This window comes from Papaver somniferum, chromosome 10, assembly GCF_003573695.1.
Source record: "Papaver somniferum cultivar HN1 chromosome 10, ASM357369v1, whole genome shotgun sequence".
Taxonomy (NCBI): Eukaryota; Viridiplantae; Streptophyta; class Magnoliopsida; order Ranunculales; family Papaveraceae; genus Papaver; species Papaver somniferum.
The window spans coordinates 63,112,093-63,184,181 of NC_039367.1; the positions used below are offsets into that span (position 1 = coordinate 63,112,093).

Consider the following 72,089-nt stretch of genomic DNA (forward strand, 5'->3'; position numbering starts at 1 on the left):
AAATAGGGAATGATGGAGTGTGGGACTGAAAATGGCCAAGGCATGGCCGGCCGGCCAACGGGCACGGTCCCAAGGCACTCTTCCCAATTTTATGTAATTTTCATGATTTTAGAGAATTTTCATAAAATCAGAGAGATTTGTTGAAACCAAGGTATTTTGTTGAAATCACGGAGTTTTCATGGAATGAGGAAAACAAAACAAATAAAAATAATAAAATAAGGGGCGTGTGGGACCGGCTAGGGCATGACCGGCCGGCTAGGGCCCGGTCCCACGAGTTTTCTTAATTTTATAATATTTTTCATGGGTTTAGGAAAAATTCATGAAATCAGGGAATTTTCATGGATTGAGAGAAATAATAAAAATAATGGGGGCGTGAGGTGTGGGACCGGCCACAGCTAGGGCATGGCCGGCCGGCTGGTGCTCGGTCCCGTGACACCTTTCCCTAATTTTATTATTTTCTTGACATAAAGAAATATCATGAGATTAAAGAATTTCCTTGAATCGAAAGAGATTTGCTCGAATGAGAGAATTTTCATGAGATCAGGGAAAAATAATAAAATATGATAAAATATAAAATTGGGCGTGGGACTGGTCACGGCATGACCGGCCGTCTGGTGAGCCCAGTCCCTGGCGCCTTTGCTAATATTTTATTATTATTATTCCTTCCTATTTTGCATAGGTTCATCGTTCATTCGTATTTTTTAAATGCTCGTTTGCGCATTCAAATGTTGGTATGTGCATTATTGCTAAGTACACTTGCACCATTTTAGTCAGGGCTTATTCGATGCTCAGATGCCTGTTTCGTTGAATATTTATCACTAACCCGTGGAATTCTGCTGGGAAGAACCACGAATTGAAATGACGAAATATAACGAAGAATTGTAAAATATTGCTGGATATTCAGGCGATTAGAGATAATTAACTGATGGCTCTATACTAGCAGGGCTTCCTATCTAGGAGCATTAATTATCTGAGAGTTGAGCAATATGAACTTGTTGGAGTATCATATTTCTCCTATATAGTCAGGGAAAACCTGGTTGCATCCTGAAGACGTTGTCGCTCTATACTAGCAGGCATGCTGTCTAGGAGCCGTCCAACCTTTTGATTCTATATAGAAATAATTACTGAAATTGCTCAGTATTCATGAGATGTGTCGTGGCCTCAGCTGGTAAACTACACATCTACAGATACTCTGAGAGACAGCCTTCTCAGTCAGAGATTTTATGGCATGAGCTTTCATGCTTTGTTGAGAGACATGAGTCTCAATACTCATCCTATTGCCGGATCCGGAGTATGCATAATTATGGTTTTACGATTTTGCGCTTGTCGAAAATCCACCATCTACAGGTGTACTGTACCCCTTACTAGGATCGGTTCCCTTTCCCTTACAAGGATCGATTCCCTTTCCATTACAAGGTCAGACATACAAAATCCGATCATACCACAAGTGATTACTTAAGATTGGTTTTACTAATAAAAGTTATACCAATACATAAGTCATGCCTTTGTGAACAGTTCTACCAAGAACACAACAAGTTGTGAGCGGTTATACTCTATCACACATATTGGTTGTTCATAAGATATGCAATGAATAACAAAACCAATAACACCTGGAAATTTCCTTTTCGGTTCACAAACAAGTTTATGAACTTACTTCCTTAGAACACATGTAATCATTGTTCCCTATGATGAAATCCTCACCTCATACCCATACATAATCACAATAGTATTCAAATGATTATGGCGATGTCTTATCTACAAAGTTTAATGGTTAAGCAATAAACCTCGTATTGTATTCCTTAATACTATGTTTATTTAGAGTTCAAATATGCTTCACAATTATGTTTTCAATATGCACGACTTGAAAGATACGTTAGGGAATGAAACAGTTCAAGTCAAATATCACTAACCTCAAGTGGAAGGATGATTGTTGTCGTTATAGCTCTTTGCTTCTTCACATCTTCAAGTATTCGCAATACTTGTAATGTCTCATATCCTAATACTTTCAAGATAACCTATACGAAGTTTAACTCTAGTACATAATCAAGCGACTCTTAACATGAGTTTTGGTTCACTAAAATATGACAACCAAACTTGACATACCAACGCTTGGTGGGTTCAACTGAGCCATGCTCTAACAATCTCCCCCTTTGTCAATTTTAGTGACAAAACTCTTACATCATATGGATAAACAAATTACAATAATTCATTACAATCCGCTTTATTCCCGATTCAACAACACAGTGAAACTACTTACATTCAATCCTTGAAAATGTCGTTGTTGTCATTATAATAACAAAGTTATTACTCCCCCAAGGAATATAGGTAGATATTCAATCCGCACGTCTTTGTTATACCAATCATATGACATGTTACTCCCCCATTAGTCTGTGCTTTCACTCTTTCGTTAGATTAAAACATTCAAGTACCAATGTTCTTTTCCCTAGCGATGTCAATCAATATAAAGTATCAATGCCAGCATCACCTGTTTACTCCATATATTTCTCCCCCTTTTTGTCACAAAAATGACAAAGAAACGAAAAAGTAAAGGACAACACGAAAAGAACCTTACGAATCTCAAAATAGACTTGCAAACATGTAGAGTTAGGCACGAGGGTTCCACACATCATGTTCTGATAACCAATATCAAAACTGAAACTACAAGTAGTCTTATTTTGATATGTTACCAAGGAAACAATTGTCTGAAACAATTTTTCCAATTTAGTTTAGAAAACCAAAAACAACTAAGCAAATTAGTTCCTTTGCTAAATCGATTGTTCAAAAACAACCGCTTAATTCGATAAGACCAAAATAAAGATAAACTCCATTTTTCTCATCAGGTTTTAATTATCCATAAACTTAGACCTTTCAATTTTAAACAAGCCAAATACTAGGTTAGTTAACTAGCATTTCCTTGTTTAGGCGTTCGATTAGACTTGAATAACCAAAACCTCACTTCGATAAGTCTAACTAAGATCAGAATTAACTTAGTTTCTTATCCGGAATCGAATTGGACTAAACAACTCATCCCGTACACATATTATTTCGTTAAGCCATAAATAATTCATACAAACCAAAATAAATTCAACTTGCATAATTATTCACCTCAACCGGAAGAAATTCAAACAACATAGACATTATAAGCACCGCAATTGCACCGTAATTTTGTAAGCCTAAACGATTGATATCATACAAAAGCAAGATAACAATAGTTTTCTTAACCGGAACCAATTGAATCACATACACACATCAATTATACCGAAATTTTGTAAGCCTAAACAATTGATACCACACAATAAAGCAAGATAACAATAGTTTTTCTTAACCGGAACCAATTGAAACACACATCCACACACACATCATGGAATAAATATCAATTGAACCGAAAATTTTGTTAAGCAAAAGCAACAAATATATATAATATAAACTCATGCTTTTCTTAAACAGGAAAACAATTAACTAACAAGATTGTTACCTCAAATTTCGCATCCACTTCTCTAATATGATTGCATATTCGTCTAGGGAGAATTGATATCGAAAATATCACCACGTTGTCATCCTTATGCGTGAACAAAAGAATAACAACACACCTCAACCTTTACCAGAGAAAGGTTGAAAACTGGTTTTAACAATTGCAAGCAAAAGTTGAAAACGGTCGAAACACATATGCTTTTATGCTAAACCAAAACCGATTCAACATATTGTGACTTTTTCATATACTGTTTCTATTAGAACCCCTCATAATCCTTTGATAAAGCCTACCTACTAGGGCTAGAACTTAATCCCACTAAATCAAAAAGTCACCCAAACCATGAGGGTTCACAATATATGAGATCGAATATTAAGGTAGTAAAATCGAAATCAAACATCCCATAAACCAATTTGCAATACACCATAAATATTCAACATGAAATCAAGTATTGCAATTACCTCTATCTTGTAGGGAATTAAATTGCGAAACCAACGCAAAAAGAATGAGGTCATTCCGAGTTTGGACGAAGAAGTTATGGGCATACGATGGGGACCTCTCACATCTTCGTTCGGACGAAGAATTAAATCAAACAGTTTTACACATCTTCATATGGGGACCTCTCACTAGGATCGGTTCCCCAAGAGTTACTTGTGACGGATCACAACACTAAACTTTTTTTGACATAACTTTTGCATAAGATGTCCGAATTTAATGATTTTTGGCTCGTTTTAATCGTAAAAACAAGATCTACACAAATATGATCAGTAGATATCAACATCATAAACTCAAAATTACCGTTTCTATAAAAATCTCAAATATAGATAGATAATGTATGAGTATAGAAGAAAAGAAATCTCCCTAAGGATGTTAATTAGTCATATAATAACCGAGAGATCATGTGCTCAGTTTTCTCATGTGTTTCCTCACCTTTTAAAAATATTGAGCACTAATGGTGAGCATGCACATTCTAACACAACTAGGTTGTGTTGAGTTGATCCTTGTCTTGTTCGTCACGAGTGACTAAAACGGAATCATCATTATTGACCTCTTGCTTGGTTTGTTTTCTCTTGTTCCATCTCTTGTTTTTATTCTTTGACTTGTGATGTAGAGTGTCATTATCACAACCTTTACTAGTACAAGAGATTTCAGACATAATGTCTTTCTTTAGCCTTTCAAGAAGACTCTTGTAATTATTGTCACCAACAATTAACAACTGAGAGTCATTCTTGTGACTAACTTTTGGTCCCTTCTTGGCTATGGAGGACTTAGGGACCCATTTAGAGTTGGTTTTCTCATGAGAAGCTTTCTCCTTCATACCATTAGGATCATTGTCCTTTTGAATATTTTGCGAAACACCTTTTATCCAATTTGGAACATCAGATCTTGTTTTTGCATTTAAAAAGTCATCTCTCTTTCGATAATTGGGTCTTTTATGAAATGACCTTGTTGAGTGATATGCAAAATTTGAACTATCATTGTAATAATTCTTATACCGATCTGAGTTCTTATGAGGAGAAAACTTAGCCAATTCGTTTGATGCAAAAGAAAGTGCATCTTGCATCTTACAAACTTTGCATCCCCATTGCAAGTGTCCTATATTACCACAATAATAACAATGCTTAGTATAAATATACGAAGTATGATTTTTAATGTTACCTTTTTGTGGATCCTCTTGCATTGGAGCTTGACGAGTTTTCTTCTTCTTCTTCTTATCCTTGTTCAACGTTGTTGCCTTCATGACAGACTTCTCTTCTTTACAAGAAATATGAGCATCTTTGTCATCAGTGGAAGCCTCTGATTGAGAAGAATTTGTAGCTTTAACAAATTTTACCTCTTTGCTAATATTTGAAGCATTTATTCCCTTATAGCCCAATCCTCGTGTATCACGATGATTTCTACTTGCTTCTAACATTGAGGTTAAATTGTTTGAGCTAGCATTGAACTTTTTAAGTTCCAAATTTTCTTCTTCCAACATCTTGATTTTATCAAGAGCACTAGCTAGATCACCCTCAAGGTGTTTTTCTCGTGAGAAATATTCACCTTCTTTCTCTTTAAAAAGAGAGAAACCAATACTCACTTTATCTTTAAAACTCTGCAATTGTTGTGAGTAATTTTCTTTCAGCAAGTTATGCTTTTCATCGATATTTTCAAACTTTAAAGTTAAATCTCGTTCTCTTTCAAGTGCTGAAAGAAGATCATTAGAACAAATAAGAAATTGTTTACTCAATTCCTTTATTTCAGATGTTTTTACACTTGATCTTTCATCAGAATTCTCAAGCATAGAACTCAAAAAATTCTCGTCATAAAAAAGAGATTTTTTAGAATCTGAATCATTGATTGCGAATACAGGGCTTAACTTAACCTCCTCTAGAGAACCTGCAGAATTATTCTCAGAAGAGCAAGTAGAACTTGATGAAAAAGCCCATTTTAAACATTTATTAAAATCAAAACTTCCAACGTCTTGAGATACGTTAACTGAGTCTTTCTTTAGTTTTCGCTCTCTCTTAACTCTACTTTGACTCATGTCTTATAGGTTGGATCGCATCAAACACAAATTGTTAGATATTTTTGTGTTTGCCTGCTATGATACCAATTGAAAAGGCGAGGGTACCCAAATATACCTCAAGCTAAAACTTTTCCTACCTATAAGTCATTTTGCCGAAAGTAATTGTCTATGGACTGAGTCGAGACAATACCACTAATCGGTTCACACTTCATGTGATCGTCTATGGATAAGAGAACGAGACAATACAACAATGAAGCATGTTTACTTGATACAAAGGTTCGCACTTAACCAAACACAATAGGATTGCTTATCAAGTAAATAGGAATTAACGTTTGTGTGATTTACTTTAATTATAATAAAACAATTATAATGCGGAAAATAAAAGTAAATGACACGGCAAGATTTTGTTAACGAGGAAACCGCAAATGCAGAAAAACCCCGGGACCTAGTCCAGAATTGAATACTCTCAGGATTAAGCCGCTACACAAAATTACACCTAACTTCGTATAGTTGAGACCAAGTAACTAACCCTATAGTTCACTTAGTTCCGTCTGTATTCCCACGCCTCCAACTTATGAATAAGTCACGTACTTGGAACAATTCCTTTGGTTCATATTCCAAACAGTAAAGGAACAACAAATATGTTTGGTATCAAATCTATTCAACCAAGTGATATGAGTCGGACAAAGGCTCTTCCGTTTATCTTAACATAAACTCCTTCGTCGGGTCCTTAGATCTATCTTATGTTCAATCACCCAAAGGTAATCGTTTAAGATTAATCCAACAATACCTTTAATCCGAAGAACTGTGTTGATGCTCATCTACTCAATTAATCAATCCAATCTACCACAAGGATAAACCGATTATTAATTGGATCCTCTTTTACTGAAACAAGTATTGTGCACACCAAAGATTATAAAACCCAAGTCAGATCTTCAATATCTTCTTTGTCTTCAAATCTTCTTAAATCTTCAATAAAAACCTGCACACAATCACTTGAATCTCTTGTGATCAACCACGCACAGAACGGAGTCTGTTAACAATGGATTATCACAAGATCATCTTTAGAACTAACAACAGTCTAAAGATCCCTGTCGAAACCCTGAACTAGTTTGAGTAAATCTTATATCAGAAGAGAAGATTCTCAAGAATAAACAAACTAGGTGCAATCAGATTTGAACCACCATTAGTCAATCAAATCAATCGAAAACAAAGATAAACCACAATTATCTAGTTTCCCACCAACGGGTCGCGCTAGAGCTTCTCAATCCCAAAGAAGACTTTAAAACGAGCGGCTGTAAGATATTTCAGCTAATTAGATTAGTCTCCTCTCCGATAGGCGGCTACACCAGTAACAAAGACAAAAGAGGAAGTTTGTTGTCATGAAGGATTAGTTTGCTAGAAAGGAAAACTTCATGTATTTATAGACAAGGAAGTTTGGACACCAAGGAATTTCCAAAATCGAAAATATTCTCAAGATATTCATTAAAGCACATATTCGGTTTCTATAATTCCTGGAAATGCTCTGTCCAAAAATAACGATCGAAATCTCTCGGAAAATATAATTAGTAAATGCACATTACTAATTCTGTAATTTCCCTAAATGAAATTAATAACCTTAATTAAAAGATTCTTAACTTACTTATGTTTCGATCCTGGGATTCTCTTCCCTTAGCCGTTAAGGAATATCTTTGAACAATTATAGAAATAAACATTCATAGCACGTGTTCAAAGTTTGTCGACATCTTAACTTTGTAAGTTCTCTTTCACACTTACAACCTTAAAACCGATTTGCCACACTTCCAAACAAGTTTACAGTTAGTTCATCTGACTTTCAATAACTATGTGATTGATCAAACCAACATTCAATCACAATCATGGGTTTACGATGCTACCAAAACAAGTTTCGGTTCTACCTCCATGTGAGTACTGTGCATAGTCACACTAGCTTCCCAAAATATCGGTTGACTAGGTACTAGGATCGCTTCCTCACGTATATTGGTACCTAACTTATATGTGTTGCACATGTCCATAGGATCTGTTCCCCTTTCTGCTATAAACCTTATTGCACCTCATACAAGGATTGGTTCGCTTTGATGTACTTCACCCCTTACTAGGATCAGTTACCTTTCCCTTACTAGGATCGGTTCCCTTTCCCTTACAAGGATCGATTTCCTTTCCCTTACAAGGTCATACATACAAAATCCGATCATACCACAGGTGATTACTTAAGATTGGTTTTACTAATAAAAGTTATACCAGTACATAAGTCAGGCCCTTTGAGAACAGTTCTACCAAGAACACAACAAGTTGTGAGCGGTTATACTCTATCACACATATTGGTTATTCATAAGATATGCAATGAATAAAAAAACCAATAACACTTGGCAATTTACTTTTCGGTTCACAAACAAGTTTATGAACTTAGTTCTTTAGAACACATGTAAACATTGTTCCCTAGGATGAAATCCTCACCTCATACCCATACATAATCACAACAGCATTCAAATGATTATGGCGATGTCTTATCTACAAAGTTTAATGGTTAATCAATAAACCTAGTATTGTATTCCTTAATACTATGTCTATCTAGAGTTTAAATATGCTTCGCAGTTATGTTTTCAATATGCACGACTTGAAAGATACGTTAGGGAATGAAACAGTTCAAGTCAAATATCACTAACCTCAAGTGGAAGGATGATTTTTGTCGTTGTATCTCCTTGCATTTTCACATCTTCAAGTCTTCGCAATACTTGTAATGTCTCATATCCTAATATTTTCAATCTAACCTATATGAAGTTTAACTCTAGTACATAATCAAGCGACTATTAACATGAGTTTTGGTTCACTAAAATATGACAACCAAACTTGACATACTAACGATTGGTGGGTTCAACCGAGCCATGCTCTAACAAAAGGTCGTCGACATCTAATACATATACCATGATGACCTAAACATTGAAAATCACCATTTTTTGATAATTTAACCTAATATGACGATTGTAGTACACAATAAAGTAAATGAATTTGAGTTTAGACATCACTTGCAATCTTCTTCTGGTAGTTGACGGGTTTTTTTCAACATTTTCAGGGATTCATGCTTGAGTTCACTGATTTCACTAATTTTGAATTTTGTCTTACCTTTTTATGTTGATTTGGAGGTTTTGATATTAGTTGATTCTGGATTCTTACTTGATTGCTTCCGGTTAGTCATTTTTGAGAAAAAAACAAAGATGGCGATTTTGAGATGAATAATGGAAGATGAAGGAGTAGAAAAGATGAACGAGTTTTTAGGTTAAACTAATTTTATGAAAGAGGGGATAGGTTTAAGTTTATTTAAGTCAAGTACAATAAATATTATCAATTTTACCACCCCTTAGCTACCCCCATAGTCCATTTAATTTTTGGCATACCAAATTAGTTTGGGTATACCCCATCCCAGTGAGTAAGATAAATAGGAAAGATGTTAAAGAACTCCACAATTGAGTAATACCCCCACAAGTTGGGAGATACACAAAAAGACAACAACAAGAAAAAGACATTAGGAAGTAATATATGGAACCCCTTATCCATATAATAATTTTGGTAATGACTAAATTACTCTTAATTAATTAATTGTTCCAAAAAAAAGTTTTTATAGCTTTTTCAATTTGGTCTATTATAGTAACTCTTCTTTAGGAACGGAGGGAGTATTAATTAGTAATAAATTAGTTTGTTAAGATTAAATCTAAGATTTATGAGTTACTTTGATTAGTTTATCTATAAAATGTTAGATACAGGGAAGAAAATAATGATACAACTACTTTGAATAATTAGGTATAGGCCAAATAACGTTGAGTGTCATTTTTTGGGTTTGATTCGTACGTAAAAATGAAAATGTAGAGCAAGAATCGGCATTGCAAAATAAAGAATGCAATGTCGATTCTCAAGAATCGATATTGCATATTTCCTTTAGCAATGTCGACAATAGATGCTCCCCCTTTTTACCGAACTCCAAGTTTATTCACGGACGACATATTGTTTGAATGAGGGTCGTCAATGCCGACTGTGGTAATAAGGTGTATTTGCACAGCAGAGACTTGGTACAACAAACGGTATTGCATGTGCGACGAAGATAATGCCGATTGTTACAGTCGTCATTGTATTAATCATGAAGATGATGTCGACTCATACAATCAACATTGTATTTATCATGCATTCAATGCCGACTATTAAAGGTAATTATAAGGAATTTTATTTTCAGATTTTTTTGGTTTTAGGAACAAAAATATTTAGGGATGTATTTCTTTTTAGTTTTCATTTAGATTTCGATTTTTTTTTGTAAATTATTAGAAAAAAAGGGATAAAGGGTGATATGGTATTTCATGACTAAACCTCCCCTTTAGCCGAAAATCCAACTTCATTTAGCTATGAGTACTTCCCAATTTGTGGGGATATCCTCGAAATGTGGGTTCATTTTAAATAGACTTTTTTATTATTGTTTATGGAGATACTGTTTAAATTTTAGATTGGGTTATATTGAAAATAATTTTATAATCAATATTATATATATTCCTTAAGAAGAAAAATATAATTATAAAAAAATCAAGAATATATTTAATATTTTAATGAAAAAATATCTATAAATAGAAGCTAACAATTATTTTAAGACATATGAAAATTTAACAGAAAATTAGTAAAAAAGACGAAAGAAGTACTAATAAGGTAAGGTAATATTTCCATTATAAAAATTTAGTTGATAAGGTGAAAACGGGGGTATCAAAATACACCGTCAACTTTTTCTTGGGCAATCTTTACGGACAAACTCAAATATAATTCCGAAAGTTCAACTTAATGAATCTCAATCAAGAAAGAATATTTAGAGTTATATCTCTATCTCTCAAATCAGAACGTTTAGAGACACAAGTCCGTGAACCTGATTTCCGGGTGAGAGTACTTGGTGATTCCAAAGATCAATTTCCATGTATCAATCAAGTCGTATCCAACAAACAAGGTCGTATGTATCTACTATGATTGATAAATGTATAACCTGAGATATTTTAATTATAAAGATAAACAACATAATGCGGAAAAAGAAATAACACAAACACCAAAAGTTTTGTTAACGAGGAAACCGCAAATGCAGAAAAACCCCGGAACCTAGTCCAGATTGAACACCAAACTGTATTAGCCGCTACAGACACTAGCATATTACTAATTAACTTCAGACTATAATGTAGCGGAGACCAAATTAAATCCTCCCAGCAATTCATTTACATTCGCGCTCCTTAGCCTCCAATTGATTCCCTTAGTCGACGTCATATCAACTAAGATTTTCTTCAACTCAATTGAAGACTTTGAACCAATCTTCCTCCCACATATAAGCCTATATGTGATTTCCTTTACAATCAAAAAGTTTGATCAAGGTGATGGAAATCGATAGCAATAGACAAAGTCTAGCTAACCTCAAAAATCGGACTTATGCTACCCTAAGTGCATCTTATATCATTATTCACCTCACAAATATAAAACTAGTGGAATCAACAAAGTCTGAGATGAAGAAAACTTTGATGATTACTATCTATCTTGTTCAAGTGAGCAGCTTAACAATCGAACAAGATCGTGATACTCGAGCTATCAAGATAAACAATAGTTGGACCTGGCTTCACGAATCCTAATGAAGTCTTTGTAGTCGTTAAACCCTAAAAGGGTTTTAGAAATAGGATAACTCTAGTTACAACTGGGACATACCAAGGAAAGTAGTGTCAGGATTCAAAGATCCCAGTTGCTTGAAGTTCCCCTTTTATAGACATTCAAAGCATAGGTTGCTTTAGGTTTAAGATAAGATAGCTTTGTAACCAAGCAACATTATCTGCCGTTATATGAATCTTTGAAATTGATTTACATAAACAAGATATACACTCTGGTTAAGTGAAACTGTAACCGAACCGTGTATAAAGACCATGTTCAAGGTGGTCAGCCGAAACTAGTCGATTTATACTTATAAGCTTAATATTCATTTTCATAAACACTTAATAATATAACCTTGAGTCGCAATCATGTGATCAAATAAGTCTATAGTGTTTTTAACGATTTGATCAAACAAAACTAGTCAAATAAAACCAAGGTGACCAATCATGTGGTACAAAAAATCCAGTCATATTATTTTTAATAAATGAAAACCATTTAATTAAAAAGTGACACAAAAACCCCAGGTCAAATAATAATGTGTAAATTTAGTTTTTATTACTTAAAAAAAAGCCAAACATACCCTTTTTACCTTGTCTTCTTCTTCTTCTTCTTCTTACTTTTTTCTATTTCTGCGGTCTTCATCTCCCCACCACCATTAACACCAGAAGCAACAAATATCTCTCCATGAACACCACCGAAACACCTCCGTCACCACCAGCAACAACACCTCCGTCACCACCACCAGCAACACTTTCGTCTCCTCCACGAAACTTTCGTCTATTTCTATTCATATCTATCACCAACAGTAGCTCCGCCACCATCAAACCAACCGATGTGTCCAGATCCGCCACCAACAGAACCTCTGTCTCCTCCATTAACACCATCATCACCTCCGTCTCCTCCATTAACTCCATCATCACCTTCTTCTTCTCCGTCTACTGATTTTCCATCAACAACACCGCCTCCTCTTATTTTTGTTTTTCCCACCAGTACATCAGATCTGCCACCAATACTACTTCTACCTCCTCATTTTATCATCTAAAACCACCACCAATACCTTCAAATCGGCCACCAACAACACCTCATCTACAATCAACACCAGTACTTGGAGATCCGCTCCCAACAGCACCTCCGCCTCCTCGTTCAATCCTCTACAATCACCACCACCACCTTATGATGTTTTCATCACCATCAAATGATAACACATCTTCATAGTCGAAATCATCATTGTATTGGGAAATGACAGATTTATGATGAAACCAAAATTGGTTTCATCAAATTCTGACAGTTTTGGTTGGTGAAAACAGTAAATTAATGATGAAACCAAATTTGGTTTCAACATAAACTTGCCTATTTTCTGTCATGAAACCAAAGATTTTAATGATGAAAATTAAATTTATGATGAAACCGAATTTTGGTTTCACCTGATTTTTGTCTAGTTTGTTCGGTCTAACTTGGAAGACGGCGTGTTTGGTTTCATCATTGAAGTTATGTTGGTGAAATGACAATATGTGGTTTCGATTATATGTACAATGGTGGTTTTGACTATATGTGTATGAATTGGGAGAATGTGTATAGCAGGGTCTGGTACTGGTACTCCAGGTATTGATGAAGAAGTTCTGTTGGTAGTGGTGGCCTTAACTGAATTTATGGAAGTGATAAAGAATGGATTAACTGAGTAAGGGTGGTGCCAATGCAATGAGAGTTGTAGTTGAGCTTCAGGTGTTGCATAAAGGACTGGTATGGGTTACAATTAAAGAGGTGTATGTATGGATTGTTAAAAGTGTAATGAATTGGCTGAAGTTGATGAAACCTAATTAGGTTTCATCGTATTTTTTTCATTTTGTTGAATATTAATATTTGTGAAGCCAATTTTTGATGGTGGGATACAGGTGGATTATTTTTTTGTTGAAACTGGTTGTAGTTGAGGGGGTAATGGTAGTGGCGGTTTTGGTGCTGGTGGTTGTGGCAGCGATGGGGGTGGTTCAGTTGACGGTGGTGGTAGGTTTCATCTTATTGTGGATTGTTTTTTGTTGAAAGTAGTCTTAGTTAAGGAGGTAATGATAGTGGTGGTTGTGGTGATTATGGTTGTGGTGGCGATGGGGCGGTTCAGTTGACGGTGGTGGAAGGTTTCATCTTATTGTGTTTTATTTTTTCTTCTTCTTCTTTCTCCTTTCTTTTATGATGAAAGGTTTCATCTGTTTCACGAGTTAACATATTTTCGCTACGTGTATGGGGCGGTTCAGTGAAGACTGAACCGTCTATTTCTCAAGTTATACTCGTATAACTAATTATACTATCATGCATATACAAGAATTTCGAGTCAAGTTTATCTTAGTAATTAGTTCTCGAAATATAATGACTAAGCTTAATAAACATTTGTTCATACTTGATGAATTTCGGTTAAGGACCATTTATTATTCGCAATAAAAATCATGATTCAAGTTTTTTCATTCGAAAATAGCATGGAACAATGATATGTTTCATTGATGTTAATCGGGAATGTTTCGAATCTATTTAGAGAGAAATACAGAACTACTGTTAATTCGGATATAAAATAGTGTTATCAGTCTTACAAACTGGGAAAATTGTTATAAGTCTGAAGTCGTATTACATGTACTCATACACGTAGCGAAAATATGTTAACTCGTGAAACAGTTGACGTGTATGAGTACATGTAATACGACTTCAGACTTATAACAATTTTCCCAGTTTGTAAGACTGATAACACTATTTTATATCCGAATTAACAGTAGTTCTGTATTTCTCTCTAAATAGATTCGAAACATTCCCGATTAACATCAATGAAACATATCATTGTTCCATGCTATTTTCGAATGAAAAAACTTGAATCATGATTTTTATTGCGAATAATAAATGGTCATTAACCGAAATTCATCAAGTATGAACAAATGTTTATTAAGCTTAGTCATTATATTTCGAGAACTAATTACTAAGATAAACTTGACTCGAAATTCTTGTATATGCATGATAGTATAATTAGTTATACGAGTATAACTTGAGAAATAGACGGTTCAGTCTTCACTTACCTTTTGTTGAAGAAGTTCTCCAAAAGCTTCGCCTTCAAACGGTAGAATGCAATGATGACTGTTGTGATGTCCGTTTCTCAACTACACTTCTATCCTAATCCGAGACTTAACTAATTGTAGATTAGAAATCAAGATATAGTTTTGACAACTAAATTTGATAACAAGCTTGAGATAGCAACACTTGTGAGTTCGAACGAGCAATGCTCTAACCAATCTTCCCCTTTGTCAATATTAGTGACAAAAATCAATACATATGGATAAAAAAATAAAGCTTTAAAACTCCTCGAATCCATCATGCTTGGTTTCTTTGGTTTCTTCAACTCCTTGAATTCTTTGTTACTTCAAGTTGCTATGATTTAGAACGTGTTCAACTCAGCATCGTTGTTATTGAAGATTCGGAACGATAACAACTTTGAAAATAAATACTCTCAATCGTCGTTATACAAAAACATAGTATTATTATCTTCTCCAAAGTTCAATTGTATCCCAACTCTGAAGTAATACTACAGTGATATGTTTCTCCCCCTTAATCAATACTTACATCTTTTGCATAATAGGTAAAACCTATAGATTATTGATTCCCCCCCCCCCACGTAATGATCTGTAAACCATGTGTATTCTCCCCCTTTTTGTCAATAAATTGGCAAAGGTACCAAAATCATGGGATCGTAATGAATACAACCAAAAGATATTTCAGGATTCCAAGGTGGTTACATATCAACTTTATTTAGATGATTTCACATAGTAAGACAATACTTAGCGCTCATCTAGGAGATTCAAAATACAAGCATCCCCTTTAAATTCCACAGCCACACACCCCACAAAGATATAACAATTAAGCACAAGTTCATTTAAGAACACTCCCCCATTTGATGTTATTCCCAAGAGAACAACATGAGTGACCTTACTTTAATGAAAAATAAGGATTTTACTGGAAATTAACAAATCATAAAAAAGCGGGGGTCTAACAACCACACCCAATATTTCGTTCGGCAATCTGTATGGACTAACTCCAATATAATTCTGTGAGAATCAACTAGACAGTCAGACTCAATTAAGGAAATATATCTAAGATCTATATCTATATTTCTCAATACAATCTGCAATCGAACACATAAGAATCGGTAAGCCCGATTGATATGAGAAATAACTTGAACGGTATCAAAAACCAATATTCAAGTGTCAATCAAAAACTACCCAACAAACAAGGTCGTATTTTCCAATTGATTGAACTACGCATAACCTGTGATATTTCAATTATATAAACAAATATAATGCGGAAAAGAAATAACACATACACCAGAAATTTTGTTAACGAGGAAACCGCAAATGCAGAAAAACCCCGGGACCTAGTTAAGATTTGCACACCACACTGTACTAAGCCGCTACAGACACTAGCCTACTACAAATTAACTTTGGACTGGAATGTAGTTGAGCCCTAACCAATCTCACACTGATCAAGGTACAGTCGCGTTCCTTACGCCTCTGAATCCCAGCAGGACTCTACGCACTTGATTCCCTTAGTTGATTTCACCCACAACTAAGAGCTGTTACGACCCAAAGTCGAAGACTTATAAATAAATCTGTTTTCCACATAAATGTCTATTCTGATAGATAAATCTGTCTCCCACAGAAATACCTATGAAGTTTTGTTCCGTCTTATGATAAATCAAGGTGCACAGGAACCAATTGATAATACAGTCTTATATTCCCGAGGAACAACCTAGAAATATCAATCACCTCACAATAACTTAACTATATGGTAGTAGAACAAGTTATTGTGGAATCACAAAGAATGAGACGAAGATCTTTGTGATTACTTTTTATATCTTACCTATCGGAGATAAATCTCGAGCAAATCTTAGAGAAGATAGTACTCAACACGATAGAAATAGTAAGATCAGAATACGCAACTACAGAGAAAATAGTTGGATCTTCCTTCAGAATCCCAATGAAGTCTTCAAGTCGTTAACCTATAATGATTTTAGGAAAAACCTAGGTTAAAAGAGAATCGACTCTGGTTGCAACTAGTACCACACCAGTAGTGTGAGGATTAGGTTTCCTAGTTGCTAGATTTCTCCTTTATATAGCCTTTCAAATCAGGGTTTGATAAGTTAGCTTAGAAACAAAGCATTCCATATTCACCGTTAGATAAAAATTTGATTTAAGATACAAGCTAAGTTTGCTTGAAACCAAAGCAATATCTTTCCACCTTTAGATCGTCTTATCTTATCACACACAAATTAAATATACTTTCATTTAGATATGGGTAACCGTACCTAAACGTGTATATTGAGTTGGCTCAATAATAGTTAACCAAAGTTAGTCATACGAACACTTTTATCTTAACCACATTCATCTAACACATATAGATCAACTATGATGATCAATCAATCATGAAAGATAATCAAATGAATCTAATTGTGTTTCGTAGAGTTGTTCAATTGTTGACAATCACATAGAAGTATATATGATCCAATTGAAGCAAAATCGGATTGATTCGTAATGTACAAAGTACAAGAATCAGTTCACGAACATTAAGCCACGGTTTGCAAAGATTGCATTCCTTATTTCATAAATGTATTTGTTCATGAGTATGTAAATATACTTAACCGATTTTAGAACTTTAACCACTCAGTTTGCAAACGGGTACGCAGTTAAAGTTCCGGACTTTGTTGCAAACTGTTAAGTGCATATTTTGCATATATTTAGTGTCAAATCCATGCTAGTAATTGTTATATATTCTTGCGAATTATTGTATATTATTCTTGTTTTCTTTTATTTATGTTTTGCTAGGTGAATCGTCCAAAAGAAGTGAATTTGCACGTAATTGTGCAATAAAAGAAGTTAGCTAAAAGTGGAGAAGGGCCAAAGACCAAGTAGAGCTCGTTCATATCTAGAAGTCCTTGATATCATCTCGAAAAGGACGAAAAGACGAAGCCAGTGACGAAATAATGGGGTCAATTCGATATCGTATGGAGAAGTTATGGGCGAAACAAGAAATTAACATTGTCGGTTCAAAACTGACAGTTAAATATGAAGTGCTAAAGAAAGATGTTGAAACTACTAAGGGGGTGTTCCATTCTGTTAAGAGGCATCCTAATTGTTAAAGGCACCAAACAACTCATTAAGGGAACTTCATCTCCTTCCTATATTATCACGCTCTTTTCAGAGAGTTTAGTCAAGCCCAACGAAACTGGTTTTATGGAGTTGATCGGGATGGATCATTTGGAGCTGTGGTTACGATGGATTTCAGCTCAAGATAGAGATACATAGAAGTTGGGGAATGAAGTTGCTACCGGCGAATGATGGAGGAGATAAAAGAAGAAAGGATTCTGCCATTTCCGAAGAAGAATGATGCTGCTGATGATCGTTAACAGGGATGATGATGATGGTTTGATATTGGCCTTGAAATAGATCGAGTTGTTCAAGGAATGGTGTTGATGATGACGATGTCATGCTGCAGAGAATGATGGTTGTTTCCATAGGTTGTACGCTGTAGTTCGAGTATGTGGTTGTTAGTTCGAGATGAAGGTTGTTGTGATTAATGAAGATGAACTGCTGCCATTAGCATTTGGAAGTGACGAGGAAGTAATGAGATAGAAGAGGTCCGGAGCTGGGAAACATGCCAATGCCGAGAATGGTGGTTGATGGAAGAAGATATGTTGCTGCCAAGCTTAATGCTCGAAGGAGGAAAAATAAATATGTCAGTGACGTACGCTGTGATACTTGGAGATAGAGAGGATGAAGCTGTGATCGATGGCAGTGATGCCGACTCTATGATGGTAACAGGACCGAGAGATAAATAAGTTGTAAAGAGGCTGAGAAAGATTCGAGCATGGAAGTGACGCTGGACAGGAAATGAAGTTTGAATCTGGCAGTGATGGTGACTGAAGATGAAGCTCAAGTTTGAGTTCACAGGGAAGATGAAATGACGAGATTGGGGTTGTTGTGGTTTGAAGATTAATGGCAGTTGCTGAGATGATTGGTTGCAGTTGAGACTCGTGTTTGAGTGATGCTCATGAACTGTGGTGATCGAGACAACGATGATGGCACGGAATCTGCGACCATGGAGTTGGGTGTAGCAGGGAAGTTTACGGATGGAAAGTCTTAGCCGTGATTGAAAAAGTGGGGGTCTAACAACACCACCCAATATTTCGCTTAGCAATCTGTATGGACTTACTCCGAAATACTTTGCTAGAGAATCAACTAGACAGTCAGACTCGATCTAGATTAAAGTATCTCAAGGAGTTAATATCTCTCACTTGATTTGATTTTTACTCAAGCTAAAAACAATAGCGAGTCTTTATCAAATACAAGGAATAACTTGAAAGGTACCAAAGACCAATATCCAAGGATCAATCAATATAAATCAACAACCAAAGGTTGGATTTCCAATTGATGATCTTAACGCACAACCTGTATCATTTCAATTATATAAAATATAATGCGGAAAAGAAATAACACAGACACCAGAAGTTTTGTTAACTAGGAAACCGCAAATGCAGAAAAATCCCGGGACCTAGTCCAGATTGAATACACACTGTATTAAGCCGCTACAGGCACTAGCCTACTACAAGCTAACTTCGAACTGGACTATAGTTGAACCCCAATCAGTCTCCCACTAATTCAAGGTACAGTTGTACTCCTGCGCCTCTGATTCCCTTAGCTGATCTCACCCACAACTAAGAGTTGCTACAACCCAAAATCGTATACTTGATAATAAACAAATTTGTCTCACACAAAAAAGTCTATCAAAGGATAAATCTGTCTCCCACAGAAAAACCCTAGGTTTTTGTTCAGTCTTAAGATATAAAATCAAGGTGAACAAGAACCAATTGATAATCCGGTCTTATATTTCCGAAGAACAGCCTAGATTAATCAATCACCTCTCAACAATCCTTCTTGACTATACAAGCGTTTTGTTGATGAATCACAAACAGTAATACAAAGATGTTTGTGACTTCTTTATCTTTCCTATCGGAGAACTCTCACGATCTCAAGCCAATCAATAGATTGTACTCGTACGATAGAAGATGCAAGATCAGATCACACAACTATGATAAAAGTATTATCGGTCTGGCTTCACAATCCCAATGAAGTCTTTAAGTCGTTCACCTGGTTTTAGAGAAGAAAACCAAAGGATAAAGGAGAAACGACTCTAGAGAGCGCACTAGTATCACACAGACGTGTGGGGATTAGTTTTGCACAATGCTAGATATCTCCTTTATATAGCCTTCAAATCAGGGTTTTGCCTTAGTTACAAAGCAATCCATATTTACCGTTAGATGAAAACCTGATTTAGATTCAAGCTAATATTTCTCAATCGTTAGATCGAAAACTTAGCTTGTCACACACACTTGGGTAGACGTTTACTGGGTTTGTGAAAACCGTGCACAAACGTGTACGTGTATGTTGGTTCAACATAGTAACCCAAAAGGTTAACCATGTGAGCAATTCATATTAACCTAGTTCTTCTTCACCATAACTAGTTCAATTAACTCAAATGAACTAGTTAGAGAGTTGTTCAATTGCTATGAGATCCTATGTAACTATACAAGAAACAATTGAAACAAAGATGATTCGATTCGATTGAATCGGCTCATGAACTTTATAGCCACGGTTTGCATAAAGCATTCCTTAGTAATTTAAGTTTCGTGTTCAGATCACATCTTTAGATCATAACCACTTAAGCTCACAAACAAGTTCGCGGACTTAAGATAACCGGCAGAGTTTTCCAAACTCAGCAGAAAATCTCGGCAAAGAGACTTCCCCCAGTTCGCGGACTAAGTTCGCGAACTGAGTTCGCGGACTAAACACGCAAACGAGTTTTTGGAAAATCCCAGCAGAAATTCTCGGCAAGAGAACTTCTGTCAGTTTGTGGACTGAGTTCGCAAACTGAGTTTGCGGACTTGGCAAAGCCAATTCCTCCGGTTTCTCTCAATCAACAAAGTTCGAAAACTTCAGATTAAGGAATACATGGTTATGTAATCTAAACTCTCATTCCAATCATTGAGACATTCTCAGAGGACGTTATATAGTTGTTATTCATAGATCGTTTCACGTCAGAGCAATTCTCAAAGTAATTGAAACTTTTCATGACTTTCGTCATTAGGTGAAGATAAATTTGATCAAAGTGAAACGTTTTACCAACACACGATTTCGAGAAATAGATAAGTAGTGAATACTCAGCTCGAAATGTTAAATGTGTATGATCCAGTCTATATAGCATACGACTTTTTGTCTCATAAGAAGTAGGAGATAGAATAGATAGACTTTTGAGTGATAGATAAATTCAAGTCTCCACATACCTTTTTGTTGATGAAGTTCCACGGTTCCTTGAGTAGATCTTCGTCGTTGTATGATGAATCGCCATGAAGTCCTTGAGCTCAACTACACTTTTCTATCCTAGTCCGAGACTTAGCTATAATAGACTAGAAATCAAGACTCATAGTTTTGATCACAAACATTGACAAACATGCTTGATATAGCAACGCATGCGAGGTCGACCGAGCTATGCTTTAAAAATCTCCCCCTTTGTCAATTTTAGTGACAAAACTATTAATACATATGGAATACAAAATAGATAAACTTTAGTGGCTCCTATTCCATAGTCTAATCTTCAACGTTCCTTGAAATCTTTATCCTTCCAAGTACTCCAATGATCCTAAAGGTTGTAAGTTTAGCATCGCCGTTGTTGAAGATCCGTAGCTATAACAATGAGAGAAATTGAGATTCTCGATCATTATTATACAGTGTCATAGTGTCATTATGTAACATCAAAGTCCAATTGCATCACGATTTTAACAACAATACTGTGGTGATATGTATCACTCCCCCTTAGTCAATACTCCATCTCGATCATGGAAACCATTCCCCCTTACACAATGATCCGAAAACCATATGTATTTGTAGTGTGAACTACATTATTTCTCCCCCTTTTTGTCAATAAAATTGGCAAAGGTAAAAGAACGGGATCATAATGAAATTTCCACAAGAGACATTTCATAGACTAAAAGAAAAAATACATACCAACTTAATTTAGATGCAATCATAAAGCCGAAGCTAAATGCATTCATCAAGGAGTTTTAAGATACAAGATAACCCCTATAAAATTCCACAGCCGCACACCCCGCAATATATTACCATTAAGCACAAGTTCAAAAGAACTCTCCCCCATTTGATGGCATTCCCGAAAGAACAACAAGAGCGACTTTAATTTCGAAAGAAAAGAAGGATTTTTTAATTGGACACCAAAAACCATGGAAATGATTTTTGTAGATGGGGAAAAACGATTTGCTGGTTTTTACGGAATTGAAGAGACGTTCGTGTGGAGACTCCTTGAACCGAGAGAAATGTTGAACCTCACACAGATGCACTGCAAGAAGGGAGTGCTTTAAGTTCGAGAGATCAATCTGTAGGACTCTGGCCTAAACCAAGAACAATGGTCGTTCCAGAGTCAATTCAGTCACAAGAGAGGATGGGTTGATCTGTAGGAGGGAAGCTGAGAAATGTGTGGGATCAATGGTGATCTGAGATTGTAGGTGTGTTGTGAATTCAGCGTAAGAACGCTCTGAATGATTGAATTTTACCCAAATGAGAGTGATTGCTCAGACGATGAGTTCGTATAGACGAAAGATTGTCTGTATGAACTTGTCGAGAAATTGCTTGTCTATACGAATGTTCGAGTATTCGAATCTTGTCCTTTCAATCATGATTCAAAGGTCTTTTTATATTATTAAATTAAAAACACCATGATCCCAGGAAGTGTGACAGTTGCTGGAATCAGAGAGTGGGGAAGTGGGAAATCGTGTTAAAACTAGTTGCTCATCGTGCAGAGACTTGGTTAATTTTCCACCCACTACTTTGCTGACTCTTCCAACTGATTGCACGACTTTCTCACATTCTCATCGTGGGTGAACAAACGTGTCGTAGACCTCCATACCAAAACCCTAGTTAATATCCCCCATGTGACACGATTGATATCTCGTGATTGTGGAGTCAGTTGCTGACTTTATGGAACGATGAGTCCATGTATTGCTGAGTTGAACATGATTTTCAAATGTTCTGAAACTCATGAATTAAATATGTCTGCTGAGACGAGGTATTATTATGTTGATTACCAAAGACGAACAAACTGTGTTGCTAAATTGTTGAATATTGATAGTTGAACCAATATTCTTGAATCTGAGCAAATATTGCTGGTTCGAGCAAATATTGCTAATTCGAGCAAATATTGTCGGTTTGAGCGAATATTGCTCATTTGTTGAATTATTGGTAGCAGGACCAAATAAAATATTAATTAAGATACTGACTGATGGGTCGAGTATAATAAATAAAAATATTGATCATGGAATCAACATAAAATTATCAGTTTTTAATCTGCTCAGAATCATGTTTTTGCAGAGCCCTGGATTCAAAAACCCAAATTTTAATGAAATGATAATTTATTCAAAATCAACCGCCGAGTGAAGCAGGGACCGGCTACATGGGATGATGACTCCACCATGTAATGCCCAGATGCTCGAATGAGAAAAATACCAAAGTCTCTTGAGGACCAGTTGGTGAAAGAATGATTAAATGCTGGTTTAATCATTTATTAACATAATGCTCGTGTGAGCGACAGATAATAAAACCTAGCCATGAAAAGATGAGGGACCTACCAAGAGGTCATAGGACCGCTCTTGGTGGCCGTGGGACCAATTCATGGTCGTTTGAGCAAACCCCAAATTGTTTGGAAAGAGTTTGAACCTAATATGAGCAATTGAGAAAATTAGGTTAAAATCATTAAAACGTGTGGGACCGGATGTTTGCAAGCCTTAGGGTCACCCTTGGTCGGTCAAGGGGATGTTCCCGTGTCACCATAGTGTTCATGTCTCAGTCATGAGAGTTTCAATATTTTCCGATGCGCGTTTGAGCAACATTTTGAGAAAATACGCAGAATCCAGGGTTTTGCTGAAACTAGGAAAAATACATAAGATGATGAAAAATAATAAATAAAACATGGAATTGCAAGGTGCGGGACCGGCCACGGTTAGGGCATGGCCGTCCGGCTGACAAGCACGGTCCCACACTTTCCCAGTTTTATGTAATTTTGCGTATTTTCTCTGAATTGAGGGAAATCCCATGAAACCGGAGAGTTTATGAAATTAGGGAACTTCCATGAGATGAGAGAAATAAAATAATAATAAAATAGGAAATGATGGAGTGTGGGACCGTCAATGGCCAAGGCATGGCCGGCCGGCCAACGGGCACGGTCCCGGGTCACTCTTCCCAATTTTATGTAATTTTCATGATTTTAGAGAATTTTCATAAAATCAGAGAGATTTGTTGAAACCAAGGTATTTTGTTGAAATCAGGGAGTTTTCATGGAATGAGGAAAATAAAAAAAAATAACAATAATAAAATAAGGGGTGTGTAGGACCGGCTAGGGCATGACCGGCCGGCTAGGGCCCGGTCCCACGAGTTTTCTTAATTTTATAATATTTTTCATGGGTTTAGGAAAAATTCATGAAATCAGGGAATTTTCATGGATTGAGAGAAATAATAAAATAATGGGGACGTGAGGTGTGGGACCGGACGCGGCTAGGGCATGGTCGGCCGGCTGGTGCTCGGTCCCGTGATACCTTTCCCTAATTTTATTAATTTCTTGACATAAAGAAATATCATGAGATTAAATAATTTCCTTGAATCGAAGGAGATTTGCTCGAACGAGAGAATTTTCATGAGATCAGGGAAAAATAATAAAATATGATAAAATATAAAATTGGGCGTGGGACTGGTCACGTCATGACCGGCCGGCTGGTGAGCCCAGTCCCTGGCGCCTTTGTTAATATTTTATTATTATTATTTTTCCTTCCTATTTTGCATAGGTTCATCGTTCATTCGTATTTTTGAAATGCTCGTTTGCGCATTCAAATGCTGGTCTGTGCATTATTGCTAAATACACTTGCACCATTTTAGTCAGGGCTTATTCGATGCTAAGATGCCTGTTTTGTTGAATATTTATCACTAACTCGTGGAATTCTGCTGGGAAGAACCACGGATTGAAATGACGAAATATAACGAAGAATCGTAGAATATTGCTGGATATTCAGGCGATTAGAGATAATTAACTGATGGCTCTATACTAGCAGGGCTTCCTATCTAGGAGCATTACATATCTGAGAGTTGAGCAATATGAACTTGTTGGAGTATCATATTTCTCCTATATATTCATGGAAAACCTGGTTGCATCCTGAAGACGTTGTCGCTCTATACTAGAAGGCATGTTGTCTAGGAGCCGTCCAATCTTTCGATTCTATATATAAATAATTACTGAAATTGCTCAGTATTCATGAGATGTGCCATGGCCTCATCTGGGAGACTACACATCTACAGATACTCTGAGAGACAACGTTGTCAGTCAGAGATTTTATGGCATGAGCTTTCACGCTTTGTTGAGAGACATGAGTCTCAATACTCATCCGATTGACGGATCCGAAGTATGCATAATTATGGTTTTACGATTTTTCCCTTGTCTAAAATTCACCATCTACATTAAGTCCGCTGCTTAGTGAGGAACAGTCATGTTCCTCAGTCAGTATTGAATGGTGATTTTCCAGGTACAGACAAAAATAAGTAATTGAACTTAGTCATAAGATAAGATGTTACCGGATTTCGACTGAATGATCAAACCATGGTTTGAGCAAAAACCCCAGTGGCATAATAGAGCATCACTGGCGAGTATAAATTGGTGTATAACCGCTGATTCGATGGTGGAACCTTGGTCGGTTTAGGATTCATGGGCCTAGCTCGATAAGGAAATCCTTATGGAATTAGTGTTTTGGAAATAAAATTTGGTATAAAAGGGATTAATTCCTTTTTTTTTATTTATTCCCACACGTCCACCAGCTTCATACCCTTCACATCTTTACGCCGTCAGTAGGGAGAGGAGAAAATTCGCCGGAAGTCACCATCGTCGGCCGTCCGATCACAGTCCGGCCAATTTCCGACCGGCACTTCAGGTACGCAATTTTTTTTTTTCAAAAGCTTGTTGTTTGTTCATGAGTTGTTCATCATAAAATAATATGTGCATATACATACTTTGGATGTGAGTTTTATAAAAAACCCTTGTTTTAGGAACATATGTTCATTCGATCGTTAGTTTAAGAAACTAGCAACAATCCTTAACTTTGAGAGAGATTTTTCTTTGGAAATAGACCTGTGTCCAGTGATAAAATTTTATTTATGAGCTTTCATGGAAACCAAAACTTTATCTTTAAAAGATGTGAGTTTTCACAAAACCAAAATAAACCTTCGTTTTAAAGAAAAACGCTCGTACGAAGGAAAATATATTTTTTATAGATATGTAGCCGTGACATATTATGCAAAATATGATGACATATTTTATTCACATGAGTTTGTTCTCATTAGATAAAAAATTCGAAAATTTACGTGAATAATTCACGTTAATTATTATTTTGTAAATCAAAACGTGGGTTTTGAGTAATCCTCGAAATTAGACAACTTATTTATGATGAAATATTGTCTTGGTGTAAATTTCATAGTTCAGTTGTGGATGTTTATACTATGAAAATTGTGTCTATGATTTTATGAAAAATCGGTTTCGGAAATCAATAAGGCTTCGTTCGTTATTGCAGGTTTCAAGGAACGAACTAATTTTGGAGCGTTAACTCTTGCGGCACAATCCCTATTGTTAGTGGAATTGTAAAGAGGTAAGAGTTAAGAATTACCATTTTTGTAGATGGATTTACTTGCATGTCGATAATTTTATGTTCCTGGTTCCAGAAAATGGCAGTTTCCAACAACAACAATTCTTCCAGTTCTTCTGACGAGGATTCCAAAGCTTCTGCAGCTAATTCGAAAGCTAAGACAACTCATGATGAAGGGACAAAGTCCAGCATACCCCTGAACAACCGGAGAGTCACTTATGCCAAGCTTATGAAACGAAAAGCCGAGACTGATGAAGTAGAGGATCGTACGCGTAGGAAGGATCGGATCCAGCGCAAAATACTGGCGGCAGAGGAGAGGCGTCGATTCGTCGATGGGGTACCTTCTGACTCTGATGCTGACGCTTCCGAAGAGGAAACCATGTGGGTGTTACCAGAATACAAGATCAATCCTGACCGGCGTAACAGGGAGATTGAAGCTGAAGCAGAAGAAGACTCGGATTCAGACGATCCTTATACCCATCCAGACTTTATCAGTGGTCCTGATAGCGATTCTGACGAAGAGGAGGATTCCGAGAAGGACATCTCAGATGAATCTGACGAATAGCTTTACTCTTGATCTTTCTTTTAAACATTTGAATGTTTTCTTAGCCTTCGTAGTAGACATCTTATTTGAACAACTTCTCTTAAGTATTAAGATTTTCCTTTTGTGAGAAATTCTTTTATCAAGGTTATTTCCTCTTGATTGAATCAGATAAAATGGGCCAATCCTCATACGCTGAACCCATTGTGATCTTCCTTTACTTGCTTTATGGTTTTCATCTATGAAAACATCCAAACATATCGCAGAAGGCATGTAACACACAAGGCCGTGTGACTTCTCTGACCATACCTAACTTTGGTCAGTCTCCAGTTTATTATTTTACTCCTCATCTCCAGTATTGACCTTGCTCGAGACTTGGGGTTTCAATAAAACTCGCAACTGAATTGACTATTTGCAGAAAATAAGCGCCTGCCGTATCTTGTATATAACTCCAAGATTTAGGGTTTAACACTTGCGTAAATATTTCTTCCATTCCTGAGATAGTTTCATAGCAGAAGAAACTTCGATTGCCATACCTTTCATCATTATGTATAGCGATAGTACTTCTTCTCGAAACGGACTTCAGTCGAAGCATGAAATAGAAGCGTCCATCTCGGTAAGTTGTATATCTTCTTGGTCTCTGTCTGATCAAGGTTATTGATCATAGGAAAATGATTTGTTGCAGGATAATCAGAATAATCCTTCTTCTCATAATTCGAGGCCCAGGCGGACTGTTAGGGCTCCTGCCCGGTATAGATCGGCTCATGCTGAGGCTGGATCATCCGTAAGTAATCTTATAATTCTCTAAGTTTTACCGTGCTCCATTCTGATAAAACTAAACACTTCCTCATTTCGTCGCAGGCGGATGTTCGTGTCGTTGTTGATGCTATAACGAGAAGGAATGGAAAGTCCGTGACCATGGTTGAGGTTGAAGATAGAAGCAACCGGGTATGCGAAGACTCTGTAGAATACGTGGAAGGAGACAGGGTGTATGCTCGTGAATATCCAACAGCTGGACTCTTGTTTGAAGCTCCTTTGATCAATACTTTCCTGGACAATGAAGTGGTCGGTGGATTAGTCATTCTCAAGTGTCACGCGCCTCTTTACACCAAAATCTAGAAAAGATATGGGCCTATTGCTGCGACCTAAGTGTGGAAAGGTTTTCTACCAACCCTCCTGACTACAGTTGCAGGGCTATTGTCGATCATTGAGGAGATGGAATAGATGTATCTGCGAGATGTCAAGAATCAGGAACTGCACAGGTGGGATGAGATGATTTCGAACTGTGAGACATTGCGATTCAATGTAGGCTGGCTTCTTCGTTGGCTCGAGATAATCAAGATTCATAAGACGACGGAGGCTGCTGATGTGATTTCTGTGACCACTGCTTTATTGGAGGAGGAAAAGATGCTTTTTTTGGAGTCGGCGAGGGTCGAGAAGGCAGTTGAGGATTTGAAGACAAAAACCAAAATTTTCCAGAAGAAACTTGACGTTTCTTATAGAGATTATCCATTGTTGGACGGTTTGATCTGAGTGATCATTCGAGAGAGTCTAAGTGTAGGTTTTTGATAAGGTAGGATAATATGAGAGGAATTTTGTTCAATTGATGGATGTTTAATGAACAAATGAGCATCTTGCATGCTTTTTTGAAGGAAATAAATTACATTTGAGATATATTTGAATAATGGTAAAAGATTAATTATTTGATGTTGATCAAGCATAATAGGCCTTGAGCCATTTGCCGTTGATAATATTTCCTTCCTTTCCTCCGTTGACTGCTAAGATTTTATAGTAACCACTAGACACTGCTTTGGTGATAACATACGGCCCTTCCCGTTTCAGAGAGAACTTAGGAGCAGTCATGTCTTGTTGAATATATTTTGCCATCTTTAAGACCAAATCTCCTACTTGGAAAGTTTGAGGCCTTACCATTTTGTTGTAAGCTCTAGATATCCTCTGTTTGTAAACCTCCACATACTTTTCCACTTTAGCCCTACTTGATTCGAGCATGTCCACTTCAGCAACTCTTGACTTGGACACTTCAGCTTCATCTCATCGGATTCCACTGTCCGCTGCAATCCTTGCTGAAGGAATTTTTATCTCAGCTGGGAGTATAGCATCATCCCCATAGACGAGCGAATACGGTGATGTTCCAATCGATCTCCTTGGTGCAGTTCTGTAAGCCCACAAAGCCATGGGTAATTGCTCATGCCACGATCGTGGATTATCATGAATTGTTCGACTGATAATCCGGATCGATGTTTTGTTGGTACTCTCGGCTTAACCGTTTCCTTGGGGATAGTATGGTGTGAAGAAAATCTATTTGATCTCGTTCTCCTTGAGCAATTTTTCGACATCCTTGTTGGCGAAAGGAGTCCCATTATTTGTGATGATATGTTTGGGGACGCCGAATCTACATATAATGTGTTCCTTGATAAAGCCTGCAATAGTTACCCCTGTAGTACCTCTGAGCGGGATTGCTTCGACCCACTTATTGAAATACTCAGTAGCTGTGATGATGTATTCATGCTGCTTTGAGGATGCTGGATTGATCTTTCCGATGATATCAAGTCCCCAGCTATAGAAAGGCCATGGACTATTCACAGAATGTAATGGGTGACAAGGAGTATGAATAAGGTTACCATGGACCTGACATTGATGACATTTCTGGACGTACGCAGCTGCATCATCTTCCATAGTCGGCCAGTAATACTTCTCGTGAATTTGAAGAAACAATTTCTTTTTCCCCTGATGTTCTCCTTCATGAGACTTTTTCAGGACTGTAAGAATTTCATCTCCGGCCAGGCATCTCAACAAGTCTCCTCCAAAGCATTTACGGTACAGGAACCCGTCAAGAAAGACGAATCTTTTAGCTTTCTGAGTGAGTTTAATTGCATCTTTCTTTGCTGGTGGTGATTTATTGTCTCGGAGGTATTCAATGTAAGGCTGCCTCCAGTCCCCAATGTGATGAAGTGTCAGGGCCTCTAAATGATGAGGAGGCTTCTGACAATTAGGACAAGATCCTTGCAAAGTTCTTGACTGCGCTTCCATGGAGGGCCAGTAATACCCGAGTCTCTGAAGTCTTCTATAAAGTGTTATCACCATCGTCTTTCCACATACTTCTTGATGCACACTTTCGAGCCTTTCCTTTGCTTCTTCATCGCCAAGGCACCGTGATAGAGAGGCATCAAGGTTGCGATGGTACAAGGCCCCGTGGAGCAGGAAGAAGTTTTTTAGCTCTTTAAGGCTGACTGTTCCTTCTGCAACGGAACTGCTCAGTTCATGAATAATAGGTGTTCTCCAGTCGTTTGCTTGAGCATCTTCAGTTTGACTAAGCCACGTAGATGATACAGCTCGTCTCTGCACTATGATAGCTTTCTCTGACCCTTCGAATTGCAACTTGGAGGCGAGGGTTGCCAAGCAATCAGCATGTCTATTGTTGGTCCGGCCAGTGTGAGTGATAGTTGCATCAGCGAAATGAGTTAGGAGTCGCTGCGCTTCTGCCCTGAATGGAGCAAGCGTTATCTCCTTGAGAGAGTATATCCCATTCATTTGATTGACCAGCAATTTTGAATCTCCTCTGATCTCCAGATGTATTTCTCCTGCCTGTTTAGCTAAGGATTGTAGGATCAGAATCTCGCAACGATAATGTCTCAGCAAAATTATCAACTATACAACACAACAGCGTCGCAAAACAATTTCAGAAATGATACGATAAACGACATCAGTTAGAATCACGAGAAAGATGTGATAGTTCGGAGAAAATTAGAAAGCTTGCGAAATTAACATTTGTAAGGTTGCGAGAATGTCGCAAGCCATATCCAAAAATAAAGGACAGATTAGCTGTCATCCACTATGTATTTCCCTATAAATAGTCGTTCAAGTTGTAAAGAAGAGAGAGGGATCTTCTTAAGTAAGAAACAAGTAAATAGGAGAGAGAAAGTCTAGAGCAGAGGTCATTCTTGATTCCTTTATCTTTTCTTGTAAGAACATTCAAAGATTGATCAATAAAATTAAGAGTGTAAATCTAAAAATGAGTTGAGTAATAATGAAATCATATGAGGGGTGTAGTGTAGGATTTCCTGCAACTACATAATGGCGCTAGAAACAGGGAGGTATTGAAGATTATTCTAGAAAAAGCTGAAAATTAATATTGAGATTTTTGAAGATTTAGAGTGATTGATTAAGAATTTTCCATAATTTCTTGCAATATTGTTAACATTGAAGAAATGGCTAGAAGAAGAAATACATCCGAACAACCGACTACTGTTAGAAGAAGCAAGAGAATTGCTGGGAGAGAAAGAAGTGAAATGGGAGAATCTACTAGAATGAGAAGTAATAGAGAAAATCAAATTCAACCACCAATTTAACAAACACTAGTACAGGGGAGGAATACAGATTATAATAGGGTGAGTATACACACTTGGCAATCAAATTCGGCAGAAGAAGTAGAAGAAGAGCAACAAAACAGAAACCATAGACAGGTAGAGAGAAATCAAGAAGCAGATGAAGGAATAATTCATGGAGATGAGGAAATTGGAGCGTTAGAAACGTTAAGACGAAGAATACATGAAGAAACAAGAGCTGAGGCACAATAACGTTCAAATCTAACAAGGCAAAATCACGAATTAAGGATGGAGAATATAAGATTACAGAATAGAAGATCGAGAAGTATTACAAAATCATATTCAAGATCGACTAGAAGAGAAATGAGGCGAAACTCACCCACAATCAATGCTGGAAATAATATTCAAGAAGAAATATCAAATCCTAATGAAGAATATCGCGAAAATAGAGAAAGAGCTGATGATCGTTACGTTCCACAAAATGAAAATTTTGATGATGGGGAAAATGGTAGAAATCAAGAGAATGGACAACGTCAGGGACGAAATGACCAAGATGGCGAAGGAGATCGAGAGGAAGGAAGAAGAATTTTACATGAAAGAGAAACTCAAAGAAATCAACAAACGATTGAAGAACAAATTGAAAGACATTATGCTGAACAAGCACGTTTAATCTGCGAACGTGAAAAATTGAGAGCGGAAATGGAAGAACAAGAGCTTCAGGAGACAATTCGCCAGAACAATCACGACAATCGAGAAAGAAGGCGTACACAAAACCGGAATAACAATAATCTCAATGAAGAGTGTGATAGAATACAGAGGGTGGATGAAAGACAGCGATTGGAATTGATAAGAAATGAACAAAATCATGAAGGGGAAAATGATAGACATAATCATTTGCGAATTCAAGATAGGGGTGAAGAAGAAAATCGCAGAAGAAGACGAGATGAAGATAATGAAGAAGAAATGCAAAATTTCGCGAGAGAAGAAAGACATGAACACAAAAGAAGAGAGGCAAAATTAAAAAGACCAATGGATCAAAATTCAGGTGTAAATAAACAAATCTTGAAAGAATTAGAAGAAATGAGAGGAATGTTAAATAATAGAGGAGAAGTAGGCAGAAGACAATTGGATGAAGCAATAAAAGAAGCTGCGAAAACTCCATTTACAAGGGAAGTACAATTAGGAGGAATACCACCGAAATGCAATTTGCCCGCATTAACTAGCATTTTTGATGGAACAACTTGTGCAATTCAACACATTAAAGCCTATGTGAGGTACATGTTACAATGGGAAAATCATGATGCCGTATTGTGCAAATATTTCGCATCCAGCTTAACAGGAGAGGCGTTAAAATGGTTTGAAGGTCTACCAAAGAATACAATAACATCCTTCAATCATTTACAAACTACATTCCTAGGGGCATATATAAGTAATAATTCTTCGCGACCTGGTATAGAAGATATGTTTGGATCAAAATAGAGGATTGGCGAAAGTTTGAAACACCTGACTAAAAGATGGAGAACTATGTGTAGCGAAATGGTTGGCCGTGTAGATGAGAGATATCTTATATTATCATTTATCAATGCTATGTTTTCAACAAACCTATTGTATGTACAAATTTTCAGAGTCAAGAATACGATCACAATGACTGAATTGCGAGAACTTCAAGAAGAATACATTGCTCTAGAGGAAATGCAAAATGAAATGGAATCATATCAAGTTGCGAACACCAACTCACAAACAGCGAGTGCAAGCTTATTACCCAAGCTAATAAACACAGTAGCAAATACTTCGCAAGTACAACAAGAGAAGATGATGGGTAACAATCAACAGAAATTGGTGGCTATGGGAAGTCGAGATCAAGAGGAGTATGAAAGAGAAAGAAATTTCTACAATCGTGGTGGAAATAACAAGATTCAAAGACTCGATCAACCACAAGAAACTTATGGAGGTCAAAGAAAAAATTATAATAGAGGACAAGGAAGTCACAAGGTAGTATGGGAAGGAATCAAGATGCCACCTCTAAACGCAAGTGTGGAGAAAATATGGGAGGCTATAATTTTTATGGAGAATATACCAACACCATGGAACATGGGAACAGAACCACCTCCAAACCACAGAAGCCATGAGTTTTGTTCTTATCATCATTTTCATGGACATACAACAAATGATTGCAGAAATGTAAAAAGAATTATTCTGAGAATGATAGATCAAGGAAAACTAAACCACTTTTTGGTAGGACACCCACAATCTCAACCATTACCACCACCACCAGAGCATCACAAAGTAAACACGATGAAAAGGAAGGAAACATTCTTCATAGAAGTTGGTGCAAAAGCAAAGAATCTATTCTGTCACTCTATCGTACATTCGCACAAGACAATTGAAGATTTTCATGACAATGTTTTAAGTAGAGTGTTTGCAAGAGATAATGATGGAAGAGAAATTATGAATATTGCGAAAATCTCGCCACTAAAGGAATGGCAGAAACATATCATTTCTTTTACCGCAGAAGAAATTCCTGAAGGAGAAGAGGTGCATGATAATCCATTGGTAGTAAAATTAGAAATTAATCCAAAACCGAAAGAAGATGAGGATAATGAAGCTGAAGATTCATGGGAAATTAATAGAATTCTAATCGATACTGGAAGCTCTGTGAACATCTTATTTTATCATACTTATAAAACTATGGGAGGAAGAGATGATGATCTTATACCATCAACATATAAGATATATGGTTTTAATGGTACTGCTAACAAGCCTAAAGGGGAGGTTACTATGCGAATTCCATTGAAAGGAATATCTTCCAAAATCTTATTCTGTGTCGTTGATGTAGAATCACCCTACAATGCGTTAATTGGTCGACCTTGGCTACATGGGATTCTAGGTGTAGCTTCAACGTTCCACCAATGCATCAAATTCCCTCACCCCAGTGGTGTAGGAATCATAAAAGGAGATTGGATTGAAGGAAAGAGGTGTTACGAAACTGAGATAGAATCTTGCGAAGGAAGAGCAAACAAAAAGGAAAACTGGCGACACAAAATCAAAGATACACAGAGAAGTGAGAGGTTGATGGTGGATGCAATCGAAAGAAAAGAAGAAAAGATGTTGCGAAACTAATGCTAGCTCAGAATAAAAATGATGAACATACCACTACCAAGGAAGCAGTAGCAGAAAATAATAAAGAAGCAGATGATGGCAAAGGTAATAAAAACAAGAAATGTATGAATGATTAAGTTGTTGCGACACTCTCGCAATAAGTAAAATTCTCAAAAACACATTTTATTGAATGACAAAATTGAGATTGCGAAATTTAAATACAATATGATGATGTGGGAGACTCTCGCAGAGATAAAGAATTTTACAGAAGACAATCAGAGAAAAATGACAAAAGATAAAGGGGCAAACCTTTATGGCGTACACCCTAGTTCGTGAATGCAATTTCGCAAGAGGCAAATGTAAGACCTAAAGTACGTCATATAAGGGGGTACCTGTTGCATGGCTTAGGGAAAGGCTACACCGCCACCGGAACCTGAGTCATGGAGATTTGGGGTCAATAAAGCCCATCCGGGAGAGGCACCTTGGATTCTCAGCTTAGGCATATGACTTAGGTTGGGCGACTAAGGTAATAAGGACTCTCCCAAGGAGTGCAGATCTGATCAAGGCGCCGAGGTACACGGTTGAGTGAAGAGTGTCAGGGGTGTTTGAAGCGCACCTTTCCATTCTTGACAAGTCTTGGCTTATACTGCACTCGGCCTGAAGAAAACCCCACTTAGGGTGCAGTCTCATAACCATAATCCCTATAGGTAAAAGGGATAAGAGGTTGCGAAAACAACTGGTTGTTGTTAAGACTGGATGGGAGGATCTAACCTTGTATGGTAGAAGTACGCCTCCTTGAAGGGGCAACCAGGGGGAGATAAGGGCGGAACCCTCCATTAGGGAGCTGATAGGTGTCTTAAGACGCAAATGTCATGAGGCTTTTTATTCACAAGAGTATTAAGGCTTGTCATATTTGTGCAACAATCCTGAAGAGGCAATAATACAAAAGAAAAAGATAAGACGAGATCAATGGGTTTTCGCATGAAAGTGCGAAGACGTCCTGCGATTTCGTCGCAAGACGGCAATGTCATGGGGCTTTATTTTCGCAAGAATATTTAGACCTGTCATATTGTCACAACATTCCTGAAGAGGCCATAATACAAAAGAAAAGGTTAAGGCAAGATCAATGGGTTTTTGCATGAAAGTGCAAGGACGTCCTGCGATTTTGTCGCAATGACAAGAGGTGGCATAATAAGACCTTTAATTAGGAAGGCAAAATAAGACCACACAAGAATGAGATTTTGAGAAGAATCAAAATTCACTTCGCATAAGATTGCGAAGTTATACATAATTAACTGCGAAATTGAGGCATAAAATAAGAAAAATTTATAAAATCTCTCATTTGGATACAAATAACAGAGGCAAGTATGGGAATGAATGAAATTAGAAAATGTTATTTGTTTCCATATGATAGATTTACTCAAAGATTCAAAAATTAATGATTATATTGATTAACTGTATTGCAAGGAAGAATTGTTTTAATGAATGCAGGTCAAAATAAAAGAAACACAAATATACAGAAAGAAGGAATAAATGTACAAGTATTACAGAGAATCAAAGAAACAAACAAAGACTACTTCTTAGTTGATCCTTCATTATCTTCATCAGACTTGTTCCCTTCTTCGTCTGCGTCAGAATCTTCATCATCGTTAGAATATTCATCACCATCAGAACCTTCATCACCATCAGATTCTTCATCATCAGCTTCGCTATCAGAAATAATCAGACTGGGAGTATTATGTGGGATATCTTCCAAGAGACAAGGATAATCATAATGAGGGATATTGTGATCGTCACAAACCATTTGGATAGTTTGATTGCGAAAATGCATAGCATCATTCTTAAAATTCGCAATAGTGATCTTGATTTGATTCTTTAATCTAGAATACTTGTCGTTGCGAGAAGAAAGATTCTTTGCAAGCTCCTCCTTTTCAGCTTCGAGTTCCTCAATCTTTTCACGATATCTATTTTCAGAATCTGCGAGCAAAAGACAATCAATTATTAACTTGATGAAAATTCATAAGAAGCAAAAGATTAGTAAAGAAGAGCAGTTAGTAACCTTCTCTGTCAGAAATCTGTAGATGGGGAAAAACGATTTGCTGGTTTTTAAGAAATTGAGGAGGCGACTGTACGGAGGAGACTCCTCGAACCGAGCGAAATGTTAAACCTCACACATATGCATCGCTGCAAAGGGGGTGTTTTAGATTCGAAAGATCAATCTGTAGTACTCCGGCCTAAATCAAGACAATGACCGTTCCAGAGTAAATTCGGTCACAAGAGAGGATGGGTTGATCTGTAGGAGGGAATCTGAGAAATGTGTGGAATCGATGGTAATCAAAGATTGTGGGTGTGTGAATTCCGAATACGATAAGCTCTGAGTGATAGAAATTTCTCAATTGAGAGTAGTTGCTCAATTGATGAGTTGATAATGTCGTGTTGTCAGTTTGATGTGGGATTGATGATACTGATGATCATTCAATCATGATTCAGAGGCTTATTTATATTGCTGGAAGTGTAGACACCATGATTCCATGAAATGTAACAGTTGATGTAATCAAGGAGTGGGGAGGTGGAGATCGTGTTTGAAACCAGTTGCTCAACGTGTGGAGACTCGGTCGATTTTCCACCCACTATCTCGTGAATTTCTTCAACTGATTGCACGACTTGCTCACATTCCATCGTGTGTTTGAACACACGTGTCATAGACCGCCAGACCAAAAACCCTAAGTGATATCCCCCCCAAGTGACACGATTGACGTCTCGTGGTTTGTTAGTCAATTGATGACTTCGTGGTTTGATGGGACGATGAGTCCATGTAATTGTTGAGTCGAACATGATGTTCTGAAACTCATGAATTGAACATGTCATGAGACAGAGGTATAGTTCTTACGATGAAGTGAGCAAGTATTGCTCATTCGATGGATCGTTGAATATTGATTGTTGAACCAATATTGAGCAAATATTCCTCATCTGAGCAAGTGCTTCTCATGTGATGAATTGTTGAATATTTGATCGTCTGAGCATGTATTTCTCATCTGATGGATTATTGGCAGCGTGCCAAAATATTAATTAGAATACTGGTCGTTGAACCGAGCATAATTAATGAAATTAATGACCATGAGGCCGTCGAAAAATTATTAAGGTTTGAATTTGGAATGATGATCCTTGGATTCAGAAACCCTAATTTGATCATGATCAATTCATGGTTGTCAGAATTTCAACCATGGGACGAAGAAGGGAGCGACTACATGGTACCGTGGATCAACCATGTAGTTTCCATATGCTCACGTGAGCAAATACAAAGAACTCCTGAAGAGTTGACGATTTGTTGGTGGAAGAATGATTAAATGCTGGTTTAATCATTTATTCAAAAAATGCTCGTCTGAGCCTTAGGTGAGAAAACCTAATTAATTATGACGAGGCGAGGGACCGACCATGGAGTCATGAAACCGGCCCTGGGTTATCCCGTGACCGCCTGACGATCACTTCATGAAAATCCAAAGTGTTTGGGAGAGTTTTGGACCTAATACGAGCAATTGTGCAAATTAGGTCAAAACTGTGAAAATTGATGGACCGGCTTCCGTGAGCCAAAGAGCCAATCTTGGTCGGTCAAGATAGCGTGCTCGTGTCCCCAAGGCGTCCGCGTCTCAGTCCTGAGAATTTTGATATTTTCTGGCGTGCAATTGAGCATCCATTCGAGAAAATATGCCAAAATTAGGGTTTCGACGAAACTGAGGAAAAACCATGAGATGATGAAAAATAATTATAAAATAAGGAATGAGGAGGCGTGGGACCGCCGTGGTCAAGGCATGGTCGGCCGGTCGTGACCACGGTCCCGTGGTGCCTTTTCCTTAATTTTATAATATTTTGATGATTTTATGAAAAATTCATGAATTTTGAGAAATTTGATGAATTTTGGGAGTTTCCATGAATTGAAGGAGTTTTCATGAGTTCAAGGAAGCAAAAATATTAAAATAATAAAACAAGGGCGTGTGGGACCGTGGAAGGCATGACTGGCCGGCCAGGGCCCGGTCCCACAAGTTTCCCTAATTTTATAATGATTTTATGAAAAATTCATGAATTTTGAGAAATTTGATGAATTTAGGGAGTTTCCATGTGAAGGAGTTTTCATGAGTTCAGGAAGCAAAAAATATTAAAATAATAAAAACAAGGGCGTGTGGGACCGTGGAGGCATGGCCGGCCGGCTTGGCCCGGTCCCACGAGTTTTCATATTTTTTAATATTTTTAGGTATTTTGATGATTTGAGGGAATTTTTCCTAATTTGAGAGAAATACCATGAAATCAAGGAATTTGATGAATTCAAGGAAAACTAATAATAAAATAATAAACAAAGGGGCGTGTGGGACCGGCTAGGGCATGGCCGGCCGGCCAAGGCCCGGTCCCACAAGTTTTCATAATTTATTTTTATTTTATTATTATTTGATGATTTGTGCAAAAATACCATGAAATCAAGGAGTTTTTTCATGAAATTAGAGAAATAATAATAATAATAATAAAATAATAAGGAACCGTGGGTGTGGGGCCGGTTGGGACCAAGGCATGGCCGGTTGGCCAATGGTCACGCCCCACACTCCTTTCCTTAATTTTATATTATTTTTTATGGATTTATGGAAGTACCATGAAACCGAGGAGTTTCCTCGAGACGAAGGAGATTTGATAAAATGAGAGAATTTTCATCAAATCATGGAAAATAATAAAATGCATTAAAAATATAAAACTGGCGTGGGATTGACCACGACACGGTCGGTCGGTCGTGTGTCCGTGCTCCCAGCACCCTGGTCAATATTTTTAATTATTTATTATTTTCTTCTCTATTTTGCATAGGTTCATCGTTTCGTTGTATTTTTGAAATACTCGTTCGTGCGGTGACTGTTAGTGTATCATCGTTGAATACACCTTCACCATTTGAATCGGGGCTTACTTAGAGGTAGCTCAGACGCCCGGTTGTTGATTATTTATTACTAATTGTGGAATTCAGTGGAGAATAATTCACAAAACTGAGTAATAAGATGTTTATTATTAATTCATAGGATCAGCTGAGGATTCGACTACGAATTCAGAATAATAAAGTGAGCATTACCATTCCATGGGATCGTAGATTCGACCATAGAATCGAGTAATTAAGGTTTATCTATTACCATTTATGAGACCAGTTGTGGATTCGATCATGAAATCGGAGTAATGAGATAATATAGTTATTGCTATTCTATGAGATCAAGCGTGGATTCGATCATAGAATCAGAACAATTGTTATTGTCATTCCATGGGACCAGTCGTGGATTCGACCATGGAATAGAGCGATTAATTAGGAATAATTAACTTTGTGGCTCTATACTAGCAGAGCAAGCTGTCTAGGAGCATTAATTATCCTGATCGAGCTTCTCGGTAAGTCATATCCTTTATATAGTCAGGGTAAACTTGTTGTTTGTTCCTGAAGACGTTATCGCTCTATACTAGCAAGCAAGCTGTCTAGGAGCCGTCCATCTCGTGATGCTATATAGAAATAATCACTGAAAGTATTCAGTATTCATGAGATATGCCGTTGTCCAGTCGTGAGACTACATATCTACATGTACTCTGAGAGAAAGTACTCTCCGTTGAGAATTCGATGAGAGACCGTGTCGATACTCACGTCTGATTGCTGAATCAGAGCTTCGTATAATTATGAGTTTACGAATTTAGCCTTTGTCGAAAATCCACCATCTACATTAAGTCCCCTGCTTACTGAGGAAAGCTGTGTTCCTCAGTCAGCATTAAATGGTGATTTTCCGGCCATAAATAATAATACCAGTAATTGAACTTAGTCGTAAGTTGAGACGTTACCGGATTTAGAGAGCATGAGCAAACCACGACTTGATGAAGGCTTCAATGTCATGATTGGAGCATCGTTTGATGAGCATAAATTGGTGTTGAACCGCTGGTTTGGATGACGAGTCCGTGGTCGGTTAGGATTCGCGGGTCGGGCCCAATAAGGAAATCCTTAGAAAATTAGGTTTTGGAAATAAAATTGATATAAAAGGGATTAATCCTTTTTTTTTTCCTCACAACCAGCTCTCACACCTCATCCTTCACGCCAGCAGCAGGAGAAGACCGCCGGGCGCCGCGCCGCAGCCGTCCGTTCGCCGCCGGCCAATTCCGGCCGACCAGGTACGTTTTTTTTTTTTTGCTGATGTTTATGATCCTCATGAGTTGTTCATGCTTTGATCATGATGAAGTTATATACATGTGTGTATATTAGTGTGAGTTTTATGAAAAACCCTCGTTTTTGAAAACGTATGTTCGTTCGATCGTTAGTTTTGAAAACTAATATAATCCCTGATTTAGGAGAGATTTTTTTTTAATATGAACCTAGGTCCAGTGATAAAACTTAGTGTATGAGTTTCATGTATACCAAGGTTTCATCATAAAAGAAGTGAATTTTCATGAAATTGGAAAAATCCTTCGTTTTAAAGACAAATAATGATGACACGAAGGAAAATATGTATGATGAACTTGTGTCCAGTGATAAAATTTTGCTTATGAGCTTTCATGTAAATACAAAACTTTATCATATGTATGAGATGTGAGCTTTCACAATATTTTTTGAAATAAACCTTCGTTTTAAAGACAAATAACGACGATACGAAGGAATTTTTTTTATATATATATATATGCCGTGACATATATGTGTTATGATGGTATATTTTATTTGCATGAATTTGTTTTCATTAGATAAAATTCTTGAGAATTTATGTATGCAAGTTGCATTAATTGCTGTTTTTTTCGAAAAATCAGAAACGTGGGTTTTGAGGAACCTTCGAAGATAGACAATATATTTATGATGAAATATTTTATTGTTGTAAACTTCATAGGTCAGTTGTGTGAATGTTCACATTATGAAATTGTGTCCGTGATTTCATGAAAAATCAGTTTAAATTAAATAAAGTTTCGTTCGTTTTTTGCAGTTTTCGAAGAGACGAACGATTTTGGGTGTTAACTCTAGCATTACTATCACTATTGTTAGTGGAAGTATAAAAGGTAAGAGTTAAGAGTTACCATTTTTGCTTGTATTTCCTTGATTTATATCTGGACGGCATACTGAAGTAGAATGTAGTGTGAACCTTTTCAGCTACTTAGCAAAGATGTCCAATTCCCAAGCTGACGACGCCTCGAGGGAAGAGATGTGCGTTGATGATGGTATCTCCAGAGATGAGACATGCATGGATGAAACTTCCGTTGGGGGAGACGAAGACGAAATCCCTGGGATTAAGAATGTCCCGAACATAGATGATGCATTCTTTGAAAAAGATATCCCAGGAGCTGAGCAACATTTGAAATCCCCAGTGTATCGTCTTTTGATAAATCCCAGAACTGTTACTCAGAAGAAATTGGTGACTCCTAAGACAGTGATTCGATTTTGTCTTGAACGAGGGGTCTTCGCCTCATCAATCATAGAGTTTAAGCTTTCTCGACGACCTTTGGAGAAATTTGCCGGCTGGGCGAGGCATATGTTGGGTTTTCCTCATGTGAGGACTATGCTCGACCAGGCGCAGGTGACGAGAGCTATTCAAGCTTCTGGAGAGTTGTTCATTTATCATGACGCAAGTGGTATTGTGGCTCTGTTTGCTCGCTGGTGCATTCCCACTCACACTTTCATATGTAGATGGGGAGAGTTTACCATTACCTTGGAAGACGTGGCTCTGATGCATCTCCCGATCACGGGCAATCTTCCTGGGGATCTTTCAGATGAGGAGACCGCCGTTTCTCATGTCTTGACAGCTGCAATGGAGAAAGCGAATAAGGCTGGTAGTAAAGGATGCTATGCTTCCTGGTTGACACACTGGTGGCCCAAAGACGAGGTTTCTGATAAACCCATCGACGGTATGTTACCCATTGCTGCTTTCTTATGTTTATGGTTGTCCAGAGACGTTTTTGAAGACAGTGGAAACTTGTTGAAGCCTTTTGTGATTCCCTTTGCTATTAAGATGGCTCAAGGTGAGCAACTTCCGATAGGTAGTTTATTCTTAGGCTCCTTGTATTACAACCTGGACTCCTTGATTATAGACTCCAGTGTGTCGAACGGCTCTATGAAGATTGAGTGTTATGCCAACACGATGTTTCTTCAAGCTTTGATGTGGAGCATTTTAAGAATTATGCACCTACTCCACGTAATGTTCTGCAAGGACCGAATACTGATGCGCGCCATACTTTCCCTGAGAAAGATAATGCTAGGATCATGCGTTGGTCCACCAAGCAGCCTCGTTCTAAAATACGTTTTATTGATGTGTTAGATGAAGAATCTGAGTTCAATTTTCGCCCGTGGGTGTCAGTCCCTGATTATGTTTCTCAGCCGATGACTTTCAATACTGGAGAAGGCACGAGTTTGACGTCTGGTGCGCATCTGAGTGATGGCGAAAGATCTTTCATGTTGAGTTGCACTCCTGGTCATTTGCTATCAGTCACGTTTGGAGAGCTTTCAGTGGAGGAGTATAATATTGATAGAGCAGCTCGACAAATGGGTATGGATCAGTGTGTTCCAACCATACGGAGAAGGAAGCCATCAGTTGAGCAACTCAGGACTCATTTGGATCATACTCACGTGGAAGGGAGTAGCTACTGGTTTCCTGGTTCTGATAGATTCGCCTATGTAACCCCAGGTTATGTAGAATTCTGGGACCAGCAACTTGGGCGTTTGCGTGGCTTTGTAAGATTTCCCAGACCTCCATTCAAGGATCTTCCTTCGGCTGAGATGATTTCCAGTCGACCAAGATTGAAGTATCTTTCTGGTGATAAACGAAAGTCGTCTCCAGGATGCTCTCAGGTATGTTTCTTCATATAATCTTCACGAAATTATAAGAACTGTATTCTGATTATATTACTGGATTTCACCACAGGACGGTCGTAATATACGACCTCGAATCGGTGTAGATTTCTCAGAGACTGAGGCGGTTATTCATGGCGGAGAAGGCAGGCATAAAGGTTATAAGTTTACCTAATACCGTAAAGTCCCCAGTTGGTGCTTTGGTGAGTTCCCAATATTTCTCACCGTGACTTTCATTGCTATTAGCATTAGAATCATGAAGCCAATGTTGTTAATTTTGTTGCAGAATTTTACTCCATCAAGTCTTGAAGGTCTTCAATTTTCTGCTACTGAACAAGCAATCGCTGATTTGAGTGACGAAGAAACTGTAAGTATTTCTTCACATGTTCAAATGTGGTGCTTCATAGATGAAAATATTGATTGTAAAGGACGTGTACAGGAGGATGTCGTCATGGAGATGGAGAATTCTGGAACTCAATCATCCTCTGGGAAGGGAATGGAGGTAATTCCCAAGATTCGGAGCCGGATGGAAGTGATGTTCCTCTTGTCGTTGATGTGGACAATTCCAACCCCTTGGACACTTTGGAGACTCCTCAAGTAAGTATATATCCTGTATATTCTTCATAGAAGTATAAAAGTGCTGACTTGTGAATGAATGAATGAGAACCCATGTGAATATATGAAAACTTAGTCGAATTTCGTCGTCAGAAAATTCAGAACCCAGCTTTTTAATAGAAACGCTGTAGAATCTTCGTCCGGAGTCGGATTTTGATGATCTGCATGTGCAAATTCAAGCCCGGAAAATTTCCAAGCTTTATCAAAGAAGCTTTTTAAGTTTTGAGCACGTTCAGAGCCTGAAAAAGGCGAAATAGTAAACTTCCAGGAGACTTCCAGAACTTTTTCAGATTGCGCATCACTTGATATTTTGGCCACATCTACTCTCGTTCATCGGATTGCCATGAAATTTTGACATGTCATAGAGGACATCCATACGAAGAGAATGGAATATGACCCATCCTCGATTCCTTGTAGATTGCTCCCAGTTCGTCTCCTAGTACAGGGAGAGTTCAGTTTCTTCAGACGGACTCATCGTAAAATGTGTTTTCATGACTTTCATGTTATTTGCTCGTGCCTTGAATGTAGTATGATGAACCTTGATGATTTTCCTTGCTGGTATACTGTGTTTCATAATCTCCTTTGGATTCGTGACTCTAACCTCATGTAATCTTCGTATTAGGTGCTAAATACCGAAGTTGAGGATACTGGAGCCAACGATGATAACCTAACCATTCCGAGTTATTGATGAAGAGACAACCATCCCTGTATTTCAAGGCCATGAGAAGGTCGCTACTACTGCTGTAAACCCAGATGGTTGTTGCCTCAGTGATAGAAGAAACCGAGACAGCAGCGGAGAATACCGAAGGAACTGTTGCTTTAGTCGTGGGAGCCACTCCAGTGACCGAGAACCGTATAATAGTGTATGAATATCCAACTGCAGGGGTCGCTTTCGATCCTCCCTTTAACACTTCACTCCCGTATCATGAACTGGTCGGTGGATTCAGCGTTCCCATTGGATATGCACGCTTGTATGAGACGATATGGAAGAAGTTCGGCCATATGATCGTTGACAGGAACCCTGGGCGTGCTTATGCTTTAATCATGCAAGTAGGCGTTATCTTGCGTGTCGTGAGTGATATGCATACGAGACCCAGGAATACCGTGACTCCAGATATACTCTTTGATTGGGAGTTTAACTTGGAGAATTCAGAAAGACTTGGCCTCAACGTGAAATGGCTTCGTAAGCAAATAAACGTTATCAAGGATTCATGTGAGAAGAACATACCCTTTCCAAACGATGCTGTGAAGGAGAAGGAGGACAAGATTGCCAAGCTGACCGAGGAGTTGAACAAGGAGAGGGCGGCTTTGCAAATCTTGAAGGATGCTGATGAGCGAAAGCCTTTTCTTGCTGATCTCTTGAACTTCTGAACTTCTGAGAGATGTGAGGTTTATACTTGGGTTTTTGATATTTAGATGGTTTTGGATTGACTGATGGTTGAGGATTTTCTTGTAGATTTGATAGAGATTTTCTTTTACGAAATATGAACTGAATTTTGATAAATTGCTGAATTCAAATACTGATTGCAAGTATTGCAAATGTTTTGGAGGAATTGAAATACAAATGAAAGAAAATCCTAAATGTTAAATCCCAACACCATGAGTGCTTCAAACGCCCAATACCTTAAATGTCCAATAATTTCAGATAAACGCCTTGAGCCAATTTTCGTGAATTACTGGTAGGGTTCTGCCATCTGTGTTGGTCAATTTGTAGTATCCTCCGGCCACGGATTCAGCGACCATGAATGGTCCTTCCCAATTGGAGTTCCTTGTAGAATGAAGACCGCGCTGAACTGCTTTGAGAACCAGGTCCCCTTCATGAAACTTGTTAGGCTTGGTCGATCGTGCCTTGAATATCTTCCGCTGATTCGGAATTCCCTGTTTGATGGAATTCCTCGATTGTGGCCCGTATGGACACTCGCGCAAGAGAGTATCCAGCATAGTGTTGATCATGCTTAGCCAAGTCTTCAGCAATAAACCTCTCGATGGAGTGACCGATTTGAAGAAGTTCTGAACCCAACCATTGAGTGTAATATTGCTGAGGTGAAGTTACCCACTCGTAGCTTTTGATGACTGCTAAATTATTCATGGGGAGAAGTCCCTGGACCATAGTAGCGTATTTGAACATTGGTAATATTGGAGCAAGAGGAGGAATAAGACTTGCCTGAGCTCGAAACCTTATGACAAAGGTGTGCGGATTATCTCCAAGTTCCTGCGTAAGTCCCATCAGAGTTTTTACTTCTTCCAGATGCTCAAACGGTGATGCGTCCTCTGCTTCGTCTTCCGACTCGGAATCCTTGTCGATGACAGGATGTGTTGAAGACATCGTTGTCCTTTCAGTATGAATACAAGTTCTCCCACGGACCATGTCGTATCCAGGGTCTCCCCGAATTAGAGCTCTCAAACGGGAAAGCTAAGGTCAACCCGGCCCTAGCTTGCCAACTCGTACTAGGGTTAGGGTCAACCCTAGCCCTAGTACTATTCACGAACAAGCTCAAAACCCCAACCCTAGCCCTAGACGGGTCCACCCTGACGGGTTGGCGGGTTGGATTGTTAATGTTATCAATTTAAAAATTAAATTTAAAATTTAGGATTGTTTAGGATTATTCATTTAGTAAAGGTCGAACCTAGGTCAATTTGGTATTTAACTAGAAGCCCCACCACTGAGTTGTAAAGTGGACGTTTTTATTGCCACTTAATCAACGATATAGCCGGTTACGGCGCTTTAGTTTTCTTAGGCAGAGAACCCTAACATCAACTAAGCATTTTACTTTTTTTTTTTATCATTTTATAAGTTTAAATTAATGTGAGTAAGACTAACTCACTGTTTAAATTATGCTAGTCCTTTTATCAAATTAGGACATTCCGAATAAATATGTGATTGATGAATCTAAGTTGTAATTTAATTTATTGATTGATTATTTAAAATCTAAAAATTGTTATATTTGTTTGGGTAGATCCAAAATTAGCTTTATTTATTGGTTTAAAATTAACTAATTCTAATATATGTTTGCAAATCATGGATTTTAAAGAGTTGGTGGGATTGAGGGATATATTTATTAATTTTGACGGGTTGACGGGTAACCCGCGGGTTGGCCCTAGCCCGGATTGTTTTCTAGTAGGGTTGTATATGCCAACCCTAACCCGGCCCGTTTAGACAACAAGCCAAGCCGGGCCGGGTTGAAACAAGCCGGGTTAGGGTCAACCCGCAAGCCGGGTTATAAATTGACAGCTCTACCCCGAATTATGAAAAACTTGGCCTCAGTGCAAATCGATCTTTCCGTAACTTTGAGAGTGATGAAGTCGTATGCATTTCTGGAGATTCCTTCGTGGTCCCTGATTGCTATGGGAGCGTGGGTGGCTTCCCGTCGAGTAATACCAGCAGCTCTGAGAGTTTTCAAAGGGATAATGTTGACGGCGGTACCAACATCTATGAATGCCCTCTTGAACTCATTTCCTTTAATGTGCACTGTGGTGAGCAGTCCCCAGTCATACAATTCTGTGTCGATGGCTGAAGGTCCAGTGGTGGTCTCTTGGATCAGCAGACGTCTTCCGTACACGATGTGGTTCAGTGCAGCAAACATGTCTTTCCTTTGAGCTTTCGAAAGATACAACATCTCGCAGACATGTTTGATCAGAGATTGGACCGTTTCCTTGACATGAGGTTCAGAGATGGTAAAAGTTCTGACTGGGAGGGGTTTTTTTTTGCACCCCCTCAGTCCCCAGGTTGAGCTCTCCGGATTCGACCTTTTCTTTGAATATGCGCTTCAAAATTTTGCAATCACTCGTGGGATGGCTGCGGCAATACCGAGGATTTTCCATGGCATCTTTAGTTGGTTCCTTCTTGACATAAGGCAATTTGATTGCGCCATCTTGAATCCAGGCATTGAGTAGTTCATTAACTTCTTCCATTGAACAGGGAAAATCAGGTGCTTTTGGATCTTCCGTATGCTGAGGAGGGATTTTCGAATTCTCCTTCTTGTGTGTCTTTGAAGGCGTGGAGGAAGTATGCTTGTGTTGTGGTTCTGCTTTTCGCTTACTCCCTTCTGCGACAGCATTTGTTGAAGGTTGTAGGTTATACTGTTTGTTGATCAGACGCCTGCTTCCTCGAGTGTCTTTTGAATCTTCAGTCTTTGTTGACTTTGCTCTTTCCAAAAGAGCGGGTGCAGTGGTTGCCGACCTCTTCGCAGCTTCGTGAAGCTCTGAGAAATTATGGAATCGAAGATTTTCTAGCAAGGCCCTGTAGACCGGGAGCATGCCATTGATGCACAAGTCCACCAGTTGTTACTCCGTGACGTTTGGGTCATGACAATCCAGGGCTTGGACTCTGAACCTTTTCACATAATCATTGGGATTTTCACTGACCCTCTGAAACATTCTTCCAAGGTCGGAGAGGGTGACTTGTTCTGACACGAAGAAGTATTTCCTGTAAAATGCGTTAACCATTTCTCCCCAATTGTTGATGGTCCCTGGTGTGATGTTGTTATACCAGGTGTATGCTCTGCCTTTCATAGATTTTGAGATTTCCTTGAGACGGACGACATGATTATGTTCATGTTCTCCCAAGGCTTCGAGAAAACGAGAGATATGTTCCCGAGCATTGCCAGTTCCATCATACAAGGTGAAAGTTGGAGAAACGTAACCTTTGGGGAGTGGAATCCTCTGCGTAGCAGCAGGGTAAGGAGGTTTATGACGATGGTCATGCGATGTCTTGCCTTTTCCATGGTTATCTAAGAGGTGCTCCAGATCCTCGCGAGTGATGAAATTCGGTGATCCCTTCGCTGATGAGTTGTCGGCAGCAGTTTTGTGGACTTCGTCGTCTTCTACTGTATGGATTGGAATTACTTCAGGACCGTCGTCCGAGGATTTCTCCTTCTCCTTTCCCTTCTCTTGAGTCTTCTCTGACATCTTGTCAGTAAGGGTTTTGAGATAATTACACAGCTCCTTCTGTGTAGCATCCATGTCAGTCTGGTTTTTTGCAAGAGTCTCCTGCGCTTTGATAAGATCAGCAATGGTAGGCGGTGGATCTCTTCTGACTTCTTCAGGGTGTCGTCCGGACAGTGGATGACCTTCGGCGTGAGGATAAGTAGTGTCACCACCATCAGTGTTGGAAGTCGGAATTGTCTCCGAGATATTCTGATTGTTGTTGTTGCTAGTGATAACACGGTTTGTGTTAGGATTTGTAACCGAACCTGACCTGAGATCAACCATCTTGTGAAATTGTGAGATTGCAACCGAGAGAATGACCTCCCACTGTGGTCGCCAATCTGTAGATGGGGAAAAACGATTTGCTGGTTTTTAAGAAATTGAGGAGACGACCATACGGAGGAGACTCCTCGAACCGAGCAAAATGTTAAACCTCACACATATGCATCGCTGCAAAGGGGGTGTTTTAGATTCGAGAGATCAATCTGTAGTACTCCGGCCTAAATCAAGACAATGACCGTTCCAGAGTCAATTCGGTCACAAGAGAGGATGGGTTGATCTGTAGGAGGGAAGCTGAGAAATGTGTGGAATCTATGGTAATCAAAGATTGTGGGTGTGTGAATTCTGAATACGATAAGCTCTGAGTGATTGAAATTTCTCAATTGAGAGTAGTTTCTCAATTGATGAGTTGATGATCTCGTATTGTCAGTTTGACGTGAGATTGAGGATACTGATGATCATTTAATCATGATTCAGAGGCTTATTTATATTGTTGGAATTGTAGACACCATGATTCCATGAAGTGTGTCAGTTGATGGAATAAAGGAGTGGGGAGGTGGAGATCGTGTTTGAAACCAGTTGCTCAACGTGTGGAGACTTGGTCGATTTTCCATCCACTACCTCGTGAATTCCTTTAACTGATTGCACGACTTGCTCACATTCCATCGTGTGTTTGAACACACGTGTTGTAGACCGCCAGACCAAAAACCCTAAGTGATATCCCCCCAAGTGACAGGATTGACGTCTCGTGGTTTGTTAGTCAATTGATGACTTCGTGGTTTGATGGGACGATGAGTCCATGTAATTGTTGAGTCGAACATGATGTTCTGAAACTCATGAATTGAACATGTCATGAGACAGAGGTATAGTTCTTACGATGAAGTGATCAAGTATTGCTCATTCGATGGATCGTTGAATATTGATTGTTGAACCAATATTGAGTAAATATTCCTCATCTGAGAAAGTGCTGCTCATGTGATGAATTGTTGAATATTTGATCGTCTGAGCATGTATTTCTCATCTGATGGATTATTGGCAGCGTGCCAAAATATTAATTAGAATATTGGTCGTTGAACCGAGCATAATTCATGAAATTAATGACCATGAGGCCGTCACGTGAGGAGGGAGCGACTACATGGGACCGTGGATCAACCATGTAGTGTCCATATGCTCACGTGAGAAAATACAAAGAACTCTTTAAGAGTTGACGATTTGTTGGTGGAAGAATGATTAAATGCTGGTTTAATCATTTATTCAAAAAATGCTCGTCTGAGCCTTAGGTGAGAAAACCTAACTAATTATGACGAGGCGAGGGACCGAACATGGAGTCATGAAACTGGCCCTGGGTTATCCTGTGACCTCCTGACGATCACTTCATGAAAATCCAAAGTGTTTGGGAGAGTTTTGGACCTAATACGAGCAATTGTGCAAATTAGGTCAAAATTGTGATGGGACAGGCTTCCGTGAGCCAAAGAGCCAATCTTGATCGGTCAAGATAGCGTGCTCGTATCCCCAAGGCGTTCGCGTATCAGTCCTGAGAATTTTGATATTTCTGGCGTGCAATTGAGCATCCATTCGAGAAAATATGCCCAAATTAGGGTTTCGACGAAACTGAGGAAAAACACCATGAGATGATGAAAAATAATTATAAAATAAGGAATGAGGAGGCGTGGGACCACCGTGGTTAAGGCATGGTCGACCGGTCGTGACCACGGTCCCGTGGTGCTTTTCCTTAATTTTATAATATTTTGATGATTTTATGAAAAATTCATGAATTTTGAGAAATTTGATGAATTTTGGGAGTTTCCATGAATTGAAGGAGTTTTCATGAGTTCAAGGAAGCAAAAGATATTAAAATAATAAAACAAGGGCGTGTGGGACCGTGGAAGGCACGACTGGCCAGCCAGGGGCCGGTCCCACAAGTTTTCCTAATTTTATAATGATTTTATGAAAATTCATGAATTTTGAGAAATTTGATGAATTTAGGGAGTTTCCATGAACTGAAGGAGTTTTCATGAGTTCAGGGAAGCAAAAAATATTAAAATAATAAAAACAAGGGCGTGTGGGACCGTGGAGGCATGGCCGGCCGGCTTGGGCCCGGTCCCACGAGTTTTCATAATTTTTTAATATTTTTTTTAGGTATTTTTGATGATTTGAGGGAATTTTTCTTAATTTGAGAGAAATACCATGAAATCAAGGAATTTTATGAATTCAAGGAAAACTAATAATAAAATAATAAAACAAAAAGGCGTGTGGGACCAGCTAGGGCATGGCCGGCCGGCCAAGGCCCGATCCCACAAGTTTTCATAATTTATATTATTTGATGATTTGTGCAAAAATACCATGAAATCAAGGAGTTTTTTCATGAAATTAGAGAAATAATAATAATAATAATAAAATAATAAGGAACCGTGGGTGTGGAGGCGGTTGGGACCAAGGCATGGCCAGTTGGCCAATGGTCACGCCCCACACTCCTTTCCTTAATTTTATATTATTTTTTATGGATTTATGGAAGTACCATGAAACCGAGGAGTTTCCTCGAGACGAAGGAAATTTGATAAAATGAGAGAATTTTCATCAAATCATGAAAAATAATAAAATGCATTAAAAATATAAAACTGGCATGGGATTGACCACGACACGGTCGGTTGGTCGTTTGTCCGTGCTCCCAGCACCCTGGTCAATATTTTAATTATTTATTATTTTCTTCTCTATTTTGCATAGGTTCATCGTTTCGTTGTATTTTTGAAATACTCGTTCGTGCGGTGACTGTTAGTGTATCATCGTTGAATACACCTTCACCATTTGAATCGGGCTTACTTAGAGGTAGCTCAGACGCCCGGTTGTTGATTATTTATTACTAATTGTGGAATTCAATGGAGAATAATTCACAAAACTGAGTAATAAGATGTTTATTATTAATTCATAGGATCAACTGAGGATTCGACCGCGGATTCAGAATAATAAAGTGAGCATTACCATTCCATGGGATCATAGTTTCGACCATAGAATCGGAGTAATTAAGGTTTATCTATTACCATTTATGATAACAGTTGTTGATTCAATCATGAAATCGGAGTAATGAGATAATATAGTTATTGTTATTCTATGAGATCAAGATGTGGATTCGATCATAGAATCAGAATAATTGTTATTGTCATTCCATGGAACCAGTCGTGGATTCGACCATGGAATAGGAGCGATTGTAATTAGGAACAATTAACTTTGTGGCTCTATACTAGCTGAGCAAGCTGTTTAGGAGCATTAATTATCCTGATACGAGCTTGCCGGTAAGTCATATCCTTTATATAGTCAGGGTAAACTTGTTGTTTGTTCCTGAAGACGTTATCGCTCTATACTAGCAGAGCAAGCTGTCTAGGAGCCTTCCATATCGTGATGCTATATAGAAATAATCACTGAAAGTATTCAGTATTCATGAGATATGTCGTTGTCCAGTCGTGAGACTACATATCTACATGTACTATGAGAGAAAGTTCTCTCCATTGAGAATTCGATGAGAGAGCCGTGTCTCAATACTCGCGTCTGATTGATGAATCAGAGCTTCGTATAATTATGAGTTTACAATTTTAGCCTTTATCGAAAATCCACCAACTACAAAATCATATCTTTAATCAAGGATGTATGCTCAACTTGGAGACTAACATTTACACCTAAATCTTTTCTAGCATCATCTAAGATTTTCGCAGCCCAAACAAATTCATCCTCATTACTTATAAGAAGACGAGAACGAATTTGATTTTCCCTTTCGCAAAGTTCGATGTTCTTGCGGTTAGCTTCATCTCGTTCAAGTTGAACTTCAAGAAGAGTCTCTTGGAATTTCGCCAAAGCCTTAGCACCTTGATCAGATATGCGATCCTTATCATCTATGAGACCGCTAATTTTGGTTCTTAACTCATTGGTTTTTTCTTTAGAATCAAGAAGGAGACGTTTAAATCGGTTGGCTAAGCCTAAACTAGATCTATGGTCCATCTCTAAGAGGCGAAATTTGGATCTAAGCTCATTTAGAGAAAGAGATGAAATTATATCATTTGAGAAACTATTTAAGGAATTGTTAAGACGCTCAAGAAGGGTATCATTATCCAAGGCATTAGGAAATGAACGAAGAAGGGTAGCTTCATCAGAAAGACCATAAATGTCTGCAAAAAGGATCATTTAAATAAGATAAAATAACAGGATGAATGAATGAAGGGAAAAGAAAAAAGTAACATACCGTAAAGCTGATTATTATCTTGCTGAAGACTAGAGATTTTGTTCTTATATGAAGAAGAATCAATTTCTAATTGTCTATTTTTCTCGCGAAGACCCTTAACTTCATCTTCCAATTCTTCATTCTTTGTGCGAAATTGAATATTCTTCTTTTTAAGATTTTCGCGTCTCCTCTATAGATCCGAGGCAACAGCGAAAGAAGCCTTTCCAGCGTGCGAGAAAATATAAAAAATATTAATATAGAAAGAAATTTTGAGTTATGACAATGAAGAAATAAAAGGATAAAAATATACCAGACTATTGAGGGAATGCAAGAAGTCGGGAGTCACTGATATAGAAAATCCACGAAGAGAACTATCACCACCATCAAAGGGACATCGCAAAGTGTAGCGAGAGCCTTGCAGGTGTTAGCGAATTGGATATCTCCCATTCCTTGCAGAGAATCAGAAAAGAGGCCAGAGAGTTTAGCCATAGAAGATTCAGGTGGAAAATCATCACTTGCGGCAAGATCATCATTGTCCTCATCATCCTTGTCACATTCGGAATTTTCTTGAGGAGGAATATTTGAATGGGAAGAAGAACGGACTTTCCTTTTCTTCGAAGGAGGAGCAGTTGATTTTTATCTGCGAAGAGCACCTTTAGCTTTATCACCAGTCTTCGCAATATCAGCAAGTTCTTCTATTTCAGCAATAATCTTCACACACAGATAGAAATAAGAAATGGAAGCAACAGTATATAGTTTAAAATCATAAGAGAAAATTTCTTACCTCATCTGTTTATGAACGAAGAGCTAACAGAGTATTAGTTTTCCCAGTCATGTTATAACTATCTTTCAGTTTTTGGATCTGCAGAATGTCGCAAGAGTTAGCGAACAAAATAATAAAGACAAATAAAGAAATATAAAGTAAGCTAAACTGGAAGAAACATACCTCTTTCTCCTTCTCGGGCCAAGAGAAAACCCGAGGTTGATAAGCAGCGAGATTCGCAGGAAGAACATTTGACCCAGCAATATAAGGTCCTTTTAGCATTAAAGGAAAAACACACCATTTATCATCTTTGGATTGGCGAGGAGTTGTGTTTTTACCAGAATGCCAGTCAATATCTTGCATGAGAATTTTAGCTTCATCAATGTTATCTTTCCTTTTTAAGCGAATACCCCAGCGAGTATTCTCTTTCTTCATGGAGATAAGTTCATAGTTCTCAAAGAAACTCGCTACTGTGTATTTCTCAGCAATTATCTCTAGGTCTGCGAATTTATGATCCCTAAGTTCTTTGGAGTACAGATATCCTTTATTAGCACCACGGTTAGCGAACTCTAGCATCAAACGGATGCAGTCCCCACTCAGTTGGAAGATAGCTCGCGAAAATCCTGGGTGAGCGAGAATTTCATAGAATAAAGGAAGATCTAGGTCATAAAGAGGAATAGGGAGACCTGCGAGAATCTGACCTAGCAAAATTACAATTGATTGATCATCACAGTACTGATCAGAGAAAATTTTGACAGAAAGAATTGATTTGGCATTTTCACCAGGAATGGTAGAGAGTGTGAAACCTTTATCAGCAAGATCTTTTTGGACATCTTTTAAATTCTTCTCATGTCTATGACCACTTGGAGCCATATTTGAATATAGAGTATAAGAATGAATGAAAAATAAGAAGATTGAAGGGGGAAAAATTACAGTAGCAGAACTTGCAGAAGAATAACAGAGTTGCAGAGATGAAAGAATAAAAAGAGAAGAGAAAGTAAAAATAAAGTGGAAAGGAGAGTAAGAAGAGTATATAAAGGAGATATTTTTTTACTCGAAGAAATAAACATCATTAAGACGAAAAGACGTGAGCGGTTGAAAAACAGCGGTTACATAAGACGTGTCAAGAAACAGATGGAAGAAAGAATACGTGTGATAAATGCAGAATATGAAGAGATGAACAGTTGCGGCATTTCTCACATCATTCTCTACTTTGCAGAGAAGATATGAGAAGAGGCAAGATGTAGGATCAAAATCTCGCAACGATAATGTCTCAGCGAAATTATCAACTACACAACACAATAGCGCCGCAGAACAATTTCAGAAATGATACGATAAACGACATCAGTTAGAATCACGAGAAAGATGTGATAGTTCTGCGAAAATTAGAAAGCTTGCGAAATTAACATTTGTAAGGTTGCGAGAATGTCGCAAGCCATATCCGAAAATAAAGGACAGATTAGATGTCATCCACTATGTATTTCCCTATAAATAGTCGTTCAAGTTGTAAAGAAGAGAGAGATATCTTTTTAAGTAAGAAACAAGTAAATATGAGAGAGAAAGTCTAGAGAAGAGGTCATTCTTGATTCCTTTATCTTTTCTTGTAAGAACATTCAAAGATTGATCAATAAAATTAAGAGTGTAAATCTAAAAATGAGTTGAGTAATAATGAAATCATATGAGGGGTGTAGTGTAGGATTTCCTGCAACTACAAGGATAATACTAGCAAGAAGGCTTCATATTCTGTTGAGTTATTTGTATAGTGGAAATCCGGCTTAAATGAATGTGAGAATACTTCACCAGATGGAGAGACCAAGACTATGCCCGCTCCTCCAGTATCGTTGCTAGGAGTAGCAAATCCATCAAAGTACAACAGCCACGTTTCTTCCTTGACGACTGAAATTTCTGGGAATTCACCTGGTACATCGTCCTATAGTGTCATGGAGTCTTCCCCTGGAAAGGCAGCCAGTAGATCTGCTACCGCTTGACCTTTGATTGCTTTGGCAGAAACACATACTATGTCGAACTCTGACATCTAAAGCAGCCATTTTGCAGGTCTTCCTATCAAAGCAGGTTTTGAGAGTAAAAACTTGATGGGATCAGCTTTGGAGACAAGCACGACCCTGTTAGATAACAAATAATGTTTGAATCTCTGCATTTCATGAGCTAATGCCAGACACGTTCTTTCAGCTTTCGGGTATCTGAGTTGAGCATCTTTCATGGTTCGGCTGTAATAGTAGATTGGATGTTCAACGCCTTCTTCATCTTCTTGAGCTAGCAGTGCCCCAATATCAACATCACTGGAAGCCGTGGTCGTCCTTGTACTGGAGATCTCATGACTGCGAGGGATAAAAGTATTTGTTGTATCTTCTGTAATGCCTCCTGCTGAACATCCGTCTAGGCGAAATTTGCTCCCTTCTTCAGCAGAGGAGTGAACGAAGCAATAAGCTGAGCCAATACCAGTATGAAGCGTCTGATGTAATTTACCTTTCCCATGAAACTTTGTAGTTCCTTCACAGTGCGTGGAGGAGACATGGCAGTAATGGATTTTGCTTTGTCATGATCGACTTTGATCCCTTCAGCAGTGACCAGGAATCCTAGAAACTTCCCAGAAGAAACTCCAAAAGCGCATTTCAGGGGATTCATCTTCAACTTGTATTCCATGCATCTTTCAACTTGCCTCAGAACTTCTAGATGCGATGCTCGAGCTTTCGATTTCACTACAACGTCGTCGACATAGTCTTCTACTTGCTTATGCATCATATCATGAAATATTGCTATCATGGATCGTTGGTAGGTAGCACTTGCATTCTTCAGTCCAAAGGGCATCACAGTATAGTGAAAGTTCCCAATGGGAGTGCGGAACGCGGTTTTGGCAGCATCATGTTCAAACATCTTGATCTGGTTGTATCCACTGTAACCATCCATGAATGAGAACATATCGTGGCCGTTGGTTGCATCGACGAGCATATCAATGTTGGGTAAAGGAAAATCATCCTTTGCGCAACACTTATTCAGGTTCCGGAAATCTACACAACATATGATTTGACCATTCTTCTTCTTAACTGGGACAACGTTGGCCAGCCATGTTGGATGTTGAATAGGCTTGATAAATCCTGCTACTAGCAATTTTTGAATTTCGACTTTGATTTGTTCCTCGACTTCATGTCTGAACTGTCTAGGTGGTTGTTTGACAGCTTTGGAGCCAGGAGTGATATGCATACGGTGAGTGACCAGCTTGTCGTCGAGACCAAGCATTTCTTCGTACGTCCAAGCAAAGATATCCCGATACTCTTTCAACAAATTTACTAGGTATGTTCGTTCCTCCAATGATAGTGCACAACTGATTAAGATTGGTCTCGGGTCTTCTTCTGTGCCGATGTTAACTGTTTCAAGATCATCAGTAGTAGAATTCGTGTCATCTTGCAACTGTTGCGGAGCATCTTGAACCTCATTATCAAGTGATTGCTCGATCTGGCATGATTCATTAGGGCGGGGAGACTCTTGATCAATCTCCCCTATTAATTGCTAATATTTGCACCGCCGATAAATGACCATCCCTTCTGCATCATGGATGGTCATAAAATTGGATCCTGGAGTCGTGACCTGATCCTTGCGGCGTTTGACCGGTGTAGCAGGTGATTTGACTGGTTCTGTCTCTGGAGATAGTGATGACGCATCAGCAGCTTCAATAGTTTTCCAACTTGGAAGTGGAGTACTGTAGATCTTCTTAGGAGGTTCAGGAATGCTCCTCTGGGATTCAATGAATTCAGCATCATAGGCCAGAGCGTAAGGAGATGATGAAGCGGCTACGCAAACGATCTTGTTGTTGATTAAAACCTTCATACATTGATGGTAGGTTGATAGGACCACCTTGTTGTCATGGAGCCACGGTCTCCCGAGTATCATGTGATAGTCAGGTTCTTGTTCGATCACATGAAACTTCACTTTCGATTGAATTGGACCTACCCTCAAATCTATATACGCATATCCATATGTATGGCTTTGGCTTCCTTGAAATCCTGTCATTAGAATGGGATGGCGAATGATTTTACCTTGTGGGAATCTGGCCATCCTGAGAGTCTTCATAGTGACGATGTTTATGGAAGCGCCTGTGTCAACGAGAGCCCTCATAAATTCGGTGTCTTTGATGAAACCAGTTATGTACAACGCCCGATTATGTCCTTCATCTGCCATGCGATCTTCTTCTCCAAAAGTGATGTTGTCGATCGAATGTTCAGACACCAGGGAGACTTCTTCAACTGCTGGGGTTGGTGGAGTTATTTGCACGTCAGATGATATTTGGCTGAGTGCGGCAAACGTGTCTGTGCGCTGCTCCCTGGAAAAGTGTAAAATTTCACACAAATTTTCGATCAATTGTGCAACTTCCTGATCCACCGGCTTCTCATAAGTAGTGAAGCTATTGCTTTGAGGGTCGGGTGAAAAATCAGTCCCCGGTGTTGGGACTTCTGAAGCGGAGATGCCGCTTAACTCAGATGTCAGTTTGATGAGGAAATCGAGTATGTGGTTCATCGTATTCTTCATCAGATCCATGTTCATGGCTGAATCTCTAGGATTTGAGCCAACTCTGCCAGAGTCGGGGTTCTTCCGCCTTCTGTGCCGTTAGATGTAACATTAGAAGGAGGAACATTACCATTTGAAAGATTCTGGATCGGGTTTGGATCAGTTGAATTGGTCCTAAGACCAACCATCTTGTGAAATCGTGAGATTGCAACCGAGAGATTAATCTCCCACTGTGGTCGCCAATCTGTAGATGGGGAAAAACGATTTGCTGGTTTTTACGGAATTGAAGAGACGTCCGTGTGGAGACTCCTTGAACCGAGCGAAATGTTGAACCTCACATAGATGCACTGCAAGAAGGGAGTGCTTTAAGTTCGAAAGATCAATCTGTAGGACTCTGGCCTAAACCAAGAACAATGGTCGTTCCAGAATCAATTCGGTCACAAGAGAGGATGGGTTGATCTTTAGGAGGGAAGCTGAGAAATGTGTGGGATCAATTGTGATCTGAGATTGTAGGTGTGTTGTGAATTCAGCGTAAGAACGCTCTGAATGATTGAATTTTACTCAAATGAGAGTGAGTGCTCAGACGATGAGTTCGTTATAGGATCAGAATCTCGCAGCAATAATGCCTCAGCGAAATTATCAACAACACAACAGCGTCGCAGAACAATTTCAGAAGTGACATAATAAACGACGTCAGCTAAAATCATGAGAAAAATGTGATGGTTCTGCGAAAATAAGATAGTTTGCGAGATTAACATTTGTAAGGTTGCGAGAATATCGCAAGACATATCCGAAAATAAAGGACAGATTAGCTGTCATCCACTATATACTTCCCTATAAATAGTCGTTCAGTTGTAAAGGAAAGGAGAGATCATTTTTTGAGTAAGAAACAAGTAAATAGGAGAGAGAAAATCAAGAGCAGTGGTTATTCTCAATTCCTTTATCTTTTCTTGTAAGATTGTTCAAAGATTCATCAATAAAATTAAGATTGTTAATCTAAAATGAGTTGGATGTTAATGAAATCATATGAGGGGTGTAGTATAGGATTTCCTGCAACTACATAATGGCGCTAGAAACAGGGAAACATTGAAGATTATTCTAGAAAAAATTGAAGATTAATATTGAGATTTGTGAATATTTGGAGTGATTGATAAGAATTTTACATAATTTCTTGCAATTCGTTAACATTGAAGAAATGGCTAGAAGAAGAAATACATCAGAACAACCAACTACTGTTAGAAGAAGCAAGAGAATTGCTGGAACGGAAAGAAGTGAAATGGGAGAATCTACTAGAATGATAAGTAATAGAGAAAATCAAATTCAACCACCAGTTCAACAAACACTAGTACAAGGGAGGAATACAGATTATGATAGGGTGAGTATACACACTTGGCAATCAAATTCAGCAGAAGAAGTAGAAGAAGAGCAAAAAAACAGAAACCATAGACATGTAGAGAGAAATCAAGAAGCAGATGAAGGAATAATTCATGAAGATGAGGAAATTGGAGCGTTAGAAACGTTGAGACGAAGAATACACGAAGAAAGAAGAGCTGAGGCAGAAGAACGTGCGAATTTAACAAGGCAAAATCACAAATTGAGGATGGAAAATATGAGATTACAGAGTAGAAGATCGAGAAGTATTACAAAATCATATTCAAGATCGACTAGAAGAGAAATGAGGCGAAGCTCACCCACAATTAATGCTGGAAACAATAATCAAGAAGAAATATCAAATCCTAATGAAGAATATCGCGAAAATAGAGAAAGAACTGATGATCGTTACGTTCCATAAAATTAAACTTTTGATTATAGGCAAAATGGTAGAAATCAAGAGAACAGACAATGTCAGGGACGAAATGACCAAGATGACGAAGGAAATCGAGAGGAAGGAAGGAGAATTTTACATGAAAGAGAAACTCAAAGAAATCAACAGACGATTGAAGAAGAAATTGAAAGACATTATGCTGAACAAGCACGTTTAATTTGCAAACGCGAAAGATTGAGAGCGGAAATGGAAGAACAAGAGCTTCAGGAGACAATTCGCCAGAACAATCACGACAATCGAGAAAGAAGGCGCACATAAAACCGGAATAACGGTAATATCAATGAAGAGTATGATAGAATACGGAGGATGGCTGAAAGTCAGCGAATGGAATTAATAAGAAATGAACAAAATCATGAAGGGGAAAATGAGAGACATAATCATATGAGAATTCAAGATAGAGATGAAGAAGAGACTCGCAGAAGAAGACGAGATGAGGATAATGAAGAAGAAATGCAAAATTTCGCGAGAGAAGAAAGACATGAACGCAGAAGAAGGGAGGCGAAATTAAAAAGACCAATGGATCAATATTCAGGTGTAAATAAACAAATCTTGAAAGAATTAGAAGAAATGAGAGGAATGTTAAATAATAGAGGAGAAGTAGGCAGAAGACAATTGAATGAAGCTATAGAAGAAGCTGCTCCATTTACAAGGGAAGTACAACTAGGAGGAATACCACTGAAATGCAATTTGCCCGCATTAACCAGTATTTTTGATGGAACAACTTGTGCAATTCAACACATTAAAGCCTACGTGAGGTGCATGTTACAATGGGAAAATCATGATGTTGTATTATGCAAATATTTCGCATCCAGCTTAACAGGGGAGGCGTTAAAATGGTTCGAAGGTCTACCAAAGAATACAATAACATCCTTCAATCATTTGCAGACTACATTCCTGGGGGCATATATAAGTAATAATTCTTCGCGACCTGGTATTGAAGACGTGTTTGGATTAAAACAAAGGATTGGCGAAAGTTTGAAGCACCTAACTAAAATATGGAGGACTATGTGTAGCGAAATGGTTGGTCGTGTAGATGAGAGATATCTTATATTATCATTTATCAATGCTATGTTTGCAACCAACCTATTGTATATCCAAATTTTCAAAGTCAAGAATACGATCACAATGACTGAATTGCGAGAACTTCAAGAAGAATATATTGCTCTAGAGGAAAGGCAAAATAAAAATGGAATCATACCCAGTTGCGAACACCAGTTCACAAACAGCGAATGCAAGCTTATTACCCAAGCTAATAAACACAGTGGCGAATACTTTGCAAGTACAACAAGAGAAGGTGACGGGTAACAATCAACAGAAACTGGTGACTATGGGAAGCCGACATCAAGAGGATTATGAAGGAGAAAGAAATTTCTACAATCGTGGTGGAAATAACAAGATTCAAAGACTCGATCAGCCACAAGAAACTTATGGAGGTCAAAGACAAAACTATAATAGAGGACAAGGAGGTCACAAGGTAGTATGGGAAGAAATCAAGATGCCACCTCTAAATGCAAGTGTGGAGAAAATATGGGAAGCTATAATTTTGATGGAGAATATACCAACACTATGGAACATGGGAACGGAACCACCTCCAAACCACAGAAGTCATGAGTTTTGTTCTTATCATCATTTTCATGGACATACTACAAATGATTGCAGAAATGTAAAAAGAATTATTCTGAGGATGATAGATCAAGGAAAACTAAACCACTTTTTGGTAGGGCACCCACAATCTCAACCATTGCCACCACCACCATAACATCACAAAGTAAACACGATGAAAAAGAAGGAAACATTCTTCATAGAAGTTGGTGCAAAAGCAAAGAATCTATTATGTCACTCTATCGTACATTCATACAAGACAATTGAAGATTTTCATGATAATTTTTTGAGTAGAGTGTTCGCAAGAGATAACGATGGAAGAGAAATTATGAATATTGCGAAAATCTCGCCACTAGAGGAATGACAGAAACAAATTATTTCTTTTACCGCAGAAGGAATCCCTGAAGGTGAAGAGGTACATGATAATTCATTGGTAGTAAAATTAGAAATTAATCCAAAACCGAAAGAAGATGAGGATGATGAAGCTGAAGATTCATGGGCAATTAATAGGATTCTGATCGATACCGGAAGCTCTGTGAACATCTTATTTTATCATACTTATAAAACTATGGGAGGAAGAGATGATGATCTTATACCATCAACATATAAGATATATGGTTTTAATGGTACTGCCAACAAGCCTAAAAGGGAGGTTACTATGCGAATTCCATTGAAGGGAATATCTTCTGAAATCCTATTATGTGTCGTTGATGTAGAATCACCCTACAATGAATTAATTGGTCGACCTTGGCTACATGGGATTCTAGGCGTAGCTTCAACTTTCCACCAGTGCATCAAATTCCCTCACCCCAGCGGTGTAGGAATCATAAAGGGAGATTGGGTTGAAGGAAAGAGGTGTTACGAAACTGAGATAGAATCTTGCGAAGGAAGAGCAAACAAGAAGGAAAATTGGCAACACAAAATCAAAGAGACACAAAGAAGTGAGAGGTTGATGGTGGATGCAATCGAAAGAAAAGAAGAAGAGATGCTGCGAAACTAATGCTAGCTCAGAATAAAAAATGGTAAACATACCACTACCAAGGAAACAGTGGCAGAAAATAACAAAGAAGCAGAGGATAGCGAAGGTAATGTATGAATGATTGAATGACAAAATTGAGATTGCTAAATTCAAATACAATATGATGATGTGCAAGAATCTCGCAGAGATAATGAATTCTACAAAAGACAATCAGAGAAAAATGACAAAAGAGAAAGGGGCGAACCTTTATGGCGTACACCCTAGTTCGCGAATACAATTTCGCAAGAGGCAAATGTAAGACCTAAAGTACGTCATATAAGGGGGTACATGTTGCATGGCTCAGGGAAAGGAAACACCGCCACCGAAACCTGAGTCATGGAGATTTGGGGTCAATAAACCCCATCCGGGAGAGGCACCTTGGATTCTCAGCTTAAGCATATGATTTAGGTTGGGCGACTAAGGTAATAAGGACTCTCCCAAGGAGTGCAGAATCTGATCAAGGCGTCGAGGTACACAGTTGAGTCAAGAGTGTCAGGGGCGTTTGAAGCGTACCTTGACATTCTTGACAAGTCTTGGCTTATACTGCACTCGGCCTGAAGAAAACCCCACTTAGGGTGCAGTCTCGTAACCATAATACCTATAGGTAAAAGGGATAAGAGGTTGCGAAAACAACTGGTTGTTAAGACTGGATGGGAGGATCTAACCTTGTATGGTAGAAGTACGCCTCCTTGAAGGGGCAACCAGGGGGAAGATAAGGGCGGCACCCTCCATTAGGGAGCTGATAAGTGTTTTAAGACACAAATGTCATGAGGATTTTTACTCGCAAGGGTATTAAGGCTTGTCATATTTGTGCAACAATCCTGAAGAGGCAATAATACAAAACAAAAAGATAAGATAAGATCAATGGGTTTTCGCATGAAAGTGCGAAGACGTCCTGCGATTTCGTCGCAAGACGGCAATGTCATGGGGATTTATTTTCGCAAGAATATTTAGGCCTATCATATTTTCGCAACATTCCTGAAGAGTCCATAATACAAAAGAAAAAGTTAAGGCAAGATCAATGGGTTTTTGCATGAAAGTGCAAGAACGTCCTGCGATTTTGTCGCAATGACAAGAGGTGGCATAATAAGACCTTTAATTAGGAAGGCAAAATAAGACCACACAGGAATGAGTTTTTGAAAAAATCAAAATTCACTTCGCATGAGATTGCGAAATTATAAATAAACAACTGCGAAGTTGAGGCACAAAATAAGAAAAATCTGCAAAATCTCTCATTTGGATACAAATACCAGAGGCAAGTATGGGAATGAATGAAATTAGAAAATGTTATTTGTTTCCACATGATAGATTTACACAAAAATTAATGATTATATTGATTAACCATATTGCAAGGAAGAATTGTTTTAATGAATGCAGGTCAAAATGAAAGAAACTCATATATTAAGGAATATGGAAAACAAAAAGAATTCGCAAATATACAGAAAGGAGGAATAAATGTACAAGTATTATAGAAGCTTAAAGAAAGAAAAAAAGACTACTTCTTAGTTGATCCTTCGTCATCTTCATCAGACTTGTTCCCTTCTTCGTCTGCATCAGAACTTTCATCTCCATCAGAACCTTCATCACCATCAGATTCTTCATCATCACCTTCGCTATCAGAAATAATCAGACTGGGAATGTTCTTTGGGATCTCCTCCAAGAGACAAGGATAATCAGAATGAGGAATGTTATGGTCATCACAAACCATTTGAATAGTTTGATTGCGAAAATGCATAGAATCATTCTTAAAGTTCGCAACAGTGATCTTGATTTGATTCTTTAATCTAGAGTACTTGTTGTTGCGAGAAGAAAGATTATTTGCGAGTTCCACTTTTTCAGCTTCAAGTTCCTCAATCCTTTTGCGAAATCTACTTTCAGAATCTGCGAGCAAAAGGCAATCAATTAATAACTTGATGAAAATTCATAAGAAACAAAATATTAGTATTGGAGAACAGTTAATAACCTTCTCTGTCAGAAATCATATCTCTAATCAAGGTTGTATGCTCAACTTGGAGACTAACATTTACACCTAAATCTTTTCTGGCATCGTCTAAGATTTTCGCATCCCAAGCGAATTCATCCTCATTACTTATAAGAAGACGAGAACGAATTTGGTTTTCTTTTTCGCAGAGTTCGGTATTCTTGCGGTTAGCTTCATCTCGTTCAAGTTGAACTTCAAGAAGGGTCTCTTGGAATTTCTCCAAAGCCTTAACACCTTGATCAGAGATGCGATCCTTATCATCTATGAGACCGCTAATTTTTGTCCTTAGCTCATTGATTTTCTCTTTAGAATTAAGAAAGAGACGCTTAAATCGGTTGGCTAATCCTAAACTATATCTATGGTCAATTTCTAAGAGGCGAAATTTGGATCTTAGTTCATTCAGAGAAAGAGATGAAATTTTATCATTTGAGAAACTATTTAAAGATTTATTAAGACGCTCAAGAAGGGTATCATTATCCAAGGCATTAGGAAATGAACGAAGAATGGTAGCTTCATCAGAAAGACCATAAATGTATGCACAATAAGATAAAACAACAGGATGAATGAATGAAAGGAAGGGAGAAAAGTAACATACCATAGAGCTGATTATTAGATTGCTGAAGACTAGAGATTTTGTTCTTATACGAAGAAGAATCAATTTCTAGTTGTCTGTTTTTCTCACGAAGACATTTGACTTCAGCTTCCAGTTCCTCATTCTTTGTGCGAAATTGAAGATTCTTCTTTTCAAGATTTTCGCGTCTCCTCTCTAGATCTGAGGCAACAGCGAAAGAAGCTTTTCCAGACTGCGAGAAAATATAAAAATTATTAAAATAGAAAGAAATTTTGAGTTACAACAATGAAGAAGTAAAAGGATGAAAGCATACCAAACTATTAAGAGAATGCAGGAAATTGGGAGTCACTGATCTAGAAACTCCGCGAAGAGAATTATCACCATCCAACAAAGGAACATCGCAAATTGTAGCGAGAGATTTACCGGTGTTAGCGAATTGACTATCTCCCATTCCTTGCAAAGAATCAGAAAAGAGGCCAGAGAGCTTAGCCATAGAAGATTCAGATGGAGAATCTTCATTTGCAGCAAGGTCATCATTATCCTCATCATCCTCATCATTCTCGGAGTTTTCATGAGAAGGAATATTTAAAGGAGGGGAAGAACGGACTTTTCTTTTCTTTGAAGGAGGAGCAGTTGGTTTTTCCCTGCGAAGAGCACCTTTGCCTTTATCACCAGTCTTCGCAACATTGGCAGGTTCTTCTATTTCAGCAATAATCTTCACACACAGATAGAAATAAGAAATGGAAGCAACAGTATACTGTTTAAAATCATAAGAGAATATTTCTTACCTCATCTGTGTATGAGCGAAGAGCTAACAAGGTACTAGTCTTCCCAGTCCTGTTATAACTATCTTTCAGTTTTTGGATCTGTAGAATGTCGCAAGAGTCAGCGAACAAAAGAATAAAGACAAATAAAGAAATATAAAGTGAGTGAAACTGGAAGAAACATACCTATTTCTCCTTCTCGGGCCAAGAGAATACCCAAGGTTGATAGGTAGCGAGATTCTCAGGAAGAACATTTGACCCAGCAATGTAAGGTCCTTTTAGCATCAAGGGAAAAATACACCATTTATCATCTTTGGATTGGCGAGGAGTTGTGTTCTTACCAGAATGTCAATCAATGTCTTGCATGAGTATTTTAGCTTCATCAATGTTATCTTTACTTTTCAAACGAATACCCCAGCGAGTATTCTCTTTCTTCATGGAGATCAATTCATAATTTTCAAAGAAACTCGCTACTGTGTACTTCTCAGCAATTATCTCCAAGTCTGCGAATTTAGGATCCCTAAGTTTTTTGGAGTACATAGATCCTTTACCAGCACCACGATTAGCGAACTCTAGCATCAGACGGATGCAATCCCCACTCAATTGGAAGATAGCTCGCGAAAATCCCGAGTGAGCGAGAATTTCATAGAACAGAGGAATATATTGGGTCATAAATAGGAATGGGGAGACCTGCGAGAATTTGACCTAGAGAAATTATGATTGATTAATCATCACAATATTGATCAGAGAAAATTTTGATAGAAACAATTGATTTGGAACTTTCACCAGGAATGGTAGAAAGTATGAAACCTTTCTAAGCAAGATCTTTTTGGACGTCTTTTAAGTTTTTCTCATGTTTATGGCCACTTGGAGGCATATTTGAATATAGAGTATGGGAATGAATAAAAAGTAAGAAGATTGAAGAGGTAAGAGTTACAGTAGCAGAACTTACGGAAGAACAATAGAATTGCAGAGATGAGAGAATAAAAAGAGAAGAGAAAGTAAAAAGAAAATGGAAAGAAGAGTAAGAAGAATATATAAAGAAGATTTTTTACTCGAAGAAATAAACACCATTAAGGCGAAAAGACGTGAGCGGTTGAAAATCAGCGGTTACAAATGACGTGTCAAGAAACAAATGGAAGAAAGAATACGTGTGATAAATGCAGAATATGAAGAGATGGACAGCTGCGGAATTTCTCACATCATTCTCTACTTTGCAGAGAAGATATGAGAAGAGGCAAGATGTAGGATCAGAATCTCGCAGCAATAATGCCTTAGCGAAATCAACAACACAACACAACACAACAGCGTCGCAGAACAATTTCAGAAGTGACATAATAAACGACGTCAGCTAAAATCATGAGAAAAATGTGATGGTTCTGCGAAAATAAGAGAGTTTGCGAGATTAACATTTGTAAGGTTGCGAGAATATCGCAAGACATATCCAAAAATAAAGGACAGATTAGCTGTCATCCACTATATACTTCCCTATAAATAGTCGTTCAGTTGTAAAGGAAAGGGGAGATCATTTTTTGAGTAAGAAACAAGTAAATAAGAGAGAGAAAATCTAGAGCAGTGGTTATTCTCAATTCCTTTATCTTTTCTTGTAAGGTTGTTCAAAGATTCATCAATAAAATTAAGATTGTTAATCTAAAATGAGTTGGATGTTAATGAAATCATATGAGGGGTGTAGTGTAGGATTTCCTGCAACTACATTCGTGTAGACGAAAGATTGTCTGTATGAACTTGCCGAGAAATTGCTTGTCTAGATGAATGTTCGAGTATTCGAATCTTGTCCTTTCAATCATGATTCAGAGGTCTTTTTATATTATTAAATTAAAAACACCATGATCCCATGAAGTTTGACAGTTGCTGGAATCAGAGAGTGGGGAAGTGGGAAATCGTGTTAAAACCAGTTGTTCATCGTGCGGAGACTTGGTTAATTTTCCACCCACTACTTTATTGACTCTTCCAACTGATTGCACGACTTGCTCACATTCTCGTCGCGGGTGAACACACATGCCGTAGACCTCCATACCAAAACCCTAGTTAATATCCCCCGATGTGACACGATTGATATCTCGTGATTATGGAGTCAGTTGCTGACTTTATGGAACGATGAGTCCATGTATTGCTGAGTTGAACATGATTTGCAAATGTTCTGAAACTCATGAATTAAATATGTCTGCTGAGACGAGGTATTATTATGTTGATTACCAAAGACGAACAAACTGTGTTGCTAAATTATTGAATATTGATAGTTGAACCAATATTCTTGAATCTGAGCAAATATTTCCGGTTTGAGCGAATATTGCTCATTTGATAAATTGTTGGTAGCATAACCAAATTAAATATTAATTTAAGATACTGGCTGCTGGGTCGAGTGTAATAAATAAAAATGTTGATCATAGAATCAACATAAAATTATCAGTTTTTAATCTGCTCAGAATCATGTTTTTGCAGAGCCCTGGATTCAAAAACCCTAATTTTAATGAAATGATGATTTATTCAAAATCAACCGCTGAGTGAAGCAGGGACCGGCTACATGGGATGATGACTCCACCATGTAACGCCCGGATGCTCGAATGAGCAAAATACCAAAGTCTCTTGAGGACCAGTTGGTGAAAGAATGATTAAATGCTGGTTTAATCATTTATTAAAATAATGCTCGTGTGAGCGACAAATAATAAAACCTAGCCATGAAAGATGAGGCACCGACCAAGAGGTCATGGGACCGGCTCTTGGTGGTCGTGGGACCAATTGATGGTCGTTTGAGCAAACCCCCAATTGTTTGGAAAGAGTTTGAACCTAATATGAGCAATTGAGCAAATTAGGTTAAAATCATTAAAATGTGTGGGACCGGCTGTTTGCAAGCCTTAGGGTCACCCTTGGTCGGTCAAGGGGATGTGCCTGTGTCACCATAGTGTCCGTGTCTCAGTCCTGAGAGTTTCAATAGTTTCCGATGCGCGTTTGAGCAACATTTTGAGAAAATATGCAGAATCCAGGGTTTTGCAGAAACTAGAAAAAATACATAAGCTGATGAAAAATAATAAATAAAATAGGAAATTGCAAGGTGCGGGACCGGCCACGGCTAGGGCATGGTCGGACGACTGACAAGCACGGTCCCACACTTTCCCAGTTTTATGTAATTTTGCGTATTTCCTCTGAATTGAGGGAAATCCCATGAAACCGGAGAGTTTTATGAAATTAGGGAACTTCCATGAGATGAGAGAAATAAAATAATAATAAAATAGGGGATGATGGAGTGTGGGACCGGCAATGGCCAAGGCATGGCCGGCCGGCCAACAGGCGCGGTCCCAGGGCACACTTCCCAATTTTATGTAATTTTCATGATTTTAGAGAATTTTCATAAAATCAGAGAGATTTCTTGAAACCAAGGTATTTTGTTGAAATCAGAGAGTTTTCATGGAATGAGGAAAACAAAACAAATATCAATAATAAAATAAGGGGCGTGTGGCACCGGCTAGGGCATGACCGGCCGGCTAGGGCCCGGTCCCACGAGTTTTCTTAATTTTATAATATTTTTCATGGGTTTAGGGAAAATTCATGAAATCAGGGAATTTTCATGGTTTTAGGGAAAATTCAAGAAATCAGGGAATTTTCATGGATTGAGAGAAATAATAAAATAATGGGGACATGAGGTGTGGGACCGGCCACGGCTAGGGAATGGCCGGCCGGCTAGTGCTCGATCCCGTGACACCTTTCCCTGATTTTATTATTTTCTTGACATAAAGAAATATCATGAGATTAAAGAATTTCCTTGAATCGAAGGAGATTTGCTCGAACGAGAGAATTTTCATGAGATCAGGGAAAAATAATAAAATATGATAAAATATAAAATTGGGCGTGGGACTGTGACTGGGACTGGTCACGGCATGACCGGCCGGCTGGTGAGCCCAGTCCCTGACGCCTTTGCTAATATTTTATTATTATTATTTTTCCTTCCTATTTTGCATAGGTTCATCGTTCATTCGTATTTTTGAAATGCTCGTTTGCGCATTCAAATGTTGGTATGTGCATTATTTCTAAGTACACTTGCACCATTTTAGTCAGGGCTTCTTCGATGCTCAGATGCCTGTTTCGTTGAATATTTATCACTAACCCGTGGAATTCTGCTGGGAAGAACCACAGATTGAAATGACGAAATATAACGAAGAATCGTAGAATATTGCTGGATATTCAGGCGATTAGAGATAATTAACTTATGGCTCTATACTAGCAGGGCTTCCTATCTAGGAGCATTAATTATCTGAGAGTTGAGCAATATGAACTTACTGGAGTATCCTATTTCTCTTATATAGTCAGGGAAAACATGGTTGCATCCTGAAGACGTTGTCGCTCTATACTAGCAGGCATGCTGTCTAGGAGCCGTCCAATCTTTCGATTCTATATAGAAATAATTACTGAAATTGCTCAGTATTCATGAGATGTGCTGTGGCCTCAGCTGGGAGACTACACATCTACAGATACTCTGAGAGACATCCTTCTCATTCAGAGATTTTATGGCATGAACTTTCACGCTTTGTGGAGAGACATGAGTCTCAATACTCATCCGATTTCCGGATCCGGAGTATGCATAATTATGGTTTTACGATTTTCCCTTGTCGAAAATCCACCATCTACAATTTTTTATATCCAAAACTCAACCAAATTAATCACAAGTAAACCCATGATTAATTTAATCGGAATACGCAACTAAATCAAACCACAAAAGTGATCAATTTAATTGATTGTGCTCCACATAAGAAAACTCACGGAGCTACGACTAAGATAACCACTCGGAGATGACTACCTTAATCATTCAAATACTCAACATAAGGAAAACCTTACGGAATATACGACTATATCAACCAATAGAGCATGATTAGTATAGTCGTTCATATACTCAACACAAGAACTTGTGGAATATATGAAAAACTCAACTAGATTAATTACAAGAGAACCTATAATTAATCTAATTGGAATACACAACCAAACTAATCACCGAAGCAATCAATTTAATTGTCAAAAGATTTTGCTCGACAAAAGAATACTTTCAGAGCAAATAACTAAATAACCAATCAAGATGATTAATTTAGTTCAAGAATGCTCAACATATAGCATCTCATGGAACAACCAACAAGGCCAATATTAATTGACATAGTTGTAAGGTGCTCAACATAAGATACACAATGGAGCCTTCACGGTAAAACATAACAAAATGGATCAATGAAGATCAATACCGTGGATACATACAAGGATCTATTCTATTTTCCATCACTATTTGCATAACGACATAATAGACTTTATCCTTGTCAAACAAAAGATTTCATCCTATTTTCCATCAAATAAATGACTGCATAGGCATAACTTTTGTAATTTGTCAAAAGTCCATTCGTCCTTTCATCAATACGAATATCAATTTATGAACGACTTTACTTTTGACAAAATATGGGACCTTCAAGTTCACGGACGCAAACAATACATATCCCATAAAAATATTGCAATACTTCAAAACAGATTAATACTGCAATAATATCATCCTCCAAATATTTTTAGAATTTAATACCAAAAAACCTAAAAAATAACATAAGAAGATGAAAACAAAAATAGTTATGTGTAGTCACAATCTTCGCTACTTCCAACTAATCCAAAAAGAAGACATACTAGGAAACAATTCCTTTGAGAAATTCTTTATCATTACCGAACTCCTTGTTATCGACAACCATCGGGACATAAGGTTCACGGAGATAAGTGTCAACACCCACGAACTGTCTTGGCTGAAGAGGTCG

The 72,089-nt window shown here is 38.1% G+C and overlaps 1 protein-coding gene across 1 annotated transcript; it reads left to right on the forward strand.

Annotated features, from left to right (window-relative positions):
* The first annotated feature begins 26,491 nt into the window (after window positions 1-26,491).
* On the forward strand, window positions 26,492-26,977 carry LOC113315719 (nucleolin 1-like). The gene has a single exon (XM_026563977.1). It carries the CDS (start codon window positions 26,492-26,494, stop codon window positions 26,975-26,977), a length of 486 nt encoding a protein of 161 aa, XP_026419762.1.
* Window positions 26,978-72,089: the final 45,112 nt, after the last annotated feature.

Coding starts and splice junctions, on each gene's coding strand:
- LOC113315719 (XM_026563977.1), top strand. CDS start 26,492: ATGGCAGTTTCCAACAACAACAATTCTTCCAGTTCTTCTGACGAGGAT.